Genomic DNA, 72089 nt, shown 5'->3' with positions numbered 1-72089 from the left:
TTCAATTTCCCCTTTGCCGATTGTTCCATGTGAGCGTCATCGGCCTTTGGGTTCATCTCACCGATGGGTAGGCCCATTGCGTCCATGCGCCATCCATGTCTTTCATTCCCGAGTACGTCTAGGCAATGGCGCCAAATGTTTACCCTCTCGGGTGAATACTTAAAGCATAAGTACGTAATGCAGAATAATGCCATAGATATCAGACAAGTATCAGATATGTTATTCCATTCATAATCAATGTCCTACACAAGTTACATTCAGAAGTATATAAAGATGCCGAGGGGGTGCGAGCTCCAACCATCGCACCGCAACTACCACCCCTCGGTTGCCAACTAACCAACACAATTACAACTTAATTAACTAGTTTTATTTCCGTGTACAATATTGCCACCAACAAAACAAGGAACCCCCAGACTGGCTTTAGCAGGTTGGATACTCATGGGGAGGACCCAATAAAATAGTCAGGTACCTCGATATCCCTTTTTCTGTCTCTCCCTCTCTCAAGGATATGTGGATTTGGGTCAAAGAAAATATTGACAAAAAACTTAATAAATGGGACAATAGGATTCTATCCCTGGCTGGTAGGATCCAAGTCTGCCAAAAAATCCTCTCCTCCTATAGTTTGTACTACTCCTCTGTCTAGATGTTCAGTAACTACCAAGTTTATGAGATCCAAAAATCTATCAAGCGATTCCTTTGGTCTGATGGTAAGGGTAAAAGAAAGGCCCACGCGGTCAAATGGCTCTAGTGCCACATAGATAAGAAACTTGGTAGGCTGGGACTTAAGGATCTCAGAACGCAAGGAGTTTCCTTGGCTGGAAAGTGGATATTTCATGCCCTGGAAGGACAAGAACCCTGGAAGATCCTTGTCAGAAATAACATACAAAATGGCGTCCCCAAGTCTGCCAAATCTTGGAAAGCCCTCCCCTTTAGTGATCTGATAGCAGGCGGATTCTCTGTGTCTGTTCAAGGCACTTGGGTGTTTAAATCCATCTAGAAAGCCTGGGAGCATGTGCATAAACTTATTACCAACTCTAATATTGACTATAATAATACTCTGCATGGGAAAAGGTCAATATGGTGGAATCTCTACCATAACTCTAAACCCCTCGCTTTAACCCAAGGTTGCTCTGCAAGGAATTGGTATAATAAAGGCATTAAATACTTCATGGACATCTTGGAACATGATAATCTCATCAGCTGGGAGGACCTTAACAATAATTTTGGCCTCCCTACCTCGCATAAGAGAACCTACAATATGATTAAAAACGCTTGTGCTTGTCTAGATCTTCCTAAGAACACTGATGTAGACGCTCATAGATACCTCTCGTTCTGATGGAAGGATGGCTCCCTCCTCTCCAAGGTCAAAGCCAAGTCTATCTACAAACTGCTCACTCATTATACCACGGTGATCTGTCATATTAACTCCCTCTGGTATGTTGACCTTAATACATCTGCTTGGCAGAAAAAATTTGAGAAACTATGGAAGTCCCCATCCCCCCTAAAATCAAATGCTTCAGGTGGCAACTAATGTTGGATAGACTGCCTATTAGGAATAACATTGGTTCCTTCGACCTATGCTCTATATGTAGGAAGCCAGAGACTATGCGACACATCTTTTTTGACTGCATTTTTGCCAGAGAGGTCTGGTTGATGTTTGGAATTTCCATTACTGAACATGTTTGTACTCTTGATATTATTCCTGGATTCATTCATGGCCTCAAGAAGGATGCTAACATGTTTTGGCAAATTATCTCTTCTTTCATACTTTGGTTTATTTGGAAGCTTAGAAATGAGGAAAAATTCCAAGGTACTGATAGGACTCTTACTGGGTTTTTTAAGAAACTCACACGTTATAAAATTGTTGTGCAGGTATGTTTTTTGATGAATGTTGAGAGGGAGAAGCTGTTGCGTTTCCTCAGGGATGGTCGGGCAACCATGTTCATATATGAGATGAAGGATAGCTTTGAATGGGCTAGAACTGCAGAGAACCAAACTACATTCGATGAGGCTCTAAAGAAACTGATCAAGGAACTCAGGGACAACAGAGGTCCCTACTTTTATAAGCTCGAAATGTTTACCCAGGTCCTGGAGTGGAAGAAGGTGGTGTGGATGGAAGGGCCACAAGGATGGACAACATGGATGGAAAACTAGGATGAGATTCTGCAATAGATGTCCAGTAGCCTCTAGTTAATGTATATGGTTAACTGTATATACTCTCTCTCTCTCGTAACTCTTTTTTTTGTAGGATGTTGTCTTTGTTCAGTCGGATAATCCCACTGGTTAATGGCTGAGGCTTTGCCTCCCATCCTCGTTTTTGTATAAACTCTCCTTATTTTGGTCTCTTGATATTTAATATAAAAAATATATTAAAATATAGATTTAAAAAAAATATTACTAAATTGTTCTTCAAATATTTTATAATATGATTTTAATTATTTAATTGAATTACAAAACTTATTTGTGTGTGTGTGTGATGGAAATGAAATTATTTATTTAAATTAAATCTTATATATTTTAGATTATATTTTATATAAAAAAATTATAATCACATATTTAGAGCATAAATTATATACAATTGATAATTTTTCAAAAGTGAATATTGATATTTTTTATATAAAAATATTTATCAAAAAATATTGAAATATATTAGTTTAAAGTTATTTTATTTACTAAAACAATATTTATATGTTAAGAAGTTTTTTATCCATTTGATCATGACAAGAGACTCCTCACTATTGTCAAATATCTCTTGATATAATAACAAGCCAATTTAAATATTAACAAACTCGTTCATTTCATTCTTCACAATAAAATATTTTTTAGATAATTTATTTGACATTTAATTACTAAGAAAATAAAAAATATTAATATAAGAAAATTATGCTCAAAATATTAGATTTATATTATAAAAAGAAATTCAAAACAATTGAACCAAATAAGCATAAATCTAAATATTATAAGAATTGGTAATAATCTTGAAATATAAGAAATAATGAAATACTTCTAAGAAGAAATGTAAATTGTAATATTATGGTGGATAAACTATATAATTTTTGAGATAGTTATATTAAACTTATTTATTTATTTGTTTTAGAAAAGCTATTGTACATGTATAAGATATTTAATAATTTATAAAGTTGTGGTCTATTTTGAAATGGGATGCCACATTTTTAGTAGAACAATATTTTTCTAAGAAGTTGCTATATGTAACACATAGAAAATGTATTTCATATATAAGGGGGATCACATGAAGATACACTATCTTGACCACAAGAACTAAATTAAGGGTCATTTGCATTTTTCCGTAGAGATTAATGAGTGTTGGGTCTACAGTTGAACTTAGATTTTAACCTTGGAAATGACACTTGGGTCTATTGATTAAAAAATTGAGTTTTCTTACTAATCCTTGTCTATTTATGGAGTGCTCGAGATGAGATATTTATATGGAGAGAGTGGCTAGAAGGTAGGGTTATGTTGTTGAACTTCCTTCATGGTTGAAAAGTGTTGATCTCTAGTTATTCATGGTTGTGAAATTGTAACATGACTATGGATTTATGTTTCTGATGCTACTAGAGTGTTTATTGGTTAAACAACATATGTTGGATGTGAGATTTGATTTTTATTGCTCCTAATTGAGCATAGATAATCTAATGTTATATTGTAATGGATTTTTTATTCTTCCTCTATAATATCGACCCTTGTCCTTATTCAACTTTGTGAAGAGAAATATGTGTATCTCTTGCAGGAGAATTAAGAGTCTTCTCTTTCTTTGGTGTTTCTCTCTTCTACTTAGTTTATTTATATGCTTTTTCAAACCGCTTCAAATTAATTTCTATTTCCTATTAATTTGTGTTCTTAATTGAAATATCCTCAACAATGGACTCATTCATCTTTAGAATAGATTGAGTATATATTCTTTTACAATTTGTATGTAGGGTTTACACTTTACCATCGATATAGAACTCCTTGGTAATTTTATTTATCTCAAGCTCTTTGATTTGGTAAGAGGTTAATTCAGAGAAATCTCATTGAGGTAAAAATGTTGCTTATGTTTGTATAATGATCTAATAAACTTCTCAATATTACCTTTTGGATCAAAAACACTTCCTTTGTTAAATGGGTACAAAGTGATCTCTTGTATTTCTTTCTTAAATTTTTTGGGACGAAGAAAGAAGAACAAGAATGAGTTATAATTACACGTGGAAATATAAGACTCATTTGTGTTTGTTGGAAAGAAACATATGCACATCACATATTTGCATGTCTAACTCAAGTACAATACATTCATTATTAGGATACTAAATAGAAGTTTATATGGAGTGATAGTATAACCCTCAACTTTGACAAAAGCACATGTAGAATATTTGATGAAACTTTTGCAAGCTAGAATGGTAGTGGTAGTTTCACATGAGATTCTTTTTTTAAGGTCAATTTACAAGATACCAATAAAATGATAAACAAAGGAATCATTCATTATATTTTAATGGTGAAGCTTTCTTTCAACTCTAATAATGGATTACTCCTGCTCTATTTAGCCCTAAATGTATTACTCTCTTTTGCAAGGAGATATACATGGTAAGAACTCATGGAGAAAAAAATTCAATCTTATACATCACAAAGTTGGTCATACAAATGATCACTAATCACTATTCCTGAATCAATTCTATCATTATTTTCTAGTGAGCATATAATAGAGCATTCATGGGCAAAAAAATTGACACTAGATTCCCCATGACCCTATTCAATAGGGTAATCAAATCATTTGCCTCAGGTTCTAGTGAGTTTGGCAATGTGGATAAATTTACTTAGTTCTTTTAAAAGCATCTAATTTACAAATTTGGCTACTCAAAAGAAAGAATGGACTAAGGTGAAAAAGAGGAATGATTCCTCTCAAAGTAAGATTAAGAATTAAATGGACCTAAGATCTTCCAATTGGGGGAAAATTACTTTGAGGTGTCAATGGTGTAAATGAGATTTTCATCCATCAAGATTAACAAGATTTCTATAAGTAATGGTGTGTAGTGGCGAAAAAAATTAGTGTGTTAGTGACAATAGATGAATGAACCTTAGATGCCTAAACCAAATTGTTATAAGAAAAAAATGAAAAAAAGAATCTCAAAACCTTAAGATCTAGACCATTATTGATCAACACTTCTAATCTAAACAAAATAAATATTATAATAGATTCCCTTTTAGTTCCATTTTTTTAATATTTTATTATTTTCACAAACAATATATTTCCTTTAAAAATAACAGGGGGTGGGGAGATCACTCTCTCTCTTCCAAACCCTGGACAACCTCCTTTGACCCCCTTACCAAACCACTCAATGTGCATCTAGTTTGGGTTCGCCTACCTAATCTTCCTCTTCATTTTTGGGAGCACTCATGTTATGAGACCATTGGTAACTTTATTGGTCATTTCTTGAAGGTTGATGATGCCATGTCCTCCATGGGTCATTCTACATTTGCCCACATTTTAATTGACATTGACACTTCCAAGCCTCTCCTTGGGGATGTGGTTCTTATGGTTGGGGATAGGCCTTGGACTCAATCATTGGACTATGAGGGTCTTCCCTTTCGCTGTCGAAGGTGCATCTCTACAAGTTACTTGGCTTCAGATTGTTCTCTCTCTCGACACAAAGGCTTTGCTACTTGGTGGAAGGATGCTACTACTGATCATTTGACAGTCAATGTTATTGATACTGATGACTCCTCTCAGGCGGATGATGACTCCTCCCGAGATGAGGTTGTGCCTCTTATTGTTGTTGAAGCTCCTATTGAACCCTTCAATGCTACTGACTTGGCCTCCTCTGGCCCTATGACTGTTGCTCCTATTCTACATCATCAATCCACTCCTATCGAATCTGCTCTTGATGTTGATCTGTTACAGCAGCTTGTTGTCGATGCTGACTGTAACTCTACAAGGCCCTTCCCATCCAATCCTTCTTTTGATGGTCTTAATGATAGTATTGTTTGGACTATGGTTTGTCGCAGGCGGAAGGGAAAATCTTCCCCCTTCCCCCAAATTTGCATTGGCTCAGATGATTCTCCCCATCTTTGAGCTAGGTTTTGGGTTGTTGCAAGTTTGAGAGGCTCTTTTCACCTGTCTGGCCTTGGCTCTACTGGGGTTCGTACCCCTATTTTTTTGTTGTTTCTTTTACTGCCTTTGGGTTGTGTTTTTAAGGGTCAGCACCCTTGTCTGTTGTTTTTGTAATGTTGATAGTCTTTGGCTATGTTAAGGGTCAACACCCTAGTTTATGTTGCTTTAATAATAAAAAACACGGGGTAAGTAAAGAGGACAAGCAACCTTGTGAATACAATGTTATTTTCAAATCCTTAGATTAATATTAGTTTATAGTCTTTATGTAACACAATTATTATTAACATAAATTGAGACAAAAATTGGTTGGGTGTATTACCTTCTCTTATTTATTTTAAAGTAGGTCACCATGTCAACAAGTTATCACTAACCTATTAGTAATTTTTCCAAATTTGTTACCACTTTATTACTACAATTTTCCTTTTTCAAAAAATTCTTAATTCATCTAAGTGATAAATGAGTGTGGTTTTATATAGATCTAAATAATTTACCTCTAACTTGATCAATATTTATATGTCTAATTTACAAGTGAAATCAATAATTTCTTTTGTCACTAGATATTCTGATTCAATTAAAGATATATGTAAACAGGGGGGAAATGATCTGACCTTATTGAGGAGAGCTTTCAAATCATGATCAAGACCAATTGGCACCTTCTTAACTGCAACCTCCTTTCCTGATTTTAACTTTCCATAGTAGGAGGTTCCCATATTGCCTTCCCCCAATTTTACCATGAAATTTCCAGTAATTTCTATTATCTGCTTCAATGTTAAAAGGGTAGATAACTCATCTGAACACTCAACATTTTCACAAGCATCTCCTGCCAAAGGAATGGAACAAACAGATCAATTCAACATTTATTGATAGTTAATTATATCAATAGGTGCAATTTTACAATGGTACTATCGTTTATATCTCTGAAAGAAAAAGAAAAAGTAGAAGAGACTGCGTTCTTTTCACTGTAGATTGTTGTTTAAATGGAGAAAATAAAAAAGATAAGACTGATGTTTTCTTAATTATCCAATCAGAAACGACAATTTTCCTTTCATGAAGTTTGATGAGGAATCATAAATCTAAGATTTTTCTGATGAAGTTTGATGAGGAATCATAAATATTTTTAGATTTGATAGAAAAAATTATACGATCAAAACTTAGAAACATTTCAAACTATTATCTAAATTAAATTTATTAGATTTCCACAATTCATGATTGATTGAATGAAGATTTCCGGATTCAACTGTGTATGAATCTTTTGCATCAACATTTTCGATCACACTCTCTGATCCATCATCAGAATGTAAGATTATGAAATATGACGTTGATACAAAATATTATCTAAACGATAAAAATTTCATATAATATTGATTTGACTTACTGAAATGAAATCAGACAATCTAGTATCAGAGATTCTGATTGTCATGCATACCTCTTTTAATTCTATACATACCTTGATCGGTTGAGGCTCTAGTATTTGGCTGTATTGGACTGGAAGTTTGATCCGGCTTCTGCTTATCACAGCGACATAAAAATGTGCTTATTATTGCTACTATAAAGAGCGCAATGATTAATATAATCATATCTGTCCTCATTTTTTACAGGATTTTAATTACCCAGTACTGTAAAACCCACAATATTTCAATGGAGTTCCAAGATAGTGGTGAACATCACCATTATTTTTCGTACAGTAAACAAAATGGGTTATGTATTTTTCTCAAGGTTCCATTGTTTATGTGATTCCAGCTCATTGATTACTATGTTTACATTGTAATGTGGTGTAGATCGCCATGATGATAACAATGATTTACCTCATTATGAACGACACACCAGCATTTTTGAATCTATGTTACCTTGGAATATACGTCTCATGCATTATCACATTGTTTGTTAATGGTTAATAATTCAATTTTTCTTCTTGTTATTTATCCTATTTTTTTCAAAAAAAATTGCATGTAATAATGGCATGGTTGTTAATGGTTAATAATTCAATTTTTCTTCTTGTTATTTATCCTATTTTTTTCAAAAAAAATTGCATGTAATAATGGCATGGTTGCACTCTAAAGTTGTGCCAAACATCTTATATCAAAACTAGACTTTGTTCCTCTGCTTCCGATTTGAGTTTTTTCAATAGAGCAATCCAATTATTTCCTTCATCTAATTTATCTAGTTTCTATCTTTCCTTGGTATTACTTTTTTAAATTTCTTTAAACAATCCTATCATTCATAAATTTCGGCCGATTTCTTATTTCATTTTCATTTTCCAATCAAATCTCATTTAGATTAAGAGTTTGTTCTAAGTAAGACATGTTAAGCAATCTAACTAGAAAGAAAAATAATTTAATTGGTAGAGTTTTTTTTTGTTTTATTATTGTTAACTTAAATAAACTCATTTATAATTGATTGTTCGTTGAATCTTAAGATAGAAAATTGAAAAGACTTTCCTATATTTAAATTATGTAGACTATCATTTTTCTATCCATATTTGTAATGAACTTGATGTGAAACCCAACCTTCATTACTTATTCTTTTCTTCATCCTGAAAAATATTTTTCCTTTTAAACAGCAAACACTCAATCTAATGTCTGGAAATTAGCTAAACTACTTTTATTTTTTGATTTAATTGCAATCATTCAACAAAAATTTCTTTTTGAGTAAACATAAACCTAGTCACAACATATAGACCTTTTCACAATTAAATTGGTGTCCATTACTATTATCTGTGCCTTTTATTTTTACTAGAAAATAAAAACTTTATATTCTTCTACTTTGATTTCTTATAGTATTTAAGAATTAATTATTTTTAGTGTTCTTTGGTAGAAATTATTATCCTTCCTTCTTTTACTAGCCCTTCCTCATACATTATCTCTTATAGGAACCCTCATCTAAACCTACCCATGTGTTTGCCTTTCTCTTCCTCATTTCATTACCCTTCCTTTCTTCTTCCATTGTTATCCAACCCACATGATGTCCCACTCTGAATGTCTCACATTGATGAGCACTTTGATAATGAGCCACTATTAGATGATGATAAGTTTTTCAGTTAACAAAATTGACCATCACCTGTCTCTCCTACAAAGTAGCTTACTTGTTAATGTCACCTAATCCTCAATCTCTTCACTCACATACTCCTTAACAAATTGGTATGTGCACCAAGTTGTGGTACCAAAAAGGTGCCACTTTTTATCTTTTCATAAAAACGCATCATTGGCATGAAAATGTCGTCCAAACCTTCGGGTTGGATGCCCAAGATAAATCCAACCCAAAGGGTTGGTATTCTCTAATGCAAACTATTTGGCGAGCGCCATATTTGGCACTCGCCAAATTCAAAATTTTGAATTTTCACATTTGGCGCTCACCAAATGTGAAAAGTCAATTTGTTGCATTTGGCGACTGTCAAATTTGGCGTGCGCCAAATGTGAAAATTCAATTTTTTGCATTTGGCACCTGCCAAATGCTTTGCATTATCCAATTTTTCAACTTGGCACATTTTTGAACTTGGACACAAGTTATACCCACCCGGGCAGGAGAATATATACATGAAATATAACATTTAAGTATAAGTCACATTTAAGTATATACTTTAAGTTATATTTCATGTATATATTGGCAAGATGTTTGAGAGTGGTTTCAGCTCTATAAAAGGTATAATGTAGATTCTAATTTTTAGGGGATCATATAAAATTTTAGAGTAGTCAATTTTAAGTAATCAGCATGCTCCTATTAGCATTCTTTATCTCTATATCTCACTCTCTTTATCTTCCCCAAACTCTAGACCTATCTCTCTCACTTCTCTCTCAGCTCTCTAGGTATAGCCCACCCTCTCTACCTTGCATTCCTTCTTTAACCCCATTTCTATCCTTGACTCCTTCCCTGTCTCTTCTTCTTTGTCATTCTCTTATTATTTCTTTCCCCTCCCTCTCCATTCTTCCGGTTACTACCTATCTCTTTGTATCCTCTCTCTCCCCATATCTAGGTTTCACCCTCCCTCCCTATTCACCTCAGTACCCATCCCTCCCTATATTATTACCCACCTCTCTCTCCTCCTCTAGGTTTCTCACCTATCTAATTGTCCACCTTCTAGTTCTCTCCCTCTTTCTCCACCTTTCTCTCCCTTCCCCCTTAGCCCTATCCATTTATGAACTCTCTCCCTCTTTTCTCTCTCTCTCCAAACCTATATATCTCCTCATTCCCTAGGTCTTTGAATCCCTCCATGTCTACCTCTCCATCCATGCCCTCTTACTCATCTCTTTGTTGTTTTATCTATTCCCTCTCCATTGTCTACCTCGTCACCTCTCCCTCCTACTTTCTCTCCCTCCCTCTCTCAAATTTCTAGGTTTCTCCCTCATTCTCTCTTCACCTCTATATCTCTCCATCCATGTCTCATTAGACACCTATCTCTATGCCTCTCTATCCATCTCTGTCCTCTTTCTCCCATCTAGGTATTTAACCTCTCTCTCTCTCTCTCTCTCTCTCTCTCTCTCTCTCTCTCTCTCTCTCTCTCTCTCTCTCTCTCTCTCTCACACACACACACACACACACACACACACACACACACATCTTACCCATCTCCCTTTATGAACTCTCTCCTTCGCTTATCTCTCTCATCACCTCTTTATCTCTCATAAACTCTAGACCTATTACTCTCCCTCTCTTCTCTCTACCTTCTCTAGGTCTCTCCTATTCTCTCTCTCTCTCTCTCTCTCTCTCTCTCTCTCTCTCTCTCTCTCTCTCTCTCTCTCTCTCTCTCTCTCTCTCTCTCTCTCTCTCTCGTGCCTTCCCTCCTTATCTCCATATCTATCCTTCACTCCCTCCATTTCTCTTCTCCTCCTATTGTTTCTCTCCACTCTCTCTTTGTTCTCCTAATCACTACCTGCCCCTCTAGACCTCTCTCTCCATACATATTTTTCTCCTTGCCTCCATCTTTACATCTCTACAAATCCCTCTTTGTATCATTACCCACCTCTCTCTCCCCCTCTTTCTCCCTCACCTCTATATTTCCACCTTTGGTTTGTCACCTCTCTCTTCCTAGCTTCTAGATCACTCACCTCTTTATCTCTCTCATCTCTAATTCTTTCCTCCCTACCTCCTTGCCCTTCTTTCTCTCTTTGTGAACTTATAAATAATATTTTCCTCTCTCTCTCTCTCTCTCTCTCTCTCTCTCTCTCTCTCTCTCTCTCTCTCTCTCTCTCTCTCTCTCTCTCTCTCTCTCTCCTTGTCCACCTCTCCCTCTCTTCGTAGCTCTCTCTTTCTCTTTATTCTTCCCTCTCTCCTATTCTCTCTCCCTCCCCTTAGGATCTCATATGACCCCTAATGACACCATATGACCCCTAATGACACCATATGACCCCTTAGGACACCATATAACCCCTAAAGACACCATATGATCCCTTAAGACATCATATGACCCCTTTTAACATCCTAGTACATGATATGACCCCTTAGGACAATATGATGTATTAAGGGGTCACATGGTGTCCTAAGGGCTCATATGGTGTTCTAACACATGTGTGGCCCCTTAGAACCCCATATGACTCCTTAAGACACCATATGGCCCTTTTTAACATCCTGGTACATGTACAACATGACCCCTTAGGACACCATATGACTCCTTAGGACAATTTGATATCCTAAGGAGTCATATGGTGTCTTAACACATGTATGGCCCTTTAGGACCCCATATGACCCCTAACGACACCATATGACCCCTTACTACCCCATATGTCCCCTAACAACACCATATAACCCCTCAGGATGCCATATGACCCCTTTTAACATCCTAATACATGATATGACCCCTTAGGACACCATATGACCCCTTAATGCAAAATGATGTCCTAATGGGTTATATGGTGTCCTTAGGGATCATATGGTGTTCAAATAGATTTGTGGCCCATAGCGACACCATATGACCCCTTAGGACCATATGATGTCCTCATGGGTCACATGGTGACCTAAGGGGTCATATGGTGTTCAAACACGTGTGGCCCCTTAGGACCCCTAACGACACCATATGACCCCTAACGACACCATGTGACCCCTTCTAACATCCTAGTACACGACATGACCCCTTAGGACACCATATGATCTCTTTAAACATCCCAATACATGAAATTATCCCTTAGGAGACCATAGACCCCTTAGGACAATGTGTTTTCCTAAGGGGTCATATGGTGTTCTAACACATGTGTGGCCCCTTGGGACCCTGAATGACACCTAACAACACCATATGACCCCTTAGAACACCATATGAACTCTAACGACATCATATGACCCCTTAGGACACTATATGACCCTTAGGGCACCATATGACCCCTTAGGACCTCATATGATCCCTCAGGACACCATATGACCTTGTAGGACATCATGTGGTCCTAAGGGGTCATCTAGTGTCATATGTGATCATATGGTGTCCCAAGGGGTCATATGGTGTTCTAACACATGCGTGGCCCCTTAGGACCCCAAACAACCTCTAACGACACCATATGACCCCTTAAGACCCCAAACAACCTCTAACAACACCATATGACCCCTTAGGACACCATATGACCTATAACGGCACCATATGACCCCTTATGACACTATATGACCCTCAGAACACCATATCACCCCATATGACCCCTCATAACACAATATGACCCAATTTAACATCTAGTACACGACATGACCCCTTAGGACACCGTATGACCCCTTAGGACCACATGATGTTCTAATGGGTCAAATGGAAGTTCTTCTTTATTTTGACATGTTGATTATTGAAATTTGACTAAGTCTGAAATTTTTTATGATCCTCTAAAAACTAGGATCTACATTATAACTCCGATAGAGCTTAAACTACTCTCAAACATCCTACCAATATATACATGAAATATAACTTAAAGTGTAAGTCACATTTTTGAAATGTGACTTATAATTAAATGTTATATTTTATGTATATATTCTCTTGCCTGGGTGGGTATAACTTGTGCCCAAGTTCAAAAATTGGATAATGCAAATCATTTGGCACGCGCCCAATATGGTGCTCGTCAAATTTAAAAAATTGACTTTTCACATTTGGCGAGCTCGCCAAATGTGAAAAGCCAATTTTTTAAATTTGACGAGCGCCATATTTGGCACTCGCGAAATGGTTTTCTTTGGAAACCACCAACCCTTTGGGTTGGATTGTACTTTGGCATCCAACCCAAAGGGTTGGACGGCCAATTTAGCCCTGAGATGTGTTTTTATCAAAAGATTAGAAAATTTCACACATTTTTGGTCGTGCTCTCCATCAGGTTTGCATGTGTTTCAATGAAACTAAAAAAAAAACACCATAGTGACTCCAAGCTCTCTCTTAGCTATCCAAGCATGTAATTTTTTTCACATTTTGATTTCCTTAAGGCTTTCATCTATAATTTATTTTGTTAGTATGTCCGTTTTTGGTAAAAATCCAACACGCACTATGTTGGCTATAGTTTTTGACACGTTCATCAAATTTTGAATAAACTTACATTTTTAGAAACTAAACTCCATTCTACACAATTTAAAATAAAAAAGTTTTGATTTTTTATTAGTTTTCAATGATTTTAGGGGGGAGCATGCTCAATTTTCTGTTTTTCAATATGTGTCCACTTCAAAAAATTAGTAAAAAATCATATACTCATTAAAAAATTAGCCGAAAAATATGGCATAAAATACAAGATGTTAGCTAGTTTCTCACTAAAGCGATTTTAAAAATTCAAAAAAAAAAGTTATCATTTTAGGGGAGCCACAACATATGCTATGTTATGTTTTTTGCATAGAAACATGACCACTTTTTGTGGCCCCCCTTTGAAGCCCTTAATCTCCACCATTTTCAAAACAAATTAGTATTTTACAAAGTAGACTCAAAGCACTCTAACTCTTGTTCTTATTGCATCTTCTAATTTGGAGTGTAACTATGTTCAATTTGTCATTGAAGTTCAGACTTTGTTGATTTCAAAAGTAAAGTGGCATCTTAAGACCCCCTTTTGGTACCACAACTTGTTGCACATAACCAAATCATCATCATTCATCTTCAGGGACTCTAAATATTACAAGGTAGAGGATATCCTATCCACATTCAAGTGTCCCTTTATAGCCCAATTCTCCTACCTTCATCCCAATCTTGTTGCAGACCTCTTTTCTTTTTCCTTTCACTCAATATTCCTTCACCTAAATTTTTGTGTCTACTTCTCATGCAACTCACATTTCTACCATTTATGTCTCTCTCTACTTTCCTCCTTTTAACTATGACCATTGTCCCTTTAGGCAATTCCCAACCCTTAGCCTTCACTTCTCAAATCATAATAGGAATGAACATTCATTCCTTAGATGTTCCTCCCTACTATAATTTTTAAATAAAAATTTACTTCTTCTAGGTGGTAAGAAGTCTCATTCTTCTCACCTTTCACTATAATTTCTTACTTTAACATTACATTTTCCAATTCTAATTTGAAATTATTGATTTCATCATTTCATACTAAATTTTCTCCCAAATCTTTGAGTAGGAATATATTATGGTGATCAATTCTATCACATCCTTATATCAAGAGGAAATATTTTCATCTATTTCTACTATAATGTGAGGGGTTAGCCCCAAAATAAACCACTCAACTCATTTATCTTATGTCAAAATTCTTTTGGTTTTCTAACTACACTTTAACCTATTTTTTATCATATTTTATTGATTTCATCTTTGTTTTTCATCTTCAGTTTTATTTATGGTTTTTTGTCAAACATTTTGTGAGTGGAAATTTGTCAAAAATAAATTACTCAATTCTTTCCATGTTTTATCATGCTTAAAGGGAAACCTTTAATGCAACATCTTAGCATGCCTCATCATTAAGGCTATCCACAAAATCATATAATTGGGTATAGTCAATGTTAACCCCACTCCAAAGGAAGTCAAAGGTAAGGATATTTTTTCTATTATCCTTGATGCATTTACCAAAAAAATAGGGAGCTTAATCATATGTGCATCCATATTTGGAGGAGTTAAATGTTTTCTTGATTTATTTTCTATGGTTAGGGATTATCCTTTCCCCTAATCAATTATATACTCTTGGATCTCTTTCTCTCTTTTTATCATGGCTTCTTTGTCTAGATTCATTCCTTTTCTACTTGACTGAAGTCCTTTCTCCATCATTATTTCTTGCCAACAAAACATTTAAGAAGTCACTCCCTAATATATGTCACAAATATCATATACAATTGCTTCTTGATCTTGATTTCTCTAACCCAATAATTAAGGATTCACTACTTATATGGAAGTTCTTCTTTATTTTGACAACATGGGTGGTGAATTTAGTCAATAAGGTTCATCTTCCCCATAATAATCACATCTATAGTATCCTTACAAATAAGTTCAAACTTCTTGAAGTTCATTGTTGCTTTATATTGTTATTTAAGTTAGATTTGTCTCTAAAGTTCTAATTTATGGTATAAACTACTCTTTTTATTTAAATTCATGAATTTCATGCTGATTAAGGATCTCCCTTTCTCAATATTATGGTTTTTATTAGCTACATCCCTCTTGATACACTCTCTAGATGCTTCTCACATTTTTCTAACCTTTTTCATTTTCTTTCCTCCCAATCCTAGAATTAGTTCAACATTCTTTCTTCTTTTTATTTTTTATAATGATCACCATATAGTATTCAAAACCTATTTGATCTTACCAATAAATTCTTGTACTCTCTTGTTATCAAAAATGTTCATAAATATTTAATTGATTTAAGTTATCAATCTTTAACTCCATTCTTTTTAATACATTGAGTTATAAAGAGTAGTACTACTTGAGACATCTAAGGCAATCGTAACTTGATTTTTAATAACTATGATGGTATTTATCTTGTTTTATATTCTAACAGGGTAATTTACAATACTTACCTTCTAGTACACTTATGGGTTTTCGTCATTAGTTTCCGTTAGGCCACTCTTTATTTTTCAACTTAATATGAATAAATCTAACTACCCTTTTAAGAATTTTAAAGAGGAATTGATAGGGACATCATGGCTTTGTATAAATCCTTTTTCAAGGGCTAATGCATTGCATCTAGGACTATGTGCATGAAAAAGCTTGTTGATAGCAATCTAGATCATTAATGAGGGTGGTCCCTGCCAAACAATCTCTAAGAATTGAGGGTAGATTAATATTTATCTAAGGCTAACCCTAAAGCTAAATGTGTTTCAGGGGTTTGAAAATGGATATATTTTTCATAGATATGGATAGAGGTTGGTTGGATAAGAATTTAGGTTGCATAGATATGGAGGCCTTTTAATTGGTCGCTCTTTTTATTTTTGAAAGGAATTGATAGGGAAATCATTGCTTAGATAGGGAGGTTTTCAAATTTAATCGTATCAAAAAGCAACGGGTGTACATGTAAGACATGTCATGTTGTGACTAGTCCAAGAAAGTGACTAGGTGGTACACAGGAAAAAATTACTATTAACATATTGCATTGCCTTATTCTTTAAAGGATTATCTTGTGGTAGGTTTTAATTAGTTGATATCTAACTTATAGAAGTCCAAATTGCATTAAGTAGTTGAGAAATATGGTTTAGTATTACCATATGCTACCTTACTTTAAGAGAAAGTTGTGTAAAGAATCTTAGAGTTTAAAAGGAAAAGATGTAAAGAAGAGCAAGGATCAAGGAAAGGGATACCCAATAGTGCTGGAAGAAAAAGTGGAGTTAGGGTGAGTGAAAATCTAAAACCACTACATAATATGATAAAACTTGGGTTAAGCAAACGGATTAGTGATCATGGATATAGAGTGCCAGATGAACTTTTTGGTAAAGGAAAATATGATAATCCAAAAGTTTATGACTTGAGAGAAATGGGTTAGGGATCAATAATGTGGTGTGCCAAATGCTTTACAAGAAAAAACAAGAAGCTAAATATAGGGGAAAACTTCCAAGGTTCAAATATTGGTTTTGCCACACTTTATAACCTTTAGGTATGATGGCATGAGTAATCGTTCAAGACTGACTCCCATAAGGAGAAAAAGAGATGGGAATTGGGTGAGGGAAATGAGCAGGAAAAATAATAAAAGACAAGGATTTTGAGACTTACAAAAAAAGTGAATCCTCAAATTACGAATCACGGATGGTGAATAGTCAATGCCAAAGGAAAGGAAGCATAGTAAAGATAAGTGGAGACGTGAGGTTCATGGATTAGTCTTAAGACTTAAGAAGTATATGATTATATGAAGACCTAAAATCCTAGGGCCAAAGGCAAAGACATAATAGGTAATGGAAGCATGGGGAAAACCATGATAATACCTAGGTAATTTGAAGTCTAAAACACTAAAATAGTCAAAATCCTTAGACAAAACTAGAAATGGCAGGTTTCAAGGAATGTATGGAAAGAATACTAGCAAAAGAAAACCTATAAACCCAACAAAGGCTAGAAATAGACACAATCATCCCTAACATAAAGAAATTTTTATAGTTTGAGATATTTAGGTACATAACAAGTATAACAAGAGGCAAAACATTGCAACAAGAACCTTTTTGAATAAGCGGGTCCATTGAAGAAATTCTTGGATTGGTTATAGGTGGTGGAAAAAACATGGCTCTATTAAGGAAGGATGCACTAGACTTAGATAAATTTGCATTTACTAATATAGGTCCCAACATTACCTAGAAAGGGGCAAGACAAAGATATTGCATAGCAATTATTTTCCTAAGTGCAATAAGAATAAGCATAAGCACGTTTAAAATGCTTAACATTAATATTATTTATTTATTTATTTATAGTCAAATCCTTTGACCAACTTAGTAAGGATGAAAGAATGTTTCCCTACGGAATTATGCCTATAAATAAATAACATTGTAATGGCTCTTTGAAACCATCATATGTTTGACCATTTGAATTTATAATATTATTTTCTAATTATCAGGGCCCCTCTCAAAGTGCTCCACTATTTTATTAATTAAAATATTTATTTCTAAGAAACATCCTAACATGTAGTTTTAGTAAACCACTTTGTGGTTTATGATTTTAGTTTTTTTCTTGTTTATTATTTCTTGACAATGGAGTGCTATATGAGTTGAATGATTGACTTGTCAGTATGTGAGTTTCAAGATTGACTTTAACCTGTAATGTTATGTTGCAAAAATAACATTGAAAAATGAAATTTGGTAACAATCTTATATAAGATTACTTTGAGATTTGTATTATATCAAGTTATCAACTTTGTTGCTTAATAACATAATTGACATTTCCTAGAGTGTGGTTATTTTCTCACAAAAGTGTTTTTGTGACAAATCATCTTGTCATGGTATGATATTCTTTGTCTAATATATTTCCTATAAGTATAAGATCATTTTTATTGCAAGTTGTTTGTCAAGGCCTAGCATAGAAATTAATCTCTACACCATTTCTTTCTTTCAGGGTATCAAATAGTAATCACCTTAGGTTCTTTGTGTTAGTGGTAGGGATTTTTGTACCAACCTTAGACTGCGAGAAAGTTTTAGCAAAGGGAATCTTGATGTTGAAAAAATGGAAAGCGCATCAAGGATAAACATAAAGAAATTTATGGTTTCTTACTTCTATCTTCTAATTAGATTGCTTAACATGACTTACCTAGAACAAAATCTTAATTTAAATGGGATTTGTTTGGAAAACAGAAATGAAACAAGAAATTGGTTGATTTATGGACAATTAAATTTATGAATGACATGATTGTTTAAAAAAAATTAAAAAGATAACAAGAATGAAAGATGGAAACTAAATAAGTTAGATGTTAGAAATAATTGAATCATCCCATTGAAAAAACTCAAGTTACAAATAAGAGGAATAAAGTCCAATTTTGATATAAGATGTCGGCACAACTTTAGAGTGCAACCATAGCATTATTCATTATTACATGCAATTTTTTTTGAAAAAGGTAGGATAGATAACAACAAACAAAAGGGTGCTAAAATTTTGAAGAAATGAAGAATTGAATAACGATGTAGAATTCTCTGTTAATGAGTCAAAAATGTGGTTTCAAAATTGTTCACACCCATTGTCTGAACTTTGCATATATATGTCTACAATAACATTTGCAACCACAACTACTGACAGAATTGCTCTATACTTTATGCTTTGATAGACGTCCATACCCTATTCCAAAGCTCCCATTTTGGCACAGGCTAGGAGGATGCTGGAAAAGATTTTAAAGTTTGTCTTTACATCTGCCAACCGCATTTGCTTGAAAGTTACTAAAGAGTTTTTAAAAAATCGACTGTGAATAATCTATAATCAAGGCATTCCATGAGAATACATTTCTTCGAGGCATTCCGTTAAACTTATCTATGCTTCCACATTGTACGTATCCTGCAGTCATGGCAATCCATGAGACCATATTTGTTTTAGGTATTCTGTCAAATAGTTCACGCCCCTTGGCTATGCTTCCACATTTTGTGTACATGTCTACCAAGTTATTTGCAACTACATCTTCTGACAAAATTCCCATCCTTTATTGCTTGACAGATTCCATGTCATGTTCCCAAGCTCCTATATTGGCAAATCCAGGGAAGCTGCTTGCAAATGTTGCGAAGCTGGCTTTACACCTGCAAATTGCATTTGCTTGAAAATTCCTGAAGCCTTTTCAACAAATCCATCTTGCGTATATCCTGGAATAATGGCATTCCATGATACGACATATGGTCAAACAGTTCACATGCCTTGTCAAACAGTTCACATGAAATTCTGTCTAATCAGTCTGTCAGCTTAGTGTGTGCTCTTTAAGCCACCCACTAATGGTTCAATGGTTAAATGATTGATAGTTTCCTATTGTCGATATGTTAAGCTGTAATTTATGCTCTTTTGTTCCATAAGACATGTGTAGCCCTTCAGGATCTCATATGACCCCTAACGACACCATATGACTCGCACGTCCATGTGCATCGGGGTGACATTGAGCACGCACCCGAGGCGCCCTGGGCATGCATCAGAGTGCACCCAAAAAGCTGTGTGTGCACGTGGCTGCACACCCTGATGCGCCCGAGGTGTTGTGTGCGCACTCGGGTGAACTCGATGTGCACCTCGGCCAGTGTGCACATCAACCTCACGTCATAGAAGCAAACTATCATCACCCATCATGCAATATTTTTCCATGCCTAAAGTCTTTAATCATTTGTGTCCCACTTAGTGGAGCTCACCTTTTGCTTTGTTGGCTCTTGCTTGCATGGTTTTTTGTTGGTTGTGCAAGGATGCAGACCGCTCTAGCCTTGCTCGCCTTCCCTCTGTGTTGCTTCATTGTCACCCTAGTGCATGCCCTTTTCTTTGCACGTCACCTCACCTCGCTCCTCTATGTTACTGCGTTAGACTCCCATTTGTCACTCTTGTATAATGGGGTCCTGTCTAATTCAAGGATCATGAAGAAAATTCCTTCCACCATGAACCAATCTGTGGTTCTTTATTGGTTAGAATGTGAGTGCAACATAGATGAATTGGACCTAGTCTGGCTTGCACTGCTACATACTGGTTTCACATGTCCCTAACAATCACTGTGAAGAATGATGGGCTCATTAGCCAACCCGTAAAGTGGTTTTCCACATGGTGGATTCCCTAATTGGTCAAGTCCATCCAATATCAGCTCTAAAAATTTTCAAACTTGGTCTACATCATCCCAGTTGCTCATTGTGGCTGTGCCAAGATTGATTGATGGCTATTATTCAAAATCAAGAATGACTAGTTGTAGACACTCTGATTGATTGATTCGAGTAGTAATGGTAATATGATTGTCCCCAATACATTCATCCATCATTTGAGCTGATAAATATTGCATCAAAACCATCATAATTACTACTATGCATTCAATTTGTGAGTCAGGAAATCAAGGAGCTCTCTGGTGCGAAATGACAAAAAAAATAGGTTTTGCAGAAGATAAACAAGTGTCAGTTTGAGTTGAAATTTCATTTTCTAGTTTAGTTGAGTGTGCAGAATTTTTTTAGTCTAGTAATTGTGTAAAAGAAGCACCATATACTTATAATTTCAAAGCCCTGATATAGTTTTAAATTTGTAGTTTTGTAGAAGGTAAAAAAGTGAGTCAAACAAGTTCTCAACCTTCTACATCAAAAAGATCCCTAGACGAAGACAAGTCCATACAACTATCTGGGTCTTCTCGAATACCAACTCATGCTCATGGCCCTGGAGGCCTAGAAGATAAATTGTTAGATTATGTGACGAATTGTTGAGATGTAGACATCCCTCCCTGAATCTGGCTGGTCATTATTTGAGAATTGGTACAAAAAAAGAAATGCAACTGCTCCTGTGAATATGCTTGGTTGTTGGAACTAGGAAAATTGGTTGCTCTAAATGTATTTGTTGAATTATTAACAAGAAAAGGTTGTCAAGTCCTAGGGTGGTGGACTTGTAATTAGCATAACCAAAAAATGCATCTCTGAGGTATTTTGGGTACACTTGGCAGCCAACAAAGAAATTAATTTTGAAAAATTAAATGAGAAATATCTAACAAACCATATCACATACAGAGGTAGTTATTTGCCAAGGCACACAATAAAAGGGGTAGATGATAGGTTGGTTAAGATTCACCAAACGAAAGAGAGCCCTTCACCATCTCGATATTTCAAGATTATTTCATTAAGACCTATTACACTTTATGCAAGGTTTAGGGGAGGAGACACAAGTAGATATGCCAATCCATTTAATGTATATGGTTGCAGATATTCAGGACCCCATGGTCAACACATGATATAATTTTTCTATGTGCATAGCCAACGAAATGCACCAACAATTGGTGTTGACTAAGGCTAATACCAAACAAGTCAAGTTCAAATGGTACTCCCTTATGTGCCACATGTTTTTTACTCAGGACCATGGGGATGGCATGAAACCTTGGAGGTTAGGCATGAGGGTAGAAAGCATGTTCCATATCCTCTACAGTACTAGACATACCTATCAGATCACCATTGTAAGAATTCTTGCTTCTCTATTTGAGTTCTTTGTTAGTAAAACTTTAGATGTGATGAGAGATGAAAAGTGGAGATCGCACAAAGAAATTCTAGATTTACTAAGGCCTGTCGATAGATTGCCAAATTATAGCATTATTCACAAATGGGGAGATTGGTATCTCCCTACCAATTTTATATGGTTGCACAATACACCCCAAGAATATCCCTAAAAGGATAGGCTATCTAGAAATCATATGTCAATTGAATGAGTCTGGCAAGACTCATTTAAGAAGCACAAAGAAGGAATCCTTTTTTCCCTAGCACAACAAAATGTTATGAATTCACAACTAACAAAATATATTACGTCAAACCTATTCCATATTGCAATATTATAAGATGGATTGTGAGCCACCCATGACCTTTGATCTAGAAGGTTTTATCAACAAGGTCTCAACAAATCTTAAGAGGTTTGCCTTCCCTCATGAAGTAAGATATGGGGAAGATGTAATAAAAACTTATACAACAATTAAGGAGGTGGCCATTAGAAGGTCCAAATGGGAATCTATAAGGAGGGGCAAAGAACACAGAAGAAGAGAAAATCAAAATTTAAGATGTGCATATTGAAATATTAATGACTCCATTGTAGAACACACAAAATGCTAGAGATGGTTGATGAACTTAAAATGGAGCCTCAACAAGAGGAACAAAGACTTGCATATTAGCTTGATAGGGCACCATATATTGCCCCTCCACTTTAGGTCTCCACTACTAAAGGAAAAGATCCTATTATAGTTGAAGATGTAATAGAAAGACCACTTACCCTGCAGATTGCTATCCGTAAGCAATCACTTGCTCTGAATATTCTTGAGGAGTAATAGAAAGGAAGAAGGTTGGAGAAACAACCTTGGTTTCATATACACGAGGCACTCAAGATGTTGTCCAAACTGAATATCTGGGAGAAAAAATAATTGGGAGGAACATGAAGTGAATCAACCCCCACCATCACCCTTAAAGATCACTGCTATCACCATGCCTCGGGAGAAGGATGGAAATTAATTTGAAGTGCAACAATAACAGTGTCAATGATATCAGAGCCCTTGCTTGTGCACACTTCATGTCAGATGATTCATTTGTAAAGACACAAGAATTCAAAGATTTGACATAAGGATGAATAAGGACCGATGTCACAATAAAATCAATTCAAGGATGGAAACGGAAGATCCTTCTGAATATAAGCAGATTAGATTATATTTTCTATTTGATTTTAAGGATATTACTCCAGAAGAGGGGAGAAGAATGGTGAAAGCGACTAGTATGCTTTTGTTACTAGAGTGGGATATATCCTCTTTTGTGCTAGCTGATTGAAATGTAAATACATATTTATTTATTGATATCATACTTGTTAATGCAAAACTCTTTTATGAAGAAGAAACCAAGAAACTACAAGCTACATGATAAATACATGGATGCCTTGAGGGAAATAAAGCAATTAAAAACTTAAATATAATTTCCTTCAACATCTGTCTCTGTGCCAATTGTTGAATCTCCCCCAAGCTCTGCAGAGTTGTCATCGCAAGAGAAGTCACTCCAAGCCAAAATAAAGGAGTTGAATGAGCAGGTAAAGGGCTTCAAAGGAAAGAGGTTGAATTGAATGATTTTAATAGTTGCAAATCTATTCAACTTTAGAATTTCAAAAATTATGAAATAACTGGATGATACGTGGAAGTCTTATTTAAATCTTCAGTCAACTTACCAGAAATATTTGACTGATAGACAAAATTTGAAAGGATTTGTGAATAGGCAGAACCCTAATGCTCCAATGTTCAAAACAATTTACAAATGTGCTAGGTTTGATCCACAAGTGACTGGAGAGCTAATTGCTTCACGTAATATGTTGATCATAATGGAGGAAGTTGTAGCATATTTGGCCAAATTGGACAAACAAGTGAAAGGCAAATCAGACCATTTGGAGAGTATGGAAAGGGAGTGGTGCCAAGCATTTTTGGGGAGCGTGGGATTTTAAAGCCACTCCATAAATGGAAGGATGAATTCAATACAGTGGTTCCCACTTTGTCCTCTTTTGTGCTAGCTGATTGAAATGTAAATACATATTTATTGATATCATACTTGATTGTTTAAAGTTAAATTTTGATAGCTTCACCAAAGAAACTAGAGCAATCTTGGATGCCAGATTCACCATGCATAATGAAAGAGTGACAAGATTTCTAACTTTATAATGGCTCTCAGAAAGAATGTATGCAAAATGGGTAGGAAAGTATGATGATAAAGTGATTTTGAAATGCAAGGTGAAATGGATGAAATAAAAAAACTTGATTAGTATTTCAATCAGTCCATGTCATTAGACATTTTACTCCATCACCATCATAAGTAGGTCACAAGTGTGTAAAAGGTGGCTCCCAACAGTTTTTGGTGCCAATGTAAGATCAATTTTGATGCGATGTGTCTTCCTTGAGTCAAGTGCATAGGTCTCCAGCAACTCCAACGGTTTCAACATCTTCTGCAACAAGCATAAAGCCTAATTTTATCTTCTATTGAAGTCGTTATGCCTTCTAGCATATTATTTTATTAAATGTTTGTCAAATGAATATGTAACATCATTACATTGGCTTTAGGCTTGCTTTAAAGCTAATGTAGGAGAGTGGATTAGCTTCCTATTCAACACAAAAATAGGTTCTAGCAAGGACCATCCGTCTTCTTGTGAGGGTCATAGGGTCAATTGAAATTATTTGACCAAGATCGTTGACAACTCCTTTGAAGACCTCTTTATTGCAATATTCTATTAGAATACTAGACACGTGAACCCACATTGATGCCATGTTAAAAGAGTTTTTTTAAGGCATCAAACCTTGACTCCCATCTCTTGAGGGCAAAGGTCCATTTAGTGATAAGCCACAACCCCTCGGCTAGGATTTTATAGAGGTCCTCTTCACAAGCAAAGACAAGTGATAAATAACCTTTGGTAAGGGTAGTGATCTTCAATTGAATTTTCATTCTCCATTTTTTGTCTGCCTAGGCTCTTACCGTTTAAATATTCACTCAAGGACCCAAAATAAAATTGACCAAAGTCATCTCTAGCTCAAAGACACTTTTCTCAACAATACCGTCACAAATAGAAATGAACAACTCACCTAAACAAGGGTTAGAGGAAACCTTGATCTATAAAAAAGATCTTTTTTCTTCCAATTGTGGATTGAAGAAGTAAACCCAACACTAGGGAACCACCATGTTTGTTGTGTGGATAGATGAGGACTGACCACTAAATACTTCAAGGTCCACAATCTAACCCACTTTAGATAGAATAACCTCAAAACTAGGGACAAAAGTCTTGGGGCTCCCTCCAAGAATCTTATCACCAAGTATTTGCCACTTGCAAGATACGTCTTAGGTCAAGAGGTTTATCCAAAACTTACACAAACCTATCTTCCTTGTCCTTTGCCATCCCATTTGGCATCTAATCACCATCATCACTCACACCCAAAGTACTACCACACCCACCCCATTCATAGACCCACCACCAACTTGTTGCCCATAGTTTGCAACCCTAACTATAGATGTTAGACCCTCCATTTAAATTAGTATATCGCGTTTCTTCGAGAAAAAAAAGATTTTTTTGTATGTTGACTACTCAACATTAAATAAGGCATTTTTTGCATGTTAAGATAAATAGTTATTTAAATATAAATCTTTTGTGAAAAAATATCCATACAAATATTATCTACAACTAAAAGATTTTAGTCTTTAATAGTACCAAAGATAAGCAAACTTTGATAGCTACAAATACGTTCACTTATAATAGCCTATTCACTAATAAATATTTAAAATTAGTTTCATTTCTGGATAAGAATGAAATGACATTCACTAAAATTCTAATATCCCTAACTAATTTGTCAATGAAAAGAAGGAAAAAATTTGGGCACACAGAAAATGAGAAAGCTGCTCAAAGGTAATTATGTGAGAAGAATTCTTTTAAGTCAAAGGTGCAGCCATATTCAGAAAGTTCACATTGTAATAGCTTAAACATCCCTCATTTAATTTGTGAATTTCAGACAATAATAAAATAGAATATTCATAAAACAAAAGGTGAAACTAGACAACCTGGATTATGAAAATATAATAGCAAACAATTTCACATCTTTCCTGTCAAACAAAAAGGAAGAAAGGACTTGGTTGATTTCTGCTTTAGCAGAGAGATAAAAATACCAAATTCCAGCCCTAGCAGGAAATATAAAATTTTGACTGTCACAATCTGGTTCTATTGTCAGATTAGTTAGCAGCAATTATTATATTACTTCCCTCAAGATAAACATGTGATTACAAAGTCAGCATAGAGTACCATCCACAGAAGAAATCTTGATAGACAAGTTTAATAGATAACGGAAAGTATGGATTGTCATAAATCATTTTCAAATATCATAATAATCTGTCTGTGACAAACACCTTTACAACTATCTTTATAGATTTACATTTATTATGCAAAAATTCTAAAATATTTTGTTATACCTATAAAATCATAAAATATTTTAAATTGATGATAATTTTTAAATTTTAAGTATAATTCTGAAATTGCTTATGATGAAAAGTAATCTTCAATAATAGGAAGGAACCATGCAATTATGCTTCAATCCAAACTATCATAACTAGAATTATAACTAAAATTATCAAAAATAATTTTCCCATCCTTGTACAAGAGAATTGTTCTATACATGAATAACAATCAATTTCTAGAATTGGGAAAATATAAATCCAGGAGCGATTTTGAATGGCTGGCACTCACCTAGACATGACAACTATCTTGCCCTAGAAATAATAAAAGAATCATCATTTACAAAGTCCTTTAATATTTGCATTTGACCAACTTTAACCAGCCAGTTAAGTATCTGGACAGTTCTATCACTTGGAGCACAACCTTTTTTCTTCATTTGATCCATCACCAAAAGCGTTTTTTCATGGTCATGTCTTTTACTGAAGGTGAGTAATAATTTATTGTATGTTAGAACATTTGGAACTATATCTTTTGTTCTCATCTCATCCATCATCGAGAGAGCCATGTCAAGTTTGTTTTCCTTTCATAGAGAACCAATCAATATAGTATAGGTTACAACCGTCGGAGCAATACCAACCACTTTCATCTTTGAAAAATACTTTAAGGCCTTATCCAATTCACCAATTTTGCAATAGCCGTCAATCAGACAGCTATAAGTGACTACATCACGAATCAAGCCTTCATCTAGCATCTTATCAAAGAGTGACTGTGCTCTAGAAAAATCTCCTGCCTTGCACAGGCCATCAATGACTTTGCTGTATGTCACTTCATCAGGTTTCAAATCCATTGTTGCCATCTCCTCTAAAATCTTTCCTACCATGTTCATTTCTCTTGTTCTACAGAATGCACATATTAGTGTATTATATGTAATTACATTAGGAAGATGTCCCCTATTTTCCATCTCAGAAATAAGGTTAAATGCTTCCTTTGCCCTGTTACTCTGACATAATCCAGCAATTAGATGGTTGTAGGTAACAACATCTGGGGAGAAACCTTTGCTTAGCATATTTTTAAACAACGTTTGAGCCTTTTCCACCTCATGCAATTCACATAGGCTGCGTATCAAAGAACTAAAAGTAATCACATTCGGCTGTAAACCCCTTCTCAACATGTCACGAAAACAATCCCAAGCCTTGTCCATCTTGCCATCTTTGCACAATCCATCAATAACCGCATTAAATGTCACTACATCAGGCGAAGGACCAAACTCCATCATTTCTACAAACAGATTGTAGGCTTTGTCTGTCTTTCCAGCCTTGCAAAAGCCATCTATCAGGCTATTATAAGTATAGCTGTCAAGTAAATGGCCGTCTTGTAACATTTTACCTACTAATCCTAGAGCTTCATCTATTCTTTCTACTTTGCAAAGACCATCAATCAGGGTGTTGTATGTAACAATACTTGGTGAGCAGTAACTATTTTTCATTCCAGCTAATAACCTTAGAGCTTCATCTTCCCTTCCCACCTTGCAGAGACCATTAATTAGGGTACTGCATAAAATACTATTAGGGGAAATGCCAGTTTGTATCATCTCAGCAAATATAACAAGAGCTTCAACTATTCTACCTCTTTTGCATATTCCATCAATTATACTATTGTATGTAACAATATCTGGAGAGCAGTAACTATTTTTCATTCCAGCTAATAACCTTAGAGCTTCATCTTCCCTTCCCACCTTGCAGAGACCATTAATTAGGGTATTGCACGCAATAATATTAGGAGAAACGCCAACTTGTATCATCTCAGCAAACAAAACAAGAGCTTCATCTACTCTACCTCTTTTAGATATCCCATCAATTAGGGTACCGTATGTAACTAAATTAGGAAAACAATGAACGTGCCTCATTCCGTGCAAAATCCCAAGTGCTTCTTCTATTTCATCACGTTTACACAAAGCCTTTACGAGGGTGTTATAAGTCACAACATTTGGATCTATTTCCATCTCTTTCATTTCAGCAAGAAGGGTGTTGATTAGAAGCATATCACCAGAGTTTCCAAGGCCATCCAAAAGCGCGGTGAATGATACGACATTGAGAGGAAGGCGTTGAGTAATGGCTGAATGTAAAAATTCCCAGGCCTTGTTCGTGTTTCCCGATTTGCAGAGGGCAGTAACGGACTGATTGAAGCGAATAACATTAAATTTGTGTGTGATGTGAGAAGGGGGTTTCTCCTGTTTGTGTGTGTGTTGAGATGAGGTTTTGGAAGAATGAGAAGAAGCTACCTGTTTAAAGAGGGGGCATCGCATCCATTTGAAGTTGTGCATCATCTCCATCTTGCAGCGGGTAACAGAGCAGAGCAGAACAAAGACCTCACGAATCTTCTTTGACCTTCCTTCACTCAACAAATTAACAGAAAACAAATATAATTATAATTATTATTAAAAAGGAAATAAATCTACCCCAACATTTATTTACCTATAGTTCTGAAAATTGAATTAGGGGAAAATTGAATTAAAACATATGATATAGTTTTTTTAAATTCGTTCAGGATATTTTTATAAATAGATGTATTCTTTTTCATAATCTTTTCTTAAAGGTATATTTAAGATGTTTATTTATTAGTTCTTATTTAGGTATAATTGTTGCATTCATTAAATTCTATTTTTCAATTAATTGATTCAATCATTATAAAGAATTAAAATTTTAGAACAAAAAAATTATAGTTTGTATTTAATTTTTATTTAAAATGATTGTAAAAATATATTTTTTCTTTCTTTTATTGGTTCATGTTCAAATAGGGGAAGCGTACCATTAGTGGACATAGTTAACTTCGCTCACCTAAAACTCTCAATCCATACATCAAATTTTGATTTTTTTTTTTGGTTGTCTCTTTGTACGGCTTTACTACTTATAACTAAGGATCTGGCTTCTGGGTAGTAACGATGCACGTTGTGGAAAGTGTTATATACGGAAAGGTCAAAAAGTGGTCATTTAAAAGTGTCGTCCCATACATACACACCTTTGCGCCTATAGTGGATAACTCAAAATTTACAGTAGTAGTTGAGAAATGTCCTAGTAGTAGATCACTTTTTTTTTTTACCTTAATTAGCCCATTTGTGCACCACTAATGGGACATTTGTGCATAATTATCCACTATTGGTACATGTGATATTCATTTATGAACTTTTCATTATCAAGTTTTTGGGCTCCTTTACAATCTAGTAACGGGGTTTTGGGTTGACAAAAAGGTGTCCACAATTGGAACTAGCGGTTGCACCTAAATGAGATGCAATGATTACGTCGATAGTAATTTATATAATATATTTGATCATTAAATAAAAATTTTAAATAAAACTACTAATATTAGAAAATAATTATTTATGTTGTTGTGTCACCTTATTCTTTTGTTCCTACAAGTTGTCCTTTGCGAGCCTTCCACCTTTTTTTATTTATCTTATTTCCAAATGGGTGAGATTTGTTCAAGTGAAATTAAAAAAGTTTACAATCCTACCAAGCCTTATTCATTTCATCTTGTTACCAAACACTATCCATTTCATCTAGTTAGCCCTAAATCATATATATGAGTTTCTTTTAAAGGTGACATCGATCAAAGTTTGGTGTAAGAAAAATTGCATTCATAGATCAAAATTTATAATAATGTTTAGAAACTTGGGTCGACAGGACGGAAACTATCTTTTAATATAATCTTGTATTTATATTCAACCTTTATAACACTTGTTGTGCTACTACTCTTTATATATATATATATATATATATATATATATATATATATATATATATATATATATATATATATATATATATATATATATATATATATATATATATATATATATATATATATATATATATATATATATATATATATATATATATATATATATATATATTGCTCCTTTAATTTCAAAAAATATAAATTTTATTGTTTATTATATTTTGATGAAATTGTCTTTTATTATTAAATTGATGTTATTTTAATATAATATATTAAAATAATATTGTAGACATCTAAAATTAATTAAATTAATATTTAATTAATTTAAGCATTCCCAGATAATTAATTAATTCAATTGTGTTGATCCCCTTCCTCTTAAGGTTAATTAAATCAAATTTAATTAATCTTATCACTATAGTCCAATAATTAATTTATCAATAAATTACGTATTCCCCTATTCTTCTAAAGTCATCCCAATCATTATTTCTTCTAAACCTCTATTAGTTAATTAACTTGATTAACTAAGTTAACCATGTGATTCCTACAAATCACCTTCTTAACCCTCGTCACTTAGCCTAATTAATTCTTCTCTAACCATGCTTATCATTTCCCCCAATTTTATATTCCTCCACTCATTATCTCTCCTCATGTCACATACTCCTAACTTTCCCACTTTCATGCTAAACCCTTATTAAGACACTTGATTGGTACCCTTAATCATTTGCACATCCCTAATAGGGATGGGTCAACTCTTTGCCATAAATGGCTTTCCTATCTCATCCTCCAACCTTAAATACTACTCACTTTGGTCATTTCAAGGAATTTCTAATCCCTTGCTTATCCCCATGTCTCCTCTTCTCAAGGAATTTTAAATTCCTTTTTTTCATTTGGTCTTCCCACACTATCTCTCATTTAGGAATTTTTAATTCCTTTGTCCTCCCCCAAGGAATTTTTAATTCTTTTTTATTCTTCCAATGTACTTGGTGTGAGTAGAAGAGTAGGTTGTCTTGATAAGATAAAATGCCTCCAAAATGTGGGTCAATGATGGCCAGGAGAATGAAGGCCCTAGAAGATGAGATTGAAGCATTAAAAGATGGAGAGAGAAGGACAGAAAGGGGTGAAGAAAGTGATAGTGACCCCAAAGAAGAACAAGGAGAGGGTGAAGGTGGAACCCCTCCTGCAAGACCTCAAGAAGAGGAGATGGCTCCTAAACAAAGAAGGTTTATCAATGCTTTGAAGACTATGAAGGAAGAGACTTCTAATGTCAAGATGGAAATTCCAATGTATGGAAGCAAAATGGATGCTGAGGAGATGATAAGGTTGATTGATTCCTTGAACAACTACTTTGAGTACAAGGAAGTACCAGAAGACAAGAAAGTGAAGATTGCCAAAACAAAATTGAAAGGATCTGCCTTGATGTGGTGGAACTAACTCAAGGACAAAGGGTGAAACAAAACAAATCCATGAATAATTCACGGGATAGAACGGTGAACAAACTAAAGAGAAAATTCTTACATGTTGATCATGAGGTCCAAGTGTTCATAAAGATGCAAAACTTGAAACAAAAATATATGGATGTGGTTGCCTACACTAAGGAATTTCACAAACTCAATCTAAGGTCTAGAAATATCGAGAATGAAAAGGAGAAGGTGGCTAAATACCTTAATGTTTTAAGGTTCAATATCCAAGATGAAATCAATCTTCTAATCTTTAAGACCATAGATGAGTGCTTCCAAGTGGCACTAAGGGTAGAAGAAAAGTTGAAAAGGAAGCATGAGAAGCAAGGAAGAGGTAGAGGAAGAAGTTTTAAAGGTAGGGGCAGTTTTGGAGCAAGAGGACAGTCCCAAAGACAACAAGGTGAATCTCATGGGCACAATGAACAAGGTGGGGAGTCAAACAATAGAGGAGGATTCAAAGGAAGGAGGCCAAATGATAGAGGAAGGTTCAATGGATCAAGAAGAAGTTTTAACACCTTCTCTAGTAGGTGTTACAATTGCAATCAAGTGGGGCACCCAGCCTTCAAATATCCTGAGAAGAAAGCATCAAGTTCCCATGGTGGGGAAAGGAGGAACCAATTGGTACAAGAAGAGGATGGCCATAGTGTGAACTCACCTTCTAGACCCGTTGATCCTAAAAGTCGAGAGAGTTTGATGATGAGAAGGACACTTCTCAAGGTACCAAACACCAAGGAGCCACCCCAAAGGAAGTCCTTACTCAGAACCACATGAAAACCACATGGTACGAGGTGTATGGTAATTGCAGATTATGGTTCCACGGATAACCTAGTGTCTCTAGAAATGGTTGAGAAGTTAAAACTGAAAAAATAAACCCTCATCCCACTCCATATAGGGTGTCATGGTTGAGTAAGGGTCAACAAATCCTTGTAAATGAGCAAGCTTGGGTAGATTTCCATATTAGGGGATATGTGGATAAAATCCTTTGCGATCTCATTCCTATGGATTCTTGTCATCTACTCTTAAGTAGGCCTTGGCAGTATGACCGTAAGGCATTTCATGATGGTCAAAAGAACACCTACACCATAGACAAAGATGGAGAATCATTCACCTTAAACCCCTTGCCGGATTGGGTCAAACAAACACCTTGGTCTAGTGTCATGCTAGTGGGGAAGAAGGAGTTTTTGAAGACCTTAAAGGAAGAAGGAGGTCAAGGGTTTGCTTTGATTGTCAAGCCAAAGTGCAGATCTATTTTGTCTACAAATAATGAAAAAGACATGCCTAGTGAAGTCCAAGCCTTGTTGGAGAGGTATAAGGGTACAGTAGTGGATGAATTACCCAATTCTCTGCCCCCGATAAGAGATATTAGTCATCATATTGATTTGATACGATGTGCTATATTGCCTAATAAGGTTGCCTACAAGATGACCCCTGCTCAAAATGAAGAGATAGCAAAGAAAGTGCAAGAATAATTGGATAAGGGCTTGGTGAGGGAGAGTTTTAAGTACTTATGTTGTACATATTGTATTAGCCCCTAAAAAGGATGGTAAATGGAGGTTGTGTACTGATTCAAGAGACATCAATAGGATAACCATTAGATATAGGTTTCCTATGCCAAGAATGGAAGACCTCATGATTGTCTAGGTGGTGCATGTTACTTCTCAAAGATTCACTTGAAGAGTGGGTACCATCAAATTAGGATCCAAGAGGGGGATGAATGGAAGACAACATTTAAAACCAATGAGGACTTATATGAGTGGCTTGTGATGCCCTTTGGACTCTTCAATACACCTAGTACATTCATGAGACTAATGAATGAAGTGTTAAAACCGTTTTATTGGCAAATTTGTTGTTGTTTATTTGGATGACATTCTTGTGTTTAGCAGGTCCAAGGAGGAACACTTGAAGCATCTTGACATGGTCCTAAGGAGGCTACATGAGGAGAAGTTGATAATCAACTTGGAAAAATGTGGTTCATGAAAGAGGAGTTGGCCAACCCCTAAATTAGTTGGGCATGTGAGGAGTTTCCATGGTCTTGCAAGCTTTTACTAGAAATTTATAAGGAACTTCAGCCACATATGTGCACCAATCATTAATACAATCAAGGGCAACAACAAGGGTAAGTTTATATGGACAAATGAGGCAAATCAAGGGTTTGAATATTTGAAGAAGAAGGTATCTTAAGAACCTATCCTTACACTCCCCGATTTCAATAAAGTTTTTATAATTGAATGTGATGCTAGTGGACAAGAAACAAGTGATGTTTTGAGTCAAGAAGCGAGATTGGCTACCTTCTTTAGTAAAAGTTAGATGACATCAAAAGAAAGTATTCCTCCTATGATTTACAATTATATGCTATGGTTCAAGCTCTCAAAAAATGGAGGCATTATTTTCTACCAAAGGAATTTGTGGTGTTTACTGACAATCATGCTCTTAGTTTCTTGAATGGGCAAGATAAGTTAAACCATAGGCATATGAAGTGGGTTGAGTATTTGCAAGCATACACCTTCACTATCAAGCACAAGAAGGGTAAGGCCAATCACGTTTCAGATGCTCGTAGTAGGAGGTCATTCATGGTTCAAGAAACACAACTACAAAGTGTTGGGATTGATGCACTTAAAGACATGTACCAAGAAGATGCAGATTTCAAGGAGGTATACAAGGTTTGTGGCAATTTTTGAATGCTTTTCATAGTGAGTATTCTAATTTTTTACTTTAGAATTGTTTTCTCTTCAAAAGAGGTCAGTTATGTGTCCCTAAGTGTTCAATAAGAGATAATTTAATCAAGGAGAAGCATAGTGGGGGCCTTGGGGGACATTTTGGTCTTGATAAGACATTGGAGTAGGTTAAGAGGCTCTATTTTTGGCCTAGAATGTAGGTAGATGTTAGAAAGTACGTGGAAAATTGCACTATATGTCAAAGGGCTAAAGGAACTTCATCTAATGCAGGGATCTATTAGCCACTACCAATCCCCAATAGGCCTTGAGAAAGTATAAGCATGGATTTTTTGTTGGGGCTGCCAAGAATACAAAGGAGTTTTTACAGTGTTTTTGTGGTTGTTGATAGGTTTAGCAAAATGGCTCATTTTCTTCCTTGTAAATGCACCAATGATGCATCTAACATTGCTGGTGTGTTTTTTAGAGAAATTGTGAGAATACATGGTTTGTCTTTGAGTATAGTCTTTGATAGAGACTCTAAGTTTATAGGTCACTTTTGGAGGACCTTGTGGAAGAAGCTTGGCACAAACTTGTCTTTTAGTTATGCCTAGGATCCACAAACAAATGCCAAACAAAGGTGGTTAATAGGTCATTAGGGAATCTACTAAGATGTCTAGGGAGCATGGCCAATCTTGGGATTTGATACTACCTCAAGCAGAGTTTGCTTATAATGACTCCACAAACCGAAGTATAGAAAGAAGCCCTTTTGAAGTTGTTTATGGCATGCACCCAAGAGGTGTTTGTTAGTTGAGATACCTACAAGGTATGGAGAAAAGGAGTTCTCAAGGGGAAGACTTTTCCATCAGCATGAGAGATGTACATCAGCAAGTGAAAGACATTCTTCAAAAGAATGTGGAAAAGTACAAGGAAAGGGAAGATTTGAAAAGAAGAGACATTCAGTTCAAAGTTGGTGACTTAATTCTTGCACATTTGAAGAAATAAATTCTTCCTAAGGGCAAGTATACAAATTTCATGATGAAGAAGATAGGACCTTGCACAGTGGTCCATAAATTTGGACAAAATGCATATGAGATTGAGTTACCTCCTTGGGTAGCAATATCTCCTATCTTTAATGTTTCATATCCATATCCTTTTAAGCATTTTGTGATGCAAGTGATGATGCGGGTCTGACAACTCCTGAAGATGAAGATTGGGTCAAGGAGTTACCCCCTAGCCAACCCATAAAGCTTGAAAGCATTCTAGACACCAAGGAGGTGAAAAGAACGAGGAGGAAGGTATACAAAGAATATTTGATCAAATGGAAAGGTTTACTGAAATCATATGCCACATGGATGACTGAAGGTGACATCAAGCAACATGGGACTTTTGTTCAAGAACCGATCTCAATTGGGACTTGAGATTTTCCTCTCCTCGGGTGTATGCTACAGGAGCACCTAGGGTCTCAAAGTTCCTCAAAGTTGCCTTGTGAAGGATTTGATTTTTTTATTGTATAAGGTCCTATGGACCATTTTGTGTCATTTTGAATCATTTGTAATCACTTTGTTTTAGTTGTAAGGTCTTTTGACTCCATTTGGGTCTTGTAGTCCTATAAGGTCCTGATTGGGTCGACCTTGGTTAGACCATTCCAAGGGGGTCTCAAATGGTTTTAGTTGTTCTTTTTGGTCTATTTTGATCCATTTTGATGGGGATAAATGGTTAGGATCATGTTTGAGGTCATTTTGATGTGTTGGTCAAAAGTTGTCAAAAAGTTGCTATGCAACTTTTGCAACATTTTCAAATATTGATGTAAAAGGGTACCAATGGTCACCCACATTTGAAATTAGGTTGCGGATAGTTGGGCAGACCCTCCATATTCTTTATAAGGCCTCTTGTGGGTCGATGCGAAGGTTTGTGGTGGTTTGGAGACAAAAAGCAATACAAAAACTCAGATTTTCTGTATTTTCCTTGCAATTTTTTTCCTATGCATAGTACAAGTCTGTACAGTACTATGATGGTGTAAGGGTCACATATTCTGATAGAGGGGTTGAATAACTTTCATTTGGCATTGGTCTCATGAATTTTCATTAAGTATTTTGAGAGTTATTGTTGTTTTATTGACAACAACTTCCTAGATTTCTTTATAACGGTCTTGTTGCAGTATTCATAACTTTCTTGTACGGATAGATCAAAGTGTAAAGTCTGAATTTTTGGAGATCCCTGTGACCTACCTTTAATTTAAGAATAATTTTGTGCAATTTGGTTTATTTTCGTGCATTTGGTGAGTTTTTCACTGAAAAATGCCTGGAAACCCTCCTCACCTAGGCTTTGAACAATAAAAACATGATTTATCCTCATTCCATCAGGTTCTGATCATGAAACCTAGTGGAATGATAGTTTTTTGTATGTTATTTCATTTTTTCAAAGTGGCAGGATAGGAGGATGATTTTGGAAGGAGTTTGGTGAAGTCGTAGGTTTGGCATCTTCATGTGACAAGCCTAAGAAAGTGACATAAGGTTGCTATAGATAGTGATAATGAAAAAGTTGACCCCTTGGACACGCAAAATTGATGAAAAGGACTTGGTGTAGACTGAAACCAAGTGTTGGTACCCTGTGTTGAGTGGTTTTATGATCATTTATGGAGTTCCTTGGCGAGAAGGACTAATGTTTAAGCCTAAAACTAGGATAGTTTTAGGACAGTCATAAACATCTTTTGAAAAACTTTGTAAAACTCCTTTGGGTGATTTTCCTTATTGAAACCAGCCCATATTTTGTTGGCTTAGGATTGTCCACACAAGTTTGAGACCTTGTTTGAATGCTATACCTTACTTGGAAGGCTACTAGGCCTAGGTGCACCCTGAGGGTGAGTGTTGATGGTATGATGAAGGAATAAGGATCCAGTCAACTACTGAGAGGGGGATGGTGAATCAATAGATAGAAAACTAACATAAAATTTTCCTCAAACAAAAACAACCTCTCAAAGCAAACTCAAAACTGACTGGTTTAAACACTAAACTTCAAATGCAATAATACTGACAAGTTAAACCAGTTGACTATTATAACAGACTAACAATAAAACATCTATGAAACTCTCAAAACCTTTTAACTGAATCATTCAAATACTTTACTGACAGTAGTTAAAACATATTTTAGATTGTTGTCGGTTAACATAACATATCAAAGTGGATTTAGCAGTTAAGCAATTCAACCATAGTAAACATAACCACAAAAACATTCACCACTTGACACAATATTTTTGACGTGGAAACCCAAATGGGAAAAACCACAGTGGGGATGAATACCCACAAGTATTCTAAACTCTTCTGAAGTTCGCCCTTTTAGGAGCCAAGCCTGTTAAATCTTTACAATAAGTCCTGTTAAGAACAGATCCTATTAGGGACCACCCAGTTAAGGCATTGACTATAATGCCTATTAGAAGCAATACCTTGTTAGGAGTAACCTCGGTAGAGGATTTGGAATCCAAACTAATGAACCACCTGGTTAGAGGATTTGAATAACACTAAGCTTGTTAGAGCTTACCCAATCAAGGGATTTGACTGTTGTGATTGTTAGAAAACAACAAGGGTTTGCTAATCTGTTTGAAAAGCACTACACTTGCTAGTTCAAATCCTTTTCATGCTCCTATTTGTGTTTACACATATTGCAAATACATCATCTGGTTACCACACTCTCTTACTCTCAACTACAAATTGCCAACACTTCAACAAACAACTCATTGACCTTATAAACAAATCAATAGGTCGGTAACACATCATAAACCTAAGATCTCATAGAGATTACAAACAAATTGGTTCAAGTATGACCATTGGATTACATAACAATCACTACACATCATTCAAGATATCCTTGACCACTCCTTGATCACCGCTTCATTTACCTCTGTAACTCATCACACGGTTTACATTACATGCAATGAACTTGCTCATTCCCAAGACAAAAACCATTATCTACGCGCCAAAAATGATTTGAAACTCTTCTCATACAACATGCATATGTGTCATAATCATTACCCCTCATCATTTGATCATAAACCAATACAATCGATTCACCAAACTCCATCAGTTAGGGTTTATCATATCAACAGGTAGGGTTTACTAGTTGATTTCACTTCTTCTCTAGTAATACCGGTTTCCTTCACAAGCTCACTTACCGGTTACAAAACAACATTATTACAACATCATTACCGGTTATAATTGACATCAATAACAACATAACATTTCATTAATGCAATCTTCATGCAAATGCCAACAATCTCCCCCTTTGGCATTGATGGCAATACAAGTATTAATACCCTTGATTGCTAAGATTGTGAATAGGAATCTTGGTTTACATTTTACCATGTACTCTTCTTCAACTGAGTCTCCATGTCTTCAGATGGTAACTAACTATGGATCTTCTCTCTGTCAATCATATAGATCATCTCCCCAATCATATAGTTCTTCTCCCCCTTTGACAACAATGCCAAAGTGAAAGTAAAACATGCAGTGTCAAACTTCACTGTTAAGCATCATCAACCTACAACTTGATGCTCCCCTTGTGGAATAATTCCACTCTACACCAATCCTACTATAAACTTTTGCAAGTAGCTCCGGGACTAATGTAATTCACATCATGCTCAATTGGCCTCATGTAGGGGTACAACCCCTAGTTGACTTCTAATATACTCAAAAGTAGTCTTAGGCAAAGATTTTGTAAAGATATTTGCTAGCTGCTCCTTTGTAGATACATGCTCCAATAACACATCTTTACTCTGCACTTTCTCTCTCAAGAAATGATACTTCAGCTCAATATGCTTGGTTCATGAATGCAAAATAGGGTTCTTTGAGATATTAATGGCACTGGTATTGTCACATAAGATCTTTACCAGTTCTGTAAACTTCATCTTGAATCCTTCTAGAATGTGTTTCATCCAGATAGCCTGGGTACAATTCATATATGTTGCAACATACTCAGCTTCAGCAGTGGACTATGATATACAGCTTCGCTTCTTGCTACTCCATGAAACAAGTCTTCCACCAAGAAAGAATGCACCATCGGTTGTGCTCTTCCTATCATCAACATTACCTGCCCAGTCTGCATCTGTATAAACCTTCAAATCAAAGTTACCTACATTTGGATACCATAATCCATAGTCAGTAGTACCTTTCAAATATCTGAATATCCTCTTGGTTGCTATCAAATGTGTCTCCTCTGGATTCTTCTAAAATCTGACAACTAAACCAACTGCATGAGCAATATCCAGTCTGTTGTGAACAACATAGTGCAATTTCCCTATCATTGACCTGTATTCCTTTTCATCAACAGATGTGGCTTCATCCTCCTTAGACAATTTACAACCTGTAACCATTGGTGTCCCAACTAGTTTATAGTCACTCATTCCAAATGTCTTCAATACCTCTTTCACATACTTAGACGGTGTGATAAAAATACCACTCTCCATTTGCTATATTTGCAAACCTATGAAGAATTTTATGTCTCCCACTACAGACATTTCAAACTCACTTTTCATTTCATTTGCAAAGTCATTGCTCATATCATCATTTCCTCCAAATATGATATCATCTACAAACACTTCACTAACCAGTATCTTATCTCCTTCAAATTTGAGATATATGTTGTGATCTTCACTGGTTCTCTGAAAACCTATCTTCATCAAGTGTGAATGTAACCTTTCATACCATGCTCTCGGTGCTTGCTTCAAACCATATAGTGCCTTGTGCAATTTGCATACCATGTATTTTGCATCAGTCAAAGCATAACCATTTGGTTTCTCAATGTATACTTCTTCTTCCGGTATCCCATTTAGAAATGTTGACTTCACATCCATCTGATATACTTTGAATCCCTTATATGTTGCAAATGTAAGTAAAGTACTAACACCTTCCAATCTAGCAACTGTTGCAAAAGTCTCACCATAGTCTTCTCCTTCTTCCTGTGCATAACCTTTGCAAACTAATCTAGCTTTGTTTTGGACTACTACTCCATCTTCATTCAGTTTATTCCTGAATACCCACTTAGTACCTATCACATTTTTATTCACCGGTCTGGGTACTAGGGTCCATGTGTTGTTCTTCTCAATTTGATCAAGCTCCTCTTCCATAGCTTTGATCCAATGATCATATCCAAATGCCTCCTTAGCAGTTCTAGGCTCAATAGTGGAGATCATGCAAGAATTCTCTCTAATTCTCCTTCTAGTTAACACTCCAGCATCCTTATCTCCAATAATCTGGTCAAGATTATGATTGAGTCTGACATACCTCAGAATAATATGATCATTATCTTCAGGCTCTTCCCCTTCATTATTATTATCTTCTTCTAAATCTACTTGTTCCGGTTGAATTGGTACAACAACATTCTCTTTATCAGCTTCTGGCTTCACCGGTTTTGGTTCCAAAATCAGAATACAAGGATATTCATCCTTTTTCTCCACATTGGTTTCCCCTGAGACTTCAGGATACTCATCCACTCAAACATCAACACTTTCAATGATTCTCTGTGTTCGGTTGTTGTAACATTTGTAGGCCTTACTCTTGGTGGAGTAACCAAGGAATATGCCTTCATCACTTTTAGCCTCAAACTTGCTAACATAGTTACCTCTCTTAATAAAACATTTACTACCAAATATCTTAAAATAACTGACTTTAGGTGATACCAGTATTCATAAGGAGTTTTATCCTTACCTCTTTTTACCAATATCCAGTTCATAGTGTAGACAATTGTGCTGACAACTCCTCTCCAGAAATTTTTTGCTACACCTCCTTGTATCAACATCGTTCTAGTAGCTTCAACAACATTCTAGCAGCTTCAACAACTGACTGGTTGTTCCTCTCTACAATACCATTCTGTTGTTGTGTCCTCGGTGCAGAAAGCTGCCTTTTGATACCATTTTCTTCACAACATCTAGTAAATTGTTGAGAAGTAAATTCACCACCTTGATCAGTCCTCAAACACTTTATCTTCTTGCCACTTTCCTTTTTAGCTAAGGCCCTGAATGCCTTGAACTTACTAAATGCTTCTGTTTTATCCTTCAAGAATGTGACCCACATCATTCTTGAGCAATCATCAGTGAAGATCATAAAATATTTGTCACCTTGAATACTTTTGGTCCTTGTTGACCCACAGAGGTCTGTATGAACCAAATCTAACAGATGTTCAGCTGAAAAAGATTTGCTCTTAAAAGTTGAGGATGCCATCTTTTCCAACTGACATTCCTTACACAGAGCATTAATCAGTTTGTCCAACTGAGGCAAACCTCTCACTGTCTTGGACTTACTCACTTTAATAATGTTATCAAAATTTATATGACAAAATCTCCTATGCCAAAGCCAACTATCATCTACTTTAGAAATTAAACAGTTATTGACTTTAGGATTTAGGTTAAATAGGTTACCTTTAGTCTGCTTTCTAGTTGCAATTAGTTCACCTTTGCTCCCATAGATTTTACACATTCCATTCTTAAACTCCAATGGATATCCTCTGTCATTGAGTTGAGTAACACTCAAAAGATTGTGCTTTAATCCTTCAACCCAGTAGGCATCATCTGCACTGCTCTCTCCATTAAGAGAAATAGTTCCCTTACCTTTTACCATGCAGAGTGAGTTATTAACAAATCTCACAACTCCTCCATCAAATTCCTTCAATGTAAGAAATTTGCTCCAGTCACAGGTCATGTGGTGTGAACAACCACTATCAATGATCCAATCATCAAAATTATCCATGCGAGAAACTAATGCCTTCTGATCAGATGTCTCCTCTTTAATGGCTACAAAAACAATGTCTTCATTAGCATCACCCTCAGATTCCTCATTAGTGATACCACCATCAACTGCAATGAGAGAATCTATTTTGCCTTTTCCCTTGTACTTCATGAACTTCTCATGCTTGTGCTCATTGTCACCTTTAGGACAGTTAGTTGCAATGTGTCCAATCTTGTTGCATGCAAAACATTTCAAAGGTAATTTACCTCTATACTTACCGGTACCTCTGGGCAACCACTTGGCCAACAATGCTTCAAGCTCAACCAAACTGTCTTCATCATCAACTTCTCTACTGGATCTAGATTCATAGGTGTGATTGACATCTCTACTTTTCCTCATAGATGGTTTAGAAAATGAAGCTCTAAATGCAGATTCAGATTTTTGAACACTACCATCATAACCATTTAATTCAAAAGTAGTAAGCTTACCAATGATGGAATTAAGGGTTACCTTAGTTTTGTCAATAGATTTTAGCTCTTGAATGGCTGCAACTCAGATAGCGTAGACCGGTAGAAGGGTTCTCAGCACCTTGCTAACCACTGTGGCATCTTCCACTTTACCACCAACACTCTTGATCTCACCAACTATCTCTTTGATCCTCTGACCTTGTATATCCTCACCTTCAACCATCTGCATGTCATCAAATTTCCCTCTTACACTCTCTTCTTTGGCAATCTTCACATGCTCATCACTGCTATAGATCTCTTCAAGTTCCTTCAATACCTCATAAGCAGTCTCCAGACCATGGACATCTACATATTTTGCATCAGACAAAGAACTAATAATGGCCTCTAGTGCTTGATTATTTTCTTGTTGCTCTTTCTTCTAATCATCAGTCATAATCCCACTAGGTGCAAAATATTGAGTACCAACATGTTCCTAGTATTGACTTCCTAGACTCTTGATATAGATTTTCATTCTATCACTCCATATTTTTTAGTTCTCTCTATTAAACTTTAGACCTTCTTTCTTCATCATGTTCTTCAAGATCTTTACCTCAAGTTGTTAAGCTTAGACATTAGAGGACCTCAAATGCTCTAATACCAATTGATGGTATGATGAAAGAATAGGGATCTGGTCAACTACTGAGAGGGGGAGGGGGGGTGAATCAGTAGATAGAAAACTGACATAAACTTTTCCTCAAACAAAAACAACCTCTCAAAGCAAACTTAGAACTGACTGGTTTAAACACTGAACTTCAAATGCAATAATACTGACAACTTAAACCGGTTGACAGTTATAACAGACTAACAGTAAAACATCTTTGAAACTCTCAAAACCTTTTAACTGAATCATTCAAATACTTTACTAACAGTAGTTAAAAATATTTCAGATTGCTGTCGATTAACATAACATATCAAAGTGGATTTAGCAGTTAAGCAATTCAGCCATAGTAAACATAACCACAAAACATTCACCACTTGACACAATATTTTTGACGTGGAAACCTAAATGGGAAAAACTACGATGGGGATGAATACCCACAAATATTCTGAACTCTTCTAAATTTTGCCCTATTAGGAGCCAAGCCTGTTAAAGCTTTACAAAAGTCTTGTTAAGAACAGATCCTGTTAGGGACCACCCAGTTAAGGGATTGACTATAATGCCCTATAAGAAGCAATACCCTGTTAGGAGTAACCTCAGTAGAGGATTTGGAATCCAAGCTAATAGACCACTTGGTTAGAGGATTTGAATAACACTAAGCTTGTTAGAGCTTACCCGGTTAAGGGATTTGACGGTTGTGATTGTTAGAAAAAACAGGGGTTTGATGATTTGTTTGAATAGCACTACACTTGCCTGTTCAGATCCTTTTCATGCTCCTATCTACCTTTACACATACTGCAGATACATCATCTAGTTCGGCAACCACACTCTCTTACTCTCAACTACAAATTGCCAACTCTTCAACAAAACAACTCATCGACCTTATAAACAAATCAATAGGTCGGTAACACATCACAAACCTAAGATCTCACAGAGATTACAAACAAATCGATTCAAGTATGACTATTGGATTACATAACAATCACTGTACATCATTCAAGATATCCTTGACCACTCGTTGATCACCGCTTCATCAAACTTTGTAACTCATCACGCGGTTTGCATTACATGCAATGAACTTGCTCATTCCCAAGACAAAAACCGTTATCTCTACGCGCCAAAAACCATTTGAAACTCTTCTCATACAACATGCGTGTGTGTCATAATCATTACCACTCATCATTTGATCATAAACCAATACAACTGATTCACCGAACTCCATCGGTTAGGGTTTATTATATCAAGAGGTAGGGTTTACCGGTTGATCTCACTTCTTCTCTAGTAATACCGGTTTCCTTCACAAGCTCACTTACCGGTTACAAAACAACATTATTACAACATCATTATTGGTTATAATTGACATCAATGACAACATAACATTTCATTAATGCAATCTTCATGAAAATGCCAACAAGTGTAACCTTTAAGTTGGGTTCCAAACAATGTCATCATTGAAACAAGGTGTTTTGGGGGTTATGTAAGTGTCTTGAGTCTAGTCATGTCAATGATTTCTTAGATTCCATGTGTTAACCCTTTTCTGCCCCAAGAAATCCATTTTCATGCAAAGTCGAGGTTTATGATATTACTCTCCTCAATATCATCTATCTTGTTCTGAATCTAATCATCCTCCCTAGAGTCATCTATACGTTGTGGTCCAATTTAAATGGTTTAGATCCCGATCTTTTTCCTTCATAGAGTATTTGTACATATGATTGTACCACATCAACATCCTTCTCTTCACAAGATTTGTTAGATGGTGAATACCATTCACATTCATTGGAATCTGTTCAGAACTAGCTTATAATTTGAGAATTTGTTCATAAACCTTCTGAGTGGATTCTTCTTTGATCTCTTCTTTGTACCCTAGTCTTGGCTTGTCGATTGTGTTGGATGAGGTGGGTTGTATCGGTTCCACAATACCTTCTTTTCTTTTGCCGATAGGACCTTTTCCATCATCAAGAGCAAGTTGTTTGGCCTAACGTGGGGGAAGAATTAGAAGAGGAAGTCAACTCTGTCAATCATCTTATGATGATTAATAGAGAATCATTCATACGACTCCAGGATAATGATTCTATTATTTCTAAAATTTTGGCAAATCGGTATAATCTGGAGCAGTAGTCGCAGGAGTTAACATCAAATATTATAGCATCGGATCTTCCTGTAGCCACTAACATATTGCATACCCTGTTGCCGCAGGAAGTCTGCACTTCTCATCTTTCTGAGGCAGCTCAGGTTGATGTTATTGTCAAGGTGGAATTTGATCCAAATAAATGTTTGAATATCAATAATCAACTCACAAAAACTCAAAAGCTACAACTGGTTGAATTGCTCAAATGTCATCAACACGCTTTTGCATGGGATTACAAAGATACGCAAGGAATTGATCCTACAATTTGTACCCACTGTATTTATATCAAAGAAGACTGTAGACTGCTCAGACAACCACATAGAAGAATTAATCCTGCATTAAGGGAGATGGTTAAAGAGGAACTACAAAAATTATTAAATGTTGGATTTATCTATCCTATATCAGATAGTCAGTGGGTGTTGCCTCTAGTCATAGTTCCAAAGAAAGGAGGTAAATGGCGGGCATGTGTAGATTACAAAGCTTTGAATTCAACAACTAGGAAAGATCATTTTTCATTACCATTTGTGGATCAAGTATTAGATTCCTTGGCAGGGAAGCAATACTTTTCATTCTTGGATGGATTTAGTGGTTACAACCAGATTCAAATTGCTCCCAATGATCAAGAAAAAAATACATTTACTTGCCCTTGGGGAACATATGCATATTTTGTTCTTCTGTTTGGGTTGTGTAATGCTCCAACTACTTTTCAAAGAGCAGTGAAGCATATTTTTAGATATTTCCCAAGATAGCATGGAGATCTATATGGATGATTTTACCACTTATGGTTCATAATTTGAAGAGGCATTGGAGAATTTAAAGAAAGTTTTACAGAGGTGTGAAGATTACAATTCATCATTGAATAGTGAAAAATGCTTTATGATGATGCAGGAAGGCATAGTTCTTGGTTATCATATTTATATAGCTAGAATACAGGTTGACCCAGTCAAAACTAAAGTTATTCAAAATCTTCTGGCTTCCACAAAGCAAAAGGATGTCCGAAGTTTTCTTGGTTATGCTGGATATTATAGAAGACTTATTAAGGATTTTAGTAAAATTGTAGGACCTTTATATTGTCTATTGACTAAAGATATGGAGCTTGATTGGACTTCCGCATGCCATGAAGCTTTCTTGAATCTCAAACATGCATTGACTCAAGCACCAGTGCTCAAAGGTCCGAATTGGTCATTACTTTTCCATATTCATACAGATGCATCAGATTATGCTATAGGAGCAGTTTTGGGATAGAAGATAGACAATTTAGAAAATGCAATTTACTTCATCAGCAAAAACATGCATGGACCTGAGCTTAATTATACTATCACAGAAAAGGAGACGTTGGCAATAATATATGCACTTAACAAATTCAGACATTATATCACATGATACCAGATATATATGCATACTGATCATACAACAATCTAATATCTCATGAACAAGCCTTCAATTACAGGAAGATTGGCTCGATGGTTACTATTGATGCGGGAATTTGATATTACAGTTGTTGATAAACTAGGTAAAGCTAATGTAGTTGCAGATTATCTTTCTAGGCTTCAATTGTAGGATAATCCTGAAGCTATAGATGATGCTTTCCTAAATGAACATTTGTTCTAGATAAAAGCTCACGCTCCCTGGTATGTTGATATTGAAATTATTTAGCTTCTAATAAGATGCCTTCTCATTTTTCTCCTTAAGAAAGAAGGTTGCTAGTTGAGAAAAGCTTTAATTTCTCTTGGATTGCTAATTGTTTATTTTATATTGGACCTAACCAAGTCTTAAGAAGGTGTGTTAGAGAGGATGAAATGTATGATATTCTTCATGCATGTCATGATGAACCATGTGGAGGACATTTTGCTGCTAAAAGAACAACACTTAAGATCCTTAACACGGGATATTATTGGCCAGCTTTGTATAAAGATGCAGTTCAATATACTATAAAATGTGACAGATGCCAACGAATGGGTAGGCCTACCAGATCTGATGAAATGCCATTGTATCCCCAAATATTGGTTGCATCATTTGACAAATGGGGATTGGATTTTGTTGGACCAATTGATCCTCCTTCCAATGGGAAATCCTATATTCTAGTATGCATTGATTATGTTACAAAATGGGTTGAAGCAAGAGCAATGACACATGCAAGAGATAATAAGGTAGCTGAATTTCTCTACGAGGAAATATTTACCAGATATGGAGTACCAAGAGAGATTGTTTTAGATCAAGGACCACAATTTACTTTCACATTAATTGCAGCATTGGTTAATGAATATAATACCAGACACAGGAAGTCTACTCCATACCATCCTCAGGCAAATGGTCAATGGTCATCAATTATACCTTTATCATAAGCCTACAACAAAAGAAGAGTTCGTACAAAAATTTGACAACCAAGTGTAGACCTCAGTTCCTGCAGCTTCTGCAGGGGACCTTCTTGCCACAGTTCCTACAGCTTCTGTAGGGGACCTTTTTGGCACAGTTCCTGCAACATCTAAAGGGGGCATTCTTGGCACAATTCCTGCAGCCTCTGCAGGGGGCCTTCTTGGTCCTGAGCCTTAATATTCCTCTTGCATGCATTCATAATAACCATTTCCATACTTTATAGAAATATTGTTCTCCGCTAATAATTTTCTCATTCACCTCATCCCATTTCATTTCTATTTATGTCACATCATTCACTTCACGTCACCTCATCTCATATTGTGAATAGCTAATCATTTTAATGCAACATTAATTAGTACGACTACAGGTATGTGTATTATTTATTTTTCTTTTAATTATGCATTTATTCTTTCATTATGATTATTGCCTTATATGATTCGCATAATCTACATACCCTTCCCTCTGTCCTTTTTCACATGTGTGGACACGTGTCATTTTAAGTTGGGGGGGTGTTTTATGGTTCAATTTACGAGTTGTGTAATTATGTGTCCTTATCAATGATGTGTTTTAATTTTCTTAACATCATTTTTGAATGTGAAAGCTTGTAGCACAAGTGAGTAGTTCATCCTGCCGACATAGTTGATAAAAGGTCTTGAAGAATATACAAAAGATTTTGAGGCATGAATTTTTTTATTTTGTAGGATATTTCAGTCTTTCATTTTTTTGTGGTAATTGTTTTTGAATGCCAAGTTAGCCATGGGAGGTGCCCCTATCCATCATGAGCCTGTAGTTCATGACGCTTTGCTGCAGGACAACCAATGTGAACATTACTTCTGGACCTATGGGTGGATCGACTATATTTTAAAATTGACAGATTTTAATGAGGAAATTGCGCATGAATTCATGCGCACATTCAGTGAAGGGGAGGCTTCTCTCAAAGGGTTACGAGTCATAGCCATAGAGCAGCAAATAGCTGAAGTTACCAGGTTGCCATAGGATGGAGAACTATTCCCTGAGGCAAAAGATGCAAGAAGTGCAAGGAAAGAGTTTACTCACCAAGCTGATGGACCTCTGAGCGTGGACAAGCAAGGAACTAAACGGATGTCTCTTCCAATAGAATGGCCACAGGTTGCATTTCATATAATGAAATATAACATATGATGGTAGGTACTCCAATCTGCATTATGTTCATTTTAAATTATTGAGTCATCTGAGGCATGGCCGAAGGATAAATATTTTGAATGTCTTGTATCATCTTATCTCTATTAGTGCAAAGGAAACACAGAGGGGTAGTAACCATTTTTTTAGTCATCATGGCTTGATCAAATTATTGGTTGAACGACCTCTTAGAGATGTTTCATAGAAGTCATGGGGAGAGTTCGAGGATATCGTGCAATTTCAGGAAGAAAATGTTCCTGCTGCAGAAGAAATTGCAGTTCAAGAGGAAAATATCAGAGAACCCTCATCTCCTAGGGTTTTTGTAGCAGATGAACCTCCTATTGCCGATGAAGCTTTGCTTGATGTGGAAGGAATAGTCATTGAGCCAAGTATTGAGCAGCCCTCCACTCAAACTCAAGCAACCAGAGATGTGAGTGATGTCATTTATGTGGAAGCATCAGAATTAGGGCACGAAAGTCAGCCAAAGGGTCAACCGTAGGAAGGACATGGAGCCAAAAGATTGTCAAATTTGGCACAAGTAGCAAAGCAGTTTGAAGAACCGGTTGATAAGATCTCAAGCCCTCAGGTAACTACTCATAGGCTCCCTTCATGTCTCACTAGCTTATCCATTGCACTTACATTTTATAGATAGTGGGAGATAGAAAAGGCTAGGCTACAGGGGATAATTGATAAGCAACATAAAGAAATTGAAAAGAGAGACAACCAAATTGTTGAGTTACAAACCAAAGTAGACACTGTAGCAAACATGGTTCCTGAGTTAATGCAATGTAGGGCTCCGCCGAGAGTTTATGCTTTATATTTGAAGGAACAGTATCTATGTTTCAAACTTAATCACATTGTTAGAGATCTTATCCCTTCTTTGGATACTCCTTAGGAATTTTATAATGTTTACCAAGACTCTCCTACAACCATTAAGAATTTGTTATGTGAATTTTATTTGCATAATTATGTTGTCTCTTTTGACAACAAATGGAATCCCTTGTATATTGGTGATATTTAGTTAAAAGCATTGATGTCCTGGATACAAAATGAAATCAGTATGGGAATACATAATAGAACGCACAGGAACTTGGAGTTTGATTGCCCACTGCCACAAAGAGCCAAGGCTAAAAACCCACGACATATGACTATGATTGGCAAAAGTTATTGACTAGACCTGATGTCAGAAGCCAGGCTTTACCATTGAGAGAGGAAGTATTTCAGGAATATGAAAATTTGGTTGGAAATGAGAATCAAGTTGCAGTTGAATGTTTGGTTCAGTGTTGGAACAATATTCCAGAGGACCTAAAGCAGGGTGAACCCCATTCATTGCCCAATTATCATGCAGCCACACAAAGAGCTCCCAAGTATATCCACTTGGGTAGGACAAAAAGCAATAACTGGCTACCTTTGATATTTCAGCCACCTATCTTTATGTGGTCATTGATGGGATGCAAGGTTACAGAAAAACCGTATGATGAGGCCACGGAGGAAGCCAGGTGGACTAGGATGGAAAAGATGAAAGGATTTTATTGAAACCTGGCTATAGGAGGCACAGGACAAGGTACCATAGTTGATTTACGAGTTAGTGCCCGAATAAGGAATTTTCCTCTTGCTGGAGGATCAACAAGACATTAAGTTGGGGGGCAAATGATGAGCTAAAATAATAGCTCTTTTATTTCAATGACTGATAAGTTTTTCCTATGTTTTAAGTTGCATATTGGGACAGTGTTTAAGTCATGTGATGTATTAAAGTTTTAACTATGTGCATTCTGAATGATAATCAAACCCGCTGAACCTTGTATTGTTTTGACTTAATATTCCTGTTTCCATGCAGATTATCATAGGTAATATCATGTATGGATGTATAAATGTTATGATTAATGGAAATAGATATATATGTATGCTTGTATGTTCTAAACCTTTAAATGCGGGAGTAAATAAGTTGCTACAGAAGCGGTTGTTTTAAGCTAGATGGAGAATCATGTCATGAAAGAAGTTGGAGACATTTTGAGGTGGTTAAACATTTAAAACAACAGAGTAGATGGTGTGCAAAAGAATCGGCAAAGGAATAGAGAGACAATACCAGATTCATTTATGGTTGTCTCCAGCAAGCATCAATCTAGTAACCAATGTCATGCTATATTCTTGGTTCCGGTTTAGTTGAGTTCCACGTTTTCTATGGATTAACTTCTTCTCCTTGCAGTAATAAATGTTTCCGCCTAATTTCATAGGCATGATCTAGGTAGTAGGAAGTTTGTTATAATTCTCTTATAAATAAAGACTTGCACCTCTTCTCAGAGGGTAGACATCGTTTTCTAGAATTAGAAGCATTTCTCTTATCTCATGTATTGTATTGACTTTTTGAAATAATGAATAAAATCTATGTTATTCTGAGTATATGGAATCATTTTGAAGTCTAGATACACTCATGAAAGGGGGCCCACTTGGTGAGTATTCATGTGTGATTGTTAGATTAAATTTCCTTTTTACTAGAGTAGATGTTCTGGCAACTGACTATTCCTGCAGCCACCGAAACCAGATCCTGTGACTGTCCTGCAGCCAAAGCAGACAGAGTAATTCTTGTTTGTCAGCTCCGAACTTAGTTAACAATTATTTAGTTAGAATCTTTTGTTAATGTTAATATTTCCTGTAGCCATTCAGTTGTTATATTTTCTCTTATTTATTTCAAATAGACTTAGTTGTTGCAGTAGTGTAGAATGACTATCACATGAACTTAGTGCATATACAATGCAGACCCATTTCAAGTAATACGTCCCTAGGTTGACAAGTAAATGAACTTCAGTCATGGAGATGATAGCTACTCAGAATGGATGACCAATCTTTGGGTCAAGACTTTAGCTCTAGTTATTGTTCCTATTGGCTAGGCAACAACGACATCACACGAAGAGTTCCAAATCAGACACTCTTGACAAATAGGTGGGTTTAGCCTAGCCTATATATTGAAATCAGCAAGTCAATCAATCAAAGTTTCATATCAACAAATCAATCAATCAAAGAATCAATATCAAAATCAAAGAATCTTATCGAAATCAAAGTTTCATATCAAAAATCAATCAATCAAAGAATCATATCGAAATCAAAGTTTCATATCGAAAATCAATCAATCAAAGTTTCATATCGACAAACAATCAATCAGAGGATCATATTGAACTCAAGAAACATATCGAAATCCAGTATCATATCGCAATCAATCAACCAAGGATGCATATCATGCATTCTATCAATGACAATTTGACCCATATCAACAATCAAAACCTATATCGACAATTTGACTCATATCGACAATCAGGAGCCATATCGACAATTTGACCCATAACGACAATCAAGACCCATATCGAAATTTGACCCATAACGACAATCAGGACCCATATGGAAATTTGACCCATGACGACAATCATGATTCATATCGACAATCAGGACCCATATCGACAATTTGACCCATAATGACAATTAGGACACATATCGACCCTTGACCCATATCAATCAATGACTCATATCAACAATTAAGACTAATACCAAAGTGACCCATATCAAAATTTGATCCATATCGACCCCTCATATCAACTAATGACTCATATTGACCCTAGACTAACTTTTCAACATCACGGATCTCAATGAACAAAATCAACACCTACCAACACATCGGAAAGGTACCAAACATCATAACAATCCTAAAAATCAAATTGGCACATGTCAAAATTTTCAAAAAATTCAAAACTATCATGTATGCACTAAAACAATTGGAGTATGTGCTAAACCAAATGCGTTGTACGATTTAATGTATGCGCTAAGTTGTACAACAAATGCGCTACGACAAAAATCGAATATGCTATGTCGTACAACGTATGCGCTTCGAAAAGAGATGTATGTGCTAAAATATCAAAAAATAAAATAAAATGTGAAAACCCTAACACACACGCAAAAATTAAAAAATCTAGCCTAAAAAGCAAGAAAATATAGCTAAAAAATTCACAAGGAAGGTTAGAAAATCGAACTTACTGGTGGGTTGTACTCAAGTGGTAGCTAGAATAGCCAGACACACTCGAATCGATGTTTGTGGTAGGGGGGCTCCATTTCTTCTCTCCTCTCCAAGCTCCAATCTCCAAATGACAAGTGCACAAATGAGGTGGAAATGGGCCCTAGAGGGTTTATATAGCCTATGTTGATGCAGGCGGCTGTGGTGCCTCGATGGACATGTGGGGCATGTATGCGCTATGCCCACATTAGTTCTTCATCAATTCTTCAATATTATTTTTAATAAAATTTATCGACAAATAAATATCGAAAAATTTAAAAATTTAAAAAAAAATATAAAAAATTCAAAAATTCAAAAATTGAATTTTTTTAAAAAATCGTCTACGTCGCGACACTACCCCAGAAATCGTATTTTTTTCTCAATTTATCTCTCGAGGGGGCATATCGACATCAATTTAATAGTAGTCTCATATCGACTTTTCATATCAAATCAATTTTTCATATCCAGGGTTTCATATCAACAATTTTGGCAACAACATCATATTGAAAATTTTGGCGACATACCGAGCGTTTTTCTTTGAATCAACATGTCGTCACACATCGCTTCAAAAAGGGGCAAAATGTAGACACCTAAAACTTGCACAACTAATTAAATGAATTTTATTCATTTAATCATTATTAATTAGCCTATTAATTAAATAATATCCCCTTTTCTTCTATTTTGGCCATTAATCAAATTAAAGATTTGATTAATATTTCCCTTCTTCTATCTAAGCCATTTAATTAAATTCACATTTAATTAAAAATCTCCATTTATCCCCTTTCCCATTTTAATTAAATCTAAATTTAATTAAAATCCCCTTTTGCATTTAAATAAATCAAAATTTATTTGTAAATCCCCCCACTTGCAAAATCCTACAAATGCAAGTTGCATCCCTTTTGGCTAAATTAAATCATTTTAATTTAACTTAGAAAAATCCTATTTTCCCTCACCCACTTGCATTCTCCTACATCTCCCACTTGCCTCCATAATCATCCTTGTAGAAACCTCATAATCCAATCCTAATCATGTATAATCTCCTAATCATGTCCTTTCCCTAAATTTGGGGGAGTCACTTCTCCAAATTTGGAAGAAAGTCTTCAAAATGCATTTAAGACTTTATCTATTTCAACAAGTTAACTTGTTGAGTCTTCCAAACATGTAAGACTCTTACATAAACCACTAGTGGTTTTCCTCTTTGGGCAAGTTAGCCTCCAAATTCTTCAAAGGCATTTAATGTCTCTTACAATCCCACATCCCTTAGCCATGATGGTTGTCCCTTTAACCATTTTCTCATGTTGCACAAGAGTTTATCTCTTGGGTAATAGCATGCCTCCCTGGTTAATGACATTATCCAATGATGTCACTCCTTGAGGTTATCCCTAATTGCTTGCTTAGCATCTAATGCTTGTTTAGCATCTTCTCAAGCCCTCTCAAGGTGACATTTGTCAACTTGGGATTGAATTGAATCTCTCCCATGGATTGATAACTTTCAATCCCAGCCCTTGTTGAGATTACTCAATCTCAACCATCCATTTCTCTATTTTGCCTATAAATAAAACTCATTTCTTCAATTCAAGGATCCCAATCTTGTGCATCCAAATTATAGTCATTTTGCAGGTTATCAAGGAGCTCATTTGTCATCTTCAAGCATCTAAGTCTTCTAGCATTAGCATCATAGCATTTAGCTTAATTGCATTATGTTTTAGATCATTTAGCCTAAATTGCATATCAATTACATACTTTTTCATCTTCATCTAGCTTAATTAGCTCGTCGCAATCTTCAATTTGGAATTAACTTAGCCTCATATCATCTCCACCATCTTGGTCATAACTAGCTTTTCATCTTGCATCCTTAGCTTCCATTCATATCATCATCTTAGCATTCACTAGGATCTTAGTTGCATTCATTTTGATCCTAAAATCATCATTTAAATCTCGTTCTCTAGGTTGACATCCAACAGATCAAGTGCTCTTCCAAGTGAGGGCCACCTTGAATCTTAAGGATCTTTAGGGATAGAGGAGCATGGAACGATTTTGAGAGTTTTTGGTTCACTAACATGTTTTTGTGATTACTAACTCTAATACAATGTTTCATGTGTGTGTTTGAGGTGTTTTCTCCCATTGCAGGATGATCCCACATTTCTAGCACACAATTGGAAGTAGAAAAATTGGTTTCTCTAAATGTATTTGTTGAATTATTAACAAGAAAGGGTTGTCAAGTCATAGGGTGGTGGACTTGTAATTAGCATAACCAAAAAATGCATCTCTGAGGTATTTTGGGTACACTTGGCAACCAACAAAGAAATTAATTTTGAAAAATTAAAGGAGAAATATCTAACAAACCATATCACATACAGAGGTTGTTATTTGCCAAGGCACACAATAAAAGGGGTAGATGATAGGTTGGTTAAAATTCGCCAAACGAAAGAGAGCCCTTCACCATCAAGATATTTCAAGATTATTTCATTAAGACCTATTACACTTTATACAAGTTTTAGGGGAGGAGACACAAGTAGATATGCCAATCCATTTAATGTATATGGTTGCAGATATTCAGGACCCCATGGTCAACACGGGATATGATTTTTCTATGTGCATAGCCAAGAAAATGCACAAACAATTGGTGTTGACTAAGGCTAATGCTATTATAGTTGAAGATGTAATAGAGACCTACAATATGCAGGGAAAGTGGTGTTTCTATTACATCTTCAACTATGTACCCCCACCATCGCCCTCAAAGATCACTGCTATCACCATGCCTAAGGAGAAGGATGGAAATTAATTTGAAGTGCAACAATGACAGTGTCAATGATAGTAGAGCCCTTGCTTGTGCACACTTCATGTCAGATGATTCATTTGCAAAGACACAAGAATGCAAAGATTTTGTATAAGGATGAATGAGGACCGATATCACAATAAAATCAATTCAAGGATGGAAATGGAAGATCCTTCTGAATATGAGCATATTAGATTATATTTTCTATTTGATTTTAAGAGTATTACTCCAGAAGAGGGGAGAAGAATGGTGAAAGAGACTGGTATGCTTTGGTTACTAGAATGGGATATATCCTCTATTATTTTATTGGATACAGTTAGAAGGAAAGACATTGAGGTGCTTTCCACAGAAGAGCAAGCAGAATTGGCCCTCTTAGGATCCAATTTCAACCCTAATTTTGAAACCCTAGCTATTTGGGAAATGACCCCTAATACTAATAGGCCTCAAATATGTGATGTCCATGAATTGACATGAAGTGTAATTATTAAAAGGCTATTAGAGACCATTGCTCCTCAAGTTGCATCCTTCGTAGTTAATGCAACACTCTTTTGTGAAGCAAAAACCTAGAAACCACAGGCAAGATTTGACAAGCTACATGATAAATACATGGATGCCTTAAGGGAAATAAATCAATTAAAATCTTATATACCATTTCCTTAAACATCTATCTATGTGCAAATTGTTGAATCTCCCCCAAGCTCTGTAAAGTTGTCATCGCAAGAGGAGTCACTCCAAGCCAAAATAAAGGAGTTGAATGAGCAAGTAAAGGGCTTCAAAGGAAAGAGGTTGAATTGAATGGTTTGAATAGTTGCAAATCTATTCAACTTTAAAATTTCAAAAATTATGAAATAACTGGATGATACATGGAAGTCTTATTCAAATCTTCAGTCAACTTACCCGAAATATTTGAGTGATAGACAAAATTTGAAAGGATTTGTGAATAGACAGAACCCTAATGCTCCAATGCTCAAAATAACTTACAAATGTGCTAGGTTTGATCCACAACTGACTGGAGAGCTAATTGCTTCACGTAATATGTTGATCATAATGGAGGAAGTTGTAGCATATTTGGCCAAATTGGACAAACAAGTGAAAGGCAAATCAGACCATTTGGAGAGTATGAAAAGGGAGTGGTACCAAGCATTTTTGGGGAGCGTGGGATTTTAAAGCCACTTCATAAATGGAAGGATGAATTCAATACAATGGTTCCCACTTTGTCCTCTTTTGTGCTAGCTGAATGAAATGTAAATACATATTCATTGATATCATACTTGATCATTTAAAGTTAAATTTTGATAGCTTCACCAAAGAAACTAGAGCAATCTTGGATGCCAGATTCACCATGCATAATGAAAGAGTGACAAGATTTCTAACTTTATAATGGCTCTTAAAAAGAATGCATGCAAAATGGGTAGGGAAGTATGATGATAAAGTGATTTTGAAATGCAAGGTGAAATGAGATGAAATGAAAAAATTGATTAGTATTTCAATCAGTCCATGTCATTAGACATTTTACCCCATCACCATCATAAGTAGATCACAAGTGTGTAAAAGGTGGCTCCCAACAGTTTTTGGTGCCAATGTAAGATCAATTTTGATGCGATGTGTCTTCCTTGAGGCAAGTGCATAGGTCTCCAGCAACTCCAATGGATTCAATATCTTCAGCAACAAGCATAAAGCCTAATTTGTCTTCTATTGAAGTCGTTATGCCTTCTAGCATATTATTTTATTAAATGTTTGTGAAATGAATATGTAATATCATTACATTGGCTTTAGGCTTGCTTTGCTCCCTTGTTTCTATAAAAAGGAATCTCCCAGCCATTGTACAAGGATTTTTAATTTTGTCAAGCAGGTTTTTTTTTGTAAAAGTGCTAAGTTTTAGTGTTAAAGAAGTAGTCATGGTTTGTCAGTGTTAATATCTATATAGCAATTTTGTTGTCAAAATATATAAAAAATAGTACATGCTTTTGTTACAATTATATCCAAAATGTTTACTGAATCTCTTTTGAAATAAAATGATCAAGGATCTTTCATTTCATCTATATGAATCTTCTTGAAGTATATGTTTTAGTTTTCTACTTCTCTTCAAGGAAAAGAATAAAATGCTTTGAACAATACATAAGGAATTGAGTCACATGTTAAGAATCTAGAAGAAAATTTGTAACAAATCTCATAAATAGGGGGTGTTAATATAATGAATTAGTGATTTGAACCCACTGGTTAGAATTTAATTGCTAGAAATGTAAATTTGCATGTTATGGACTGACTCTATAACCCTAGGAAGGCGCTAGTCAATAAGTTTTCTTGTGTACTATTTAGGACCAAGTAGTTTGTGTGTCTATTGTTGAGCCAAATTCTAAGTAGTTTACATGTCTTCTTGGTGCATTCATATGAGAACATTTTTGTTATGCAATACCCTTCTTGTTAATTGAAGAATTTAGTTGGTATTGTAAAAGGGCTACCCCTAGGTCTTGCAAAGCCTAAAGTGTAGAGGAAATTAATTTTATGATTACTTCCTATTTATTGGCCACTGACTTGAAATCTTCCATGATAAGACATGGGTAACCTTTAAAATATTTAGACAATTAGTTGGAATTAAAAGACGAACCAACACAAACTACGTTTTTCCTACTCCTAATGTGGATCCATAGGTTCCCACTAGGGGGAGGAGAGGTTCTATTATTTTGTTTTCTCTCCTTGAGAGATGGATGACTATCTTGCTTCTCTAGTTGAATCCTACAAAAGCTTCTCCATATTCTCCATATAGTTGGTATGGCAGACTAGAGACTTACATTTTCAAAAACCTTGGTCTAAATCAAGAAAAAGATCGAAAGGGTGCTTTTCCTTAATCAAGGTGGTGCATGTAGGGTTAGGTTGAATCCTCGAGGCTTTCGATGACATCTCTATTAGATCCACCAATAGGATGTTCCTTCTAGATTCTCAATTACACATCTTTGTGCCTTAAGTTTGACCCAATTTCTCCCCCTAAGGATTGTCCTTCAAATATTCACAAGTCATACTTGCCCTTTGTGTTTCCGAGTCATCTAAGTACTCAAGAAGAGGCCTCGAATGAGAAATCTTAGAGTCTACATGAACTTCTTCAATAGAGAACACATAAAAGTAAGATGATTTGTCACCAATCTCCATATTAGGCAATTTACTCTATGTAACAACTTCTCAGGCTTTCAAAACGAGATCTCTCAACAAAGGAAAGATATTTTTGGTAAGGAAATCTTGCTTCATAGGAAAGAATAGCCATTTATCTAAACTTCCTTCAAGGGCCTTCTCCTTCCAAATTTTCCTAATTGATTTTCCATTATGGGTAAGGCATAGTTTCACTCAATGTCTCACTTTCTTACATTTAAAAAAGGCAAAGGGAATAGATTGACATTCTAGCATTTGCTTCCATTCTCCTAGACTTGATTTAAAGCTATTGGAGGAGAGTGGATTAGCTTCCTATTCAACACAAAAATAGTTTCTAGCAAAGACCATCTGTCTTCTTGTGAGGGTCATAGGGTCAATGGAAATTATTTGACCAAGATCGTTGACAACTCCTTTGAAGACCTCTTTATTGCAACATTCTATTAGAATACTAGACACATGAACCCACATTGATGCCATGTTAAAAGAGTTTTTTTGAGGCATCAAACCTTGACTCGCATCTCTTGAGGGCAAAGGTCCATTTAGTGATAAGCCACAACAACCTGGCTAGGATTTTATAGAGGTCCTCTTCACAAGCAAAGACAAGTGATAAATAATCTTTGGTAAGGATAGTGATCTTCAATTGAATTTTCATTCTCCATTTTTTGCCCGCCTAGGCTCTTACCATTTATATATTCACTCAAGGACCCAAAAAAAAATTGACCAAAGTCATCTCTAGCTCAGAGACACTTTACTCAACAATACCGTCACGAATAGAAATGAACAACTCACCTAAACAAGGGTTAGAGGAAACCTTTATCTATAAAAAAGATCTTTATTCTTCCAATTGTGGATCAAAGAAGGAAACCCAACACTAGGGAACCACCAAGATTGTTGTGTAGATAGATGAGGACTGACCACTAAATACTTCAAGGTCCACAATCTAAACCACTTTAAATAGAATAACCTCAAAACTAGGGACAAAAGTCTTGGGGCTCCCTCCAAGAATCTCATCACCAAGTATTTGCCACTTGCAAGATACGTCTTAGGTCAAGAGGTTTATCCAAAACTTGCACAAACCTATCTTCCTTGTCCTTTGCCATCCCATTTGGCATCTAATCACTATCATCACTCACACCCCATTCATAGTCCCACCACCAACTTGTTGCCCATAGTTTGCAACCCTAGCTATAGACGCTAGACCCTCTGTCATTTAAATTAGTATATCATGTTTCTTCGAGAAAAAAATTGATTTTTTGTATGTTGATTACTCAACATTAAATAAGGCATTTTTGCATGTTGAGATAAATAATTATTTAAATATAAATCTTTTGTGAAAAAATGTCCATACAAATATTATCTACAACTAAAAGATTTTTATTTTTAATAGTACCAAAGATGAGCAAATTTTGATAGCTACAAGATACATTCACTTATAATGGCCTATTCACTAAAAAAAATATTTAAAATTATTTTTAAAATTAGTTTCATTTCTGGATCGAAAATTCTTATATCCATCCCTAACTCATTTGTCAATGAAGGAAAAAATTTGGGCACACAGAAAATGAGAAAGCTGCTCAATGGTAATTATGTGAGAACATTAAATAGAATTCTTTTAAGTCAAAGGTGCAGCCATAACCAGAAAGTTCACATTGTAATAGCTTAAACATCCCTTTATTTAATTTGTGAATTTCATACAATAATAAAATAAAAAAATCATAAAACAAAAGATGAAACTAGACTACCTGGATTATGAAAATATAATAGGAAACAATTTTACATCTTCCCTATCAACCAAGAAAGGACTTGGTTGATTTCTGCTTTAGCAGAGAGATAAAAATACCCAAATCCAGCCATAGCAGGAAATATAAGAGCCAAACACAATCCAGCCCTAGCAGGAAATATAAAATTTTGACTGTCGCGATCTGGTTCTGTTAGCAGCAATTATTATATTACTTCCCTCAAGATAAACATGTGATTACCATCCACATAAGAAATCTTGATAGACAAGTTTAATAGATAACAGAAAGTATGGATTGTCATAAATCATTTTCAAATATCAGAAAAATAATGACCTGTCTGTGGCAAACACCCTTACAACTATCTTTAGAGATTTACATTTATTATGCAAAATTCTAAAATATTTTGTTATATCTATAAAATCATAAAATATTTTAAATTGATGATAATTTTTAAATTTTAAGTATAATTCTTATGATGAAAAGTACTCTTCAATAATAGGAAGGAACCATGCAATTATGCTTCAATCCAAACTATCAGAACTAGATTTATAACGAAAATTATCAAAAATAACTTTCCCATCCTTGTAAAAGAGAATTGTTCTATACATGAATAACAATCAGTTTTTAGAACTGGGAAAATATAAATCCAGGAACGATTTTGAATGGCTGGCACTCACCAAAACATGACAACTATCTTGCCTTAGAAATAATAAAAGAATCATCATTTACAAAGTCCTTTAATATTTGCATTTGACCAAATTTAACCAGCCAGTTAAGTATCCGGACAGTTCCATCACTTGGAGCACAACCTTCTTTCTTCATTTGATCCATCACCAAAAGTGTTTTTTCAAGGTCATGTCTTTTACTGAAGGTGAGTAATAATTTATTGTACGTTAGAACATCTGGAAATATATCTTTTGTTCTCATCTCATCCATCATCGAGAGAGCCATGTCAAGTTTGTTTTCCTTGCATAGAGAACCAATCAATATAGTATAGGTTACAACAGTCGGAGCAATACCAACCACTTTCATCTTTGAAAAATACTTCAAGGCCTTATCCAATTCACCAATTTTGCAATAGCCGTCAATCAGACAGCTATAAGTGACTACATCACGAATAAAGCCTTCATCTAGCATCTTATCAAAGAGTGACTGTGCTCTAGAAAAATCTCCTGCCTTGCACAGGCCATCAATGACTTTGCTGTATGTCACTTCATCAGGTTTCAAATCCCTTGTTGCCATCTCCTCTAAAATCTTTCCTACCATGTTCATTTCTCTTGTTCTACAGAATGCACATATTAGTGTATTATATGTAATTACATTAGGAAGATGTCCCCTATTTTCCATCTCAGAAATAAGGTTAAATGCTTCCTTTGCCCTGTTACTCTGACATAATCCAGCAATTAGATGGTTGTAGGTAACAACATTTGGGGAGAAACCTTTGCTTAGCATATTTTTAAACAACGTTTGAGCCTTTTCCACCTCATGCAATTCACATAGGCTGTGTATCAAAGAATTAAAAGTAATCACATTCGGCTGTAAACCCCTTCTCAACATGTCATGAAAACAATCCCAAGCCTTGTCCATCTTGCCATCTTTGCACAATCCATCAATAACCGCATTAAATGTCACTACATTAGGCGAAGGACCAAACTCCATCATTTCTACAAACAGACTGTAGGCTTTGTCTGTTTTCCCAGCCTTGCAAAAGCCATCTATCAGGCTACTATAAGTATAGTTGTTAAGAAAATGGCCGTCTTGTAACATTTTACCTACTAATCCTAGAGCTTCATATATTCTTTCTACTTTGCAAAGACCATCAATCAGGGTGTTGTATGTAACAATACTTGAGGAGTAGTAACTATTTTTCATTCCAGCTAATAACCTTAGAGCTTCATCTTCCCTTCCCACCTTGCAGAGACCATTAATTAGGGTACTGCATAAAATATTATTAGGAGAAATGCCAGTTTGTATCATCTCAGCAAATAAAACAAGAGCTTCATCTACTCTACCTCTTTTACATATCCCATCAATTAGGGTGCCGAATGTAACAACATTAGGAAAATAATGAACGTGCCTCATTCCGTGGAAAATCCTAAGTGCTTCTTCTATTTCATCCCGTTTACACAAAGCCTTTACGAGGATGCTATAAGTCACAACATCTGGATCTATTTCCATCTCTTTCATTTCAGCAAGAAGGGTGTTGATTCGAGGAATATCACCAGAGTTTCCAAGGCCATCCAAAAGGGCGGTGAATGATACGACATTGAGAGGAAGGCGTTGAGTAATGGCTGAATGTAAAAATTCCCAGGCCTTGTTCGTGTTTCCCGATTTGCAGAGGGCAGTAATGGACTGATTGAAGCGAATAACATTAAATTTGTGTGTGATTTGAGAAGGGGGTTTCTCCTGTTTGTGTGTGTGTTGAGATGAGGTTTTGGAAGAATGAGAAGAAGCTACCTGTTTAAAGAGGGGGCATCGCATCCATTTGAAGTTGTGCATCATCTCCATCTTGCAGCGGGTAATAGAGCAGAGCAGAACAAAACCCTCACGAATCTGCTCTGACCCTACACTCAACGAATAAATAGAAAACAAATATAATTATAATTATTATTAAAAAGGAAATAAATCCAGCCCAACATTTATTTACCTATAGTTCTGAAAATTGAATTAGGGGAAAATTGAATTTAAACATATGATATAGCTAACATTTAATATAGCTTTTTAAAAATTTGTTCAGGATAATTTTTTAAATAGATGTATTTTTTCTCATAATATTTTCTTAAAGGTATATTTAAGATGTTTATTTAGTAGTTCTTATTTAGGTAGAATATTGCATTCATTCAATTTTATTTTTCAATTAATTGAATCAATCATTATAAAGAATTAAAATTTTAGAACAAATTTTTTATAGTTTGCATTTAATTTTTTATTTAAAATGATTGTAATTAATTTTGATTTTATTGGACATAGCTAACTTCCCGCATCTAAAACTCTCTATATGTACATCATATTTTGATTTTGTTTTATTTTTGTTGTCTCTCTATACGACTTTACTGCTTATAACTAAGGATCTGACTTTTGGGTAGTAACGATGCATGTTGTGGAAATTGTTATATACGGAAAGGTCAAAAAGTGGTCACTTAAAAGTGTCGTCCCATATATAAACACCTTTGCGCCTACAGTGGATAACTCAAAATTTCCAGTAGTAATTGAGAAATGCCTTAGTAGTAGATCACTTTTTTTTACCTTAATTAGCCCATTTGTGCACCACTACTGGGACATTTGTGCATAATTATCCACTATTGGTACATGTGATATTCATTAATGAACTTTTCATTATCAATGTTTTTGGGCTCCTTTACAATCTAGTAACGAGGTTTTGGGTTTACAAAAAGGTGTCCACTATTGGAGCTATGTCCACTACTGATACCCTTCCCCTAGTAAGTATAATTTTATTTTATTTTTAAACATTGTACATTTTTATGCATTCAATTCATTAAATAGAATGTCAAAATATTAATACACTCTTTTAATAATAACAATACAATCATATTCCCCAAATTAGGTCACTGTTAAATTCCATGTAATCTGTTGATGAGGCAACCTAGCAAAGGTAAAAAGGCTATTTTTTTCTTTCAACAATTGTTTCTTCCATTCATCAAATAAACTAGCCGTTGCACCTAAATGAGGTGCAATGATTACGTCGACAGTAATTTATATAATATATTTGATCATTAAATAAAATTTTTAAATAAAACTACTGATATTAGAAAATAATTATTTATGTTGTTGTGTCACCTTATTCTTTTGTTCCTACAAGTTGTCCTTTGCGAGCCTTCCACCTTTTGATTTATCTTATTTCCAAATGGGTGAGATTTATTCAAGTGAAATTCAAAAAGTTTACAAACCTATCAAGCCTTATTCATTTCATCTTGTTACCAAACACTATCCATTTCATCTAGTTAGCCCTAAATCATATATATGAGTTTCTTTTGAAGGTGACATCGATCAAAGTTTGGTGTAAGAAAAATTGTATTCATAAATCAAAATTTATAATAATGTTTAGAAACTTGGGTTGACGGGATGGAAGCTATCTTTTAATATAATCTTGTATTTATGTTCAACTTTTATAACACTTGTTGTGTTATTACTCTTTTTATATATCCATTGCTCCTTTAATTTCAGAAAATGTAAATTTTATTGTTTATTATATTTTGGTGAAATTGTCTTTTATTGTTAAATTGATGCTATTTTAATATAATATATTAAAAATAATATTGTAGACATCTAAAATTAATAATATTTAATTAATTTGAGTCTTCCCACATAATTAATTAATTTAAGCCTTCCCACATGAAAAGCACATGGTACAAGGTGTACGGTAATTGTAGATTATGGTTTCACGGATAACCTAGTGTCTCTAGAAATGGTTGAGAAGTTAAAACTGAAAATAAACCCTCATCCCACTCCATATAGGGTGTCATGGTTGAGTAAGGGTCAACAAATCCTTGTAAATGAGCAAGCTTGGGTAGATTCCCATATTGGGGGGTATGTGGATAAAATCCTTTGTGATGTCATTCCCATGGATTCTTGTCATCTACTCTTAGGTAGCCCTTGGCAATATCATCGTAAGGCATTTCATGATGGTCAAAAGAACACCTACAACATAGACAAAGATGGAGAATTGTTCACCTTAAACCCCTTGTCGGATTGGGTCAAACAAACACCTTGGTCTAGTGTCATGCTAGTGGGGGAGAAGGAGTTTTTGAAGACCTTAAAGGAAGAAGGAGGTCAAGGGTTTGCTTTGATTGTCAAGCTAAAGTGCAGATCTATTTTCTCTACAAATTACGAAAAATACATGCCTACTGAAGTCCAAGCCTTGTTGGAGAGGTATAAGGCTATAGTAGTGGATGAATTACCCAATTCTCTACCCCCAATCAGAGATATCAGTCATCACATTGATCTGATACCAAGTGTTATATTGCCTAATAAGGTTGCCTACAATATGACCCCTGCTCAAAATGAAGAGATAGCAAAGCAAGTGCAAGAATTGTTGGATAAGGGCTTGGTGAGGGTGACTGTAAGTACTTGTGTTGTACATATTGTATTAGCCTTTAAAAAGGATGGTAAATGGAGGTTGTGTACTCATTCAAGAGCCATCAATAGGATAACCATTAGATATAGGTTTCTTATGTCAAGAATGGAAGACCTCATGATTGTCTAGGTGGTGCATGTTACTTCTCAAAGATTCACTTGAAGAGTGAGAACCATCAAATTAGGATCCGAGAGGGGGATGCATCGAAGACAACATTTGAAACCAATGAGGACTTATATGAGTGGCTTGCGATTCCCTTTGGACTCTTCAATGCACTTAGCACATTCATGAGACTAATGAATGAAGTGTTGAAACTGTTTTATTGTCAAATTTATTGTTGTTTATTTGGATGACATTCTTGTGTTTAGCAGGTCCAAGGAGGAGCACTTGAAGCATCTTGACATGTTCCTAAGGAGGCTACATGAGGAGAAGTTGATAATCAACCTGGAAAAATGTGGTTCATGAAAGAGGAGTTGGTCTACCTTGGGTTTGTCTAAATCAGTTGGGGATATGAGGAGTTTCCATGCTCTTGCAAGCTTTTATCGGAAGTTTATAAGGAACTTTAGCCACATATGTGCACCAATCATTGATGCAATCAAGAGCATCAACAAGGGTAAGTTCCTATGGACAAATGAGGTAGATCAAGGGTTTGAATCTTTGAAGAAGAAGGTATCTTAACAACCTATCCTTACACTCCCTGATTTCAATAATTTTTACAATTGAATGTGATGCTAGTGGACAAGCAACAAGTGATGTTTTGAGTCAAGAAGGGAGATTGGTTGCCTTCTTTAGTGAAAAGTTGAATGACATCAAAAGAAGGTATTCCTCCTATGATTTAGAATTATATGATATGTTCAAGCTCTCAAAAAATGGAGGCATTATTTTCTACCAAAGGAATTTGTGGTGTTTACTGACAATCATGCTCTTAGTTTCTTGAATGGGCAAGATAAGTTAAACCATAGGCATATTAATTAAGTGGGTTGAGTACTTGCAAGCATACACCTTCACTATTAAGCACAAGAAGGGTAAGGCCAATCAAGTTTCATATGCTCTTAGTAGGAGGTCATTCATGGTTCAAGAAATACAACAAAGTGTTGGGACTGATGCACTTAAAGACATGTACCAAGAAGATGCAGATTTCAAGGAGGCATACTATTGGCATTACAATAGAAAGGAGATTGTTGGCATTTCAATAAGGATATTGAGAAGGTTGTTGGAGATTGTTGATATAACTAAAGAAGGATGATTATTGTCTTAATAATATTGTTTTGTCATTGATGTCAAGAAATTGATTTTCTGATTCAGTATGATGTTGCCATATCTTGAGAAGTATGTGTTGATGAGTATTAGGAGGTCGGTAAGTGACACAGAAAGAATGTGATAATAAAGGGGAGAAATAAGTTATTCAATGGGCAACTATTACCAAGTTATACAATGATGAGATCATGTTGTTTTGATTATTTTGATATCCTACACATGTTATTGATTATAAGTTTAATACTGTATTATGTCACCGAGCAAAGAACCTAGTCGGTAAACCCTAAGGTACCTAGTCGGTAAACCCTAAGGTTATCGATATCGGTTAAAGAAGGCAGAATGTCTACCGAGCGAAGTTCAGTATTAACCGAGTAACAACCGAGTTATAATAGATCACATTGGATGGATAAAAGCATTATTTAATGAAGGATGCTAATGAGCTGAAGATGAATAAATGATTGGTATGTCGTGCAAGAAGTTTTTGTTAAGGATCTACGGCAATGAAAAATCAAGAGGAAAATCTACAACACAGATTGAACCGCAATAACCTAGCACAAGTTCCTAGGAAGGAATGCAAGTTCCAAGGCGAGGTAAAATGTTTTCAGATCAAAGGATTCATTGAACCTAGTCTAGTTTAATGATCTGATGGCTAATATTGATCATGGGAAATGTGATCAAGGAAATTAAGCAGTTAGAAATTGTTTATAAATAAGGAATTGTTGATAAACAATGCATGTGGGCAAATGTATGCACAGTGATGCTACAGGATTGTTTACCAAGCTCAGAAGCTTGAAGATCTGATTGAAGAACAGATTGAGAAGCCCAGCATGCCCAACAAGGGACTAGATAAATCTTATGACAAGATTGTTTTGAGCAAATAGAATCTGCTTTAGCATTTAAGATGTGAAGTTGCAGATATAATTTATTACTGTTATTTGTTTTGTAAGTGACAGGAAATCTCTTAATCGAGTGGACCTAACAGTCTTATTTGTAAACCCTGTAGCAAGGTAACATTCTAAATGAGTGTTTGAAATCCTTTGACAAGGTCACTTCTAACAAAGTGCAAGACTCTAACAAGTCTGAGGGAAATCCCTTAACCGGGTCACATCTAGCAATGTGTTTGTAATCTTTAATAGGATTTTCTTTTAACCGAGCATACTCTAGAAGGGTATATTTCTTAGTGGGTCCGAAATCCCACAGTGGTTTTTCCCATTTTGGGTTTCCACATTAAATCTGGTGTTATATGTATTGTGATGTTATCTGTTCATAAGTTTGAATGTTTTATAGTTTTGGTTACATATTCTGAAGTATAAGCTACCGAGGTTGAATCAGTTGAATATATTGAACAAGTTAAGTTTGTATGATTCACCCCCCCCCTCTCATCTTATTAACTATTGGCATCAGAACTTTACAATTGGTATCAGAGCTGTGGACTCCAGAAGAAAAGTTTAAAGGTACTTGAGGCAAAGATCCAAAGATGTATAAAAGGGATGCACCAAAGCTGAACAAGTCAAGTTTCTCCACATTGCAAAAAATGATGAAGCTGCACTTATCAGGAATTGGAGAATATGCAACATATTATTTGAAGAATGATTACATACCACCTAGCACCAACCCGATGACCATGGAAGAGATAAAGGCAAAGCAAGAACATATTCAAGCTATGATTGAAAATAACATCAGCATTGACTGACTCAGAGTTTAATGATCTAGAAGGTTGTAATGATGTAAAAGCAATGTGGACCAAGCTCATATATGTGTATGGTGGTGATGAACATGTTCAGAGAGAAAAAGTAGATAGTCTAAGAGGACAACTTGAATCCATGAGAATGAATGAAGGTGGGAACATAACCCAATACAGTACAAGGTTAAAGGAAATTGTCAATCAAATTAAATGAGCAGGAGGAACTATTGAAGAAAAGGATGTAACAAGTAAGTTGTTGAGAACCCTTCTACCTGCTTATGCCATTCGAGTCTCTGCAATCAATGAATTAAGGTTTATACCAAACATGCCAGTCTCTTTGGATGCCACTATCGGTAAGCTACATGCATTTGAGTTAAGTAATTTTGATAACAGTGGGTCTTCGGTAAATAAAGTAGAATCTGCATTTAGTTCTTTTCATATTGGTGAATCTGATGACTATAATGATAGAATGAATAAGTATTCTGAAGGAAATCACAGTGGAGCAAGTGAGAGATTTCATAAAAACATGGAAGAAGTACACAAACTGTATGAGGAAATCAAAAAGCAAGAAGAGTTTGAAGCACTATTGGCCAGAAGGTTACTGAGAGGCAAAGGTAAGTATAAAGGAAAGCTAGCTTTAAAATGTTTCAATTGTGATAAAATAGGACATATGGCTTCTAACTGCCCTGACAAAGAATATAGTGAAAAGAGAGAATACCGAGATAATAGGTAGAAAGACAACCAATACAGAGGACACCGAGACTTCAGAAGGAGAGACAGAAAGACATGCCTAGTAGCTGATGAGGAATCCAACGATGATAAATCTGATGAAACTGATACAGAGGAAGTTGTTTATGTGGCTATTAAAGATGGATCAGATGAAGAAAGGTATGAAGAAAAAGCCCTAATATCTCACATAAATAATAATGATTCTTGGATCATAGATAGTGGATGCTCACATCACATGACAAGTGATAAACACAAGTTTGTTAAATTAGAAGACTATGATGGAGGATATGTAAGATTTGGTAATGATGCACCATGTCCAGTGAAAGGTAAAGGATCTATAACACTTCTTGACAATGCTAAATGTGATGATGTATACTGGGTTGAAGGTTTGAAATACAATTTGTTGAGTGTAGCACAACTAAACAATACAGGATACCGAATAGAATTCCAAAAGGGATGTGTCAAAGTTCATGACAAACATGGAAAGTTGGTTGCTACCAGGACACAAACAAAAGGTAATACATTTCATCTTGACTCAACTTGGAACAAATGTCTGTATGCAAAAATAGAAGATACCTGGTTATGGCATAAAAGGTTTTGTCATGTAAATTTTGATAATCTGATCAAAATAAGTAAGAAGCACTGAGTAAGAGGTCTACCGAGCTTGGAAAAACCTGAGAATGCTATGTGTCGCGGATGCCAGATGGGTAAGATGACAAGATCAAGCTTTGCAAGTAAGTCCTACACTTCTAAAGGAATTTTAGATCTAGTACATACTGATCTTTGTGGTCCCATGAAAGTTCAAAGTTATTATGGTGATAAATATTTCATATTATTTGTGGATGATTACTCAAGGATGATGTCAGTTATGTTTTTAAAAGAAAAATCAGAAGCTTTTCAAATGTTGAAATGGTACAAGGCAAGAGTTGAAAATGAAACAGGAAGACAGCTGAAATGTCTTAGATCTGATAGAGGAGGAGAGTTCACTTCTGATGAATTTAACTTATTCTGCAATGATCATGGTATAAGAAGGCAAGTGTCTGCACCAAGAACACCTCAGCAAAATGGGATAGCTGAGAGAAGAAATAGATCAATTGCAGATTTTGCCAGAACCCTGATGATAGAAAAGAGGGTACCTCAAACATTTTGGAGAGAAGCAATCAACATTGCAGTTTACACCCTGAACCGAGTACAACTGAAGAAAGGAACTATGAAGACACCATATGAAATCTGGTATGACAAGAAACCTAATGTAAGTTATTTTAAAATCTTTGGAAGTAGATGTTATGTTCACAAAGATGACAGAAATGGAAAGTTTGATCAGAAAAGAGAGGAAGGAACATTTCTTGGTTATTCTTCTAGAAGTAAAGCATTTAAATGTCTGATCAAATCATCTAACAAAATAGTAGAAAGTGCAAATGTGAAAATTGATGAATTTGCTAAAAGAAATGATGAAGGAAATTCCAAAGAACTAGAAAATTATGAAGAATTTGTTTATGTTCAACCGAGAAGTCCTACCGAGAAAGTTGTTGAAGAAAATGAAGATAATATCCAGTTACCGAGTGATGAAGAAGATCATACAGAGCCTACTGAGCCTATATTAGCCAAATATGTTAGAAGAAATCATGCATCAAGTCAGATTATAGGAGATAAGGATGATCCAATGATGACAAGGAACAAATTGAGATAGAACACATGTCTGATATCTAAATTTGAACTGAGAATAGTAAAAGAGGCATTTAACAATGGAGATTGGGTAAATGCTATGACATAAGAGATTGATCAAATCAAGAAGAATGAAACATGGACATTGGTCCCAAGACCGAAGGACAAAAATGTAATTGGTACAAAGTGGATTTTCATAAACAAGCTAAATGAAAAAGGTGAGGTCATTCGGAACAAAGCAAGACTAGTTTGCAAAGGTTATGCTCAAGAACAAGGAATAGATTATGGTGAGACTTTTGCACCTGTGGCTAGACTTGAGGGAGTAAGAACATTGTTGGCATATGTTGCTTTCAAAAATTTCAAGGTATATCAAATGGATGTTAAATCTACATTTTTGAATGGTATACTAGAAGAAGAATTTTATATTGAATGGCCTGAAGGATTTGTTGAAGACAAGAGTAAAGATCAGGTATGTAAATTAAACAAAGCTTTATATGATCTGAAACAAGCATCGAGAGCATGGTATGAGTGACTGCACTCTTACTTAATCAAGATTGGTTTTATAAGAACAAGTGAAAACAACAATATGTACATGGAGAATGATGAGGACAATGGAATACTGATCTCAGCCATATTTGTTGATGATATTATTTTTTGTGGAAATGATTCTCTATGCAAGAACTTTGGAAATGAAATGTGCAAAGAATTTGAGATGTCATTAATCAGTGAGATAAAGTATTTTATAGGTTTACAAATACTGCAAATGAAAGATGAGATTTTCATTACTCAATCCAAGTACATAAAGGAAATCTTGAAGAAATTTGGAATGGAGGATTCTAAACCTGTAAGTACTCCTATGACTACTAACTGTAAACTATCAAAGAATAATGAATCTGCATCTGTTGATGAGACACTTTACCAATCTATGATTGGAAAGTTGCAATATGTTGTTCACAACAGACCAGATGTAGCACATGCAGTAGGAATAGTTGCAAGATTTTCTACAGATCCCAAAGAAACCCATATGACAGCAATCAGGAGAATTTTCAGATACCTAAGAGGCACTGAAGATTATGGCTTGGTATATGAAAAGAGGAATGATTTTGATTTAAAAGTTTATACTGATG

The 72089-nt window shown here is 35.4% G+C and overlaps 1 pseudogene; it reads right to left on the bottom strand.

Annotated features, from left to right (window-relative positions):
- Positions 1-26638: 26638 nt before the first annotated feature.
- LOC131034063 (pentatricopeptide repeat-containing protein At1g06710, mitochondrial-like) lies at positions 26639-63089 on the bottom strand (annotated as a pseudogene).
- Between the last annotated feature and the right edge of the window lie 9000 nt (positions 63090-72089).

The sequence above is a fragment of the Cryptomeria japonica genome, chromosome 2 (assembly GCF_030272615.1).
Source record: "Cryptomeria japonica chromosome 2, Sugi_1.0, whole genome shotgun sequence".
Lineage (NCBI taxonomy): Eukaryota > Viridiplantae > Streptophyta > Pinopsida > Cupressales > Cupressaceae > Cryptomeria > Cryptomeria japonica.
The sequence above is the reverse complement of the archived record's forward strand: the minus strand, read 5'-3'. Positions and strand labels throughout refer to the sequence as shown.